Source organism: Talpa europaea (assembly GCF_964194135.1).
Source record: "Talpa europaea genome assembly, chromosome: 9".
Taxonomy (NCBI): Eukaryota; Metazoa; Chordata; class Mammalia; order Eulipotyphla; family Talpidae; genus Talpa; species Talpa europaea.
The window spans coordinates 6,398,805-6,469,008 of record NC_140076.1 but is presented as its reverse complement, the minus strand read 5'-3'; the positions used below and the strand labels follow the sequence as shown (position 1 = coordinate 6,469,008).

Genomic DNA, 70,204 nt, shown 5'->3' with positions numbered 1-70,204 from the left:
AAAACCATCTGAATAGTGCTAAGGAAGTTACTGGCAACTGGGTGTGATGGGCACTGCCCTGCAGCACCCTGGCAATGGAGAAGTCATTCCCTGCAGGGCCAGGTGCTGGAGAAACCACTGCTGGGGCCAGTGCTCAAGCACACCTTAGGAACATATCAGAACCAGGAAGCATCACCATTGTTTTTCAATATTCCTCCAGCACCCTCTACTGGCAAATCTTACCATTGTTAAACTGTATTAAAAGAGTCACAGCTCTTTTAATGTAGTAGGTGCTATGTTACAGTATTCAGATTAAATATATTAGCTATTCCCCCACTGTCAATAAGGACAGAGATTTAGTCCTAATCTGGACATTTATTTCTCTTAGGCAATTAAGAGGGAGGGTTGGGGAAACTTTCTATTTCTGGGAAGACCTGTCATTTGGAATTAGAAGATCTTTGGAAGGTTTGATTAGAAGGATGCACTTATTTAAAATTCTTAAGTTTACAGCAACCTGCCTTCCAATGTCCTGCCCTTGGTAATAACAACAAAAATTAAACTTTGCTTCTGTGTAAGGACCTTCCTTTGGTGCAGTTGAAAATGAAAGGTTTTTTGCAATCTTCCATTTAGTTGGCTCATCTAGAGTAGGAGTAAACCCACTTGTTAGATTAACTCAATCTGGAGTAGACAGTCTCCCATTCTATCCTTTATGTCTTTACTAGAAAAGAGAAGTCTCAGCTTAGTCCATTAAGAAGCTTGGACTAGAAGGCCCGCCTTCTAGTATCAAAGGATAAACCTGAATTTTCTTTAAAATATTGAAGACGATTGTAACCATCACAAACAGTTTCATCAAGCTTTTGTATAATGTGAATTTTATGCCAATCAGTAGGTTTAGATAAAACCATAGAAATGGCTGGGAAATCTAGCTACCAGTTTCTTGGTCCCTTGCCAAAATTAGGGAGTTATTGATCTAAATCCTTTTTAGAATTGTCCCATTTGGTAGACATCACCAATATTTCACTCGACCCTCACCAACAAATTTAGGATTAATTGGTAAAGGTTAGAAAAAAATGCTTGATAAGTTTGCATTATGATATTCAGTTCATCAGTAAATTTCTGAGCATCACCAGTCATATACTTAATGATGATATTAGCTTCCTATTGCTGCTATTAAAAAGTATCACAAGCTGAATTGCTTAATATAAGTTTAGTGTCTTACAGTTCTGGAGGTCAGAAGTCCAAACTGGATCTCACTGGGCTAAGACCAAAGTGTCAGTAGCACTGCTTTCCTTTTAGATGCTGTAGAGCAGAATATGTCTCCTCACCTTCTTCAGCATCTAGCTCATGGTCCCTTCTTCCATCTTTAAGGCCAGAAACATTGATTCCAGCCTCGCCATAAGACAAAGTCTCTATACCATCTCTATTAGAGCTAACAACGCATTCAGTAAGGTTGCATGGTACAAGATAAATGTACAAAATATGAGCTGTATCTCTATACTCTAGCAATGAACAATCTGAAAAATTAAATTTAAAAAGCCCACAATCCCACTTACAATAGTATCCAAAAGAATACATTTAATGGGCCTCCCTAGTGGTGCAAGGGGTTAAGATGCAACCTATGAGGCTATTCACAGCCACTGCAGCACAAGATCGATCCCCCCGCCAGCGAGCCACCCACCTGGTGCAGCAGACCTCTCCTAACTTGCCCGCTACTCCCCTCAGCAGTGTATTTCAGTAGATCTGCCTGTTCTGTTCCCCACTCTGTCTCTGGTGAATCCTTTCACCCTCTCCCCACACCTCTGACCTGTACCCCTGTTCTTGTATGCATAAACAAATAAATCTTTTTTTAAAAATTTAAAAAAGAATACATTTAACAAGATTCCAAAACATGTACTCTGAAAATTTCAAAACACTTTTGAAAAACATTGAAGACCTAAATGAAAGTAATGGTATTCCTTATGTAAGACCAGAAAGATAATATTGTTGCGATAGCTATATCTATCAAATTGCTCTACAGATGGAATAAAATATCTATCAGAATTCCAGCTGTTCATCTTTTTTGGCAGAAATTGACCTGCTGATCCTAAGGAACTGTAGAATACAAAAGGTATCCTAAGGTATCCAGCCTACCAAAAGCGCTCTTGAAAAACAAAGGAAAAAAAGGATGGTAAGCAAGTCTGTGGGGTGCTGGTATAATGAGGATAGACATATGAATCAATGGAATAGAATTGAGAGCCCAGAAGTAAGCCCTCACATTCATGGTCAATTGGCTTTTAACAAGGATGACAAAATAATTCAATGGAAGAGAATAATCATTCTCCCAGAAATGATCCCAGGACAGCCAGACACCGGGATAGAATGACTTGTACCATGCAACCTTACTGAATTTGTTTATCAGCTCTCATAGTTTAAGTGGATTTGTAAGATCATTTCATCTGTAAATAGATAGTTTTGTTTCTTCCTTTCGCATCCACATGTCCTTACCCTACATCACAGGCAAGTATTAATTCCAAACAGATCATAGACCTGGCTGCGAGGGTTAAAACTATAAATCTTTAAGAAGAGAAAGGAGTTCACAAGTCTTTGTGGCCTTGGACTGGACCGTGACTTCTTGAGCACAGCGTCAAAAGTACAGAATACCAAAGAGAAAAGTAGATAAATTAGATTTCATCAAAATTTAAATGTTTGTAAAGGAAACCAATGCTTGTAAAGGAGAAAATGAAAAGAAAACCCACAGAATGGTCAAAAATATTTACAAATCATATACATGAGAAGAGGTTTATACCCCAAATGTATAAAGAACTCACAACTGAATAATAAAATGTAAGGAACCAAATGGGACAATGATCTGGATAAATCCAGAGCAGACCGACAAACGGCCCACAGTGTACGGAAAACATTCAACAGTATTAACTGTTAGGAAACATAAAACCAACACTACAATGAGCTACCACTTCACACCCAAGAGGATCTCTGTAATTAAAACAACAAATAAAAACGAGCGTTGACAAGGCTGTGGAGAGCCTGGAACTCACGGATATTGAGGCGGAAACAAAAAGGCGCAGCCTTCCCTGGAGCCGCCCGGCGGGAGCGGCAGGAGCACCGGTCCGTCCACCTGCTGCTCCGCGAGCGCTGCTCATCAGAGCCCAGCAACTGCCATTTTGTAATGGACCAATCAGGTGCGAGCTATGAGCTGATTGGTGCTCAATGGTCCAATCAGACTTGTGGGTGGGGCACGAGAAAGCGGATATAAGCGAGGGGCAGGGGCAGGTGAGGGAGCCCCGGAGACAAGGGAGAGATGACCCCCAACCCTGAGAGAACAGGACGGGAGCCCCCCAGAAAGAAGACCCCAGGCCCCTGAGGAAGAGAAGACGGTTCCAGCCTTCAAAAAAATGGAAACAATCCAAATGCTTTCCAACTGATGAAGAAACAAATGTGGCATATTTATCCCTGGAATATTATTCAGCAACAAAAAAGGAACACATGCTCCAATACCCATGAACCTTAAAAATAGTACGCAAGATGCAAAACACATATGATTCCATTCATATAAAATATGCACATCAGACAACTCCACGGAGATAGATTAGTGACTACAAGCCCTGAGTTGGCCAGACTTGCCTTTCCTGAGACGGCAATTCCATTACAAAGTACTCTGTTATGGTTGGAAGCAGAAATCCCCAATTACTTTTTCTTCTCCAATATTTTATTATGAAAATTTTCAAGCAACACAAAAATTGAAAGAATTTACCATACTATATGTAACTTATCATTCCAGAAAGTTTTCTCATGTTCCTTCTGAGTCACTCTTCTCTTCCATGCCACCCAGAGGTTCTGATTTTTTTTTTTTTGCCTATTCTGATTAGTTTTGCCTATTTCAGAACTTCATATAATAGGGAACATACAATTTGTGTTCTTCTGTGTAAGCCTTCTTTGGGAGTAATATCTTGAAGACTGATTCCTGTTGTTCTCTGTATCAGTAGGTTATTCCTTTTTTCTTGCTGCATAGTATTCCATGGCAAGAATATGCAAGTTTATGTATCCATTCTCCTATTAGCTGTTTCCAGATTTTAACTACTCTCAGTAAAGTTGCTGTGAACATTCTCGTCACAAGTCATTTTATAAACATATGTTTGTACATACCTTGGGTAGATGCCTAAGACTGGAATTGCTGCATCATGGGGTAGGTATATGCTTGGTTTTTATAAGGAACTGAATAATCTTTTCTCCAAAGTGGTTTTACCATGTTGCCTGTACATCAACATGGGAGAGTCCCATTTGTTCTGCATCTTTGCAAACATTCCAAATTACTTGTTGAAGCAAGAATAACATTGTTAACAAATCCTGACCGAAAGAAAATGACAGACTTGACCTACTAGTAAATGTTTTCTTTGAAAATTCCAAGCAAATTATTACCAAATAGAATCTAAAACCACATTGCAATAATTATTTATCATGACCAAGAGGGATTTATTTCAGATATACAAGGATTATTCAGCATTAGGAAATATATTAATAGAATTCATCATATTAACAGATCTGAAGAGAAAACTCATGAATGGCATTTAATAGAACTCAACACACATTTTCCATTAAAGCAGTCAATAAAAAGAAGTCAGTGAATGCTTTCTTAAAGGGGAGGGGCAGGGAAATACTAGAAGTATTCTCTACAAAATTAAGAACAAGACAGGGAGGTCCATTACCACCCTACTACTTAATATTGCATTGAAAGTATTATCCTAGGCAATTTTAAAAGAATTTAAAAATAAGAAATAGGAACACTGGAATGAAGGAGATAAAAATGATCATTTTGCAGGTGATATAAATGTGTATCTAGAAAATCCAAGAGAATCAACTGGAAAATGACAAAATAATTCAGTGAGTTAGCAGAGTACAAAAATGATATACAGGAATTAGTGACAATTTATTAATGACAATTTATAAAAAATTAGAATATATAACAGAAAATAATCTCTATACTAGCAACAAAGAAAAGACTACCTTGGGGAACAATTTACAGTTCAAATTTTCAAATATTAGTGAAGAAAACAAAATAACACAATACGTTCTTGGAGTTAAGAAGCTGGTACCACACTCAGGTGGTACCTGATGAGACATTCACTCCGGCCCAGATGACAAAGTCCTCTCCTGGCTCAGTCCCTCTTACCCTGTTTTCCTGTATTTTGTATTTTGTATTTTGCATCAAACAGAAGGAAGCTGTGGACTTGGAGCCATCTGCAACCATCTCGCTGATTTCCCGTCTCAGCATCCCATGGCAGAACTGCCAGCAGACTTGGGGAGTTTCTCTAAGCAGCTGGGGACTGGCTGGACATGATGTGGTGAGCAGGGGCATCACTTAGCAAAGCGTAGGGCACTCACTCAAATCCTGCAGGTAAGGAGAGGCAATGCACCGACCAGCTGGGCCCAGTGGGAGCAAGACAAGCACACCATGCACAGGAAACACCAGACACTCATCGCCTTTTCTGAGAAACTCGTTTGTGACACTTTTCTTGAAATGGGCAACTCTGTCCTTGTATTTTTGCATTTTTGCTGCAGGTATGGGCACAGAGCAGTTATCTCTACTTTAAGAAAAAGCACAGTGCAAGAGTAATAGAAAGGAGTCAGTGCCTATGACCCCAGTATGGGTGGGGGTGACAGGGTGCGGTGGGACTGGGGTGCTGAATGGTGGAGGCTCTTCTGCTTGAAGAATGACACCGCATGGTGTGACTGACAACAGAAACAGGACACACGCCAGGTGTCCGATGATAGAGAAGGGTGGTTGGAAATGCGATTTTATTTATTCGCTCAGCAAATTCTTATTGAGCGCCTACTCCATGCCAAACAGCATTTGGGGTTGTGGGGATACATGAGCAAACAGAGACTCTTGATGCGTTGCTCAGCCACAACCAGGACACAAGCCCCTCCTGTGTTGCCTCCTGGAGAAGGGAAGGAGTTGAGGCACCTGGAAAATATAATGGCGGCTGAGCACTGTGTGAACATTAGCCCCTTTACTCTGTAGAGGCCCACTACCCACCTTTGGCAGATGAGGAAACTGAGGCTCAGAGAGGAGAAGCCATCCACCAAGAAGCCATGGAACAGGGATCTGAGCCAAGAAGTTCCTCCTGAGTCCACGAGCTTAATCATCTTCCTCCTCCTCCTGCATAGAGTCTCTGGGAGACACACAGGACATGGGGAGCTCAGAGTCTGGGGGTTTTAACTCCCACCCCATTGTCTTCCCGTGAAGTCTTCCCCAGATGTGGCTTCACTGAGACCACGGGTTGCTCCTGGAGAGGATTTCAGTCCTCAGGGAGCTGGGAGGACGTCAGTGGGAGTATTCAGTGTGCTCCTAAAGTTTCCAAAGCCAGCGGAGATAAGGAAACATGCGCTGCTTGGCGCCAAGTGGGGCTGCTTATGGCCGGGGCTGGAGGTGCTCAAGGCAATAGCGGGACTAATAATAGTTGCCATTTCGGAGGCCTGCCAAGCACCAGCCCTGCCTGGGGCCATGTGAGCCGAAAACACCAATATGAAAGGGACCCTGAGAGATTGCATCACCTTCCCAAGATCGCTGCCAAGGGTGAAGACGGTCCTGCCAAGTGTGTGAAGCTGTGTTAATGTCACGCAGCTCCCATGGCGATGCAATAACAGTAACCATAGCAACAAGGAGAGCCCCGGACAAGGGCTGACGCTGCTGTGGTGCCGAGGGGGGCAGCGCACAGTGTTAGGCCTCCCCACGCGAATGTGTTAAATGCCCAAAATCACCCCAAAAGGCCAGCCTTGCTCCGCGGTTAAGGACACCAAAGCCAAGCTTGTCTGACTCACGTGCCCACATCTGCACAGCCAGGAAGTGGACATATTACTTGGGTCCATCTGTTTGTCTACTCCCTGATGGATAAACAGATGGACGGACAGACTGATGGTGGCTTAGCCACCCTGCGAGACCAGCAGCCTGCACAGAGGTGTTCTCTGAAGCTGGCTGCACACAGCTGCACTGAGGGGCAGGTGCCTTTCTGGAACATTCAGGAGGCTCCTGGATCATTGGTGATGAGTGTGGGGCTTTGTACCATGGTTCCAAAGCATGGACCCCAGAGGGGTTCTAATTAACAAATTGGTGCCTCTTACCCATAGCCAAATGGGGTCTGATGGGGGTAGAGCCTCACGCTGTCTTCTCCAGACACCCCCAGAGTTTCCTGGGGACGCCACACACAAGGTGCTGGCTTTGAATCCCATCCTGTGCTGGATGAGCTCTCCCAGATCACAGGTAAGGCAGCCTGCGGCAGTGGACAGTCCCTCCCAGTGACTGCCCCGCCCCTCTATCCAGCCGGGCCTGAAGGTACAGCCTTGTAATAGGGGGTGTCTCTGGGCCTCTTGGGCGTTTCCGCACCCTCCCCTGGAACAGGATGAAGTTCTGGGATGCCAGCTTGCTGAGAAAGACAGCGTAGAGGCCTAACCCCACCAGGGCATCCCGGACTTGGGGGGCAGTGCAAATCCCTGTCCTCAAGGCTGCCCCATCCCACTCTCTGGGCTGCAGTGAGTCCCAGGGGATGTAAGTCAGTCCAGCTGACCCAGTCCTGGAAGCAGAGCCCTCAGGGCCAGCCCCTTGTTAGCCAAAAAGTCCAAGAACTCAGCAGACAGGCACAAGGGTGTGAGCCTTGTTTGGGAGGCAGGGTAGCGGCAAGCAGGTTTTTGTTGTTGTTGTTGTTTTTCATGGAAGTAACGATGTATTACAACATTATAGGAGTTTCAGGTGCGCATTATTGAGATGACAAATATAAACACCGTTCAGTTCACAATTTTTCGTCAAGTAGAAACTCAGTCAGGTTTCAAATTCAAAGGAAGACCCTCTAAGTTTATTTAACAACCACAGCAATTTCTAGCATTGCTCTAAGCTTTACAAATACTACAGGGCACCACCACAATGAACATCAGGTCCATGTGACAGATTAGGCCATCGAGGCACAGAGAGGTTAAGTAATTTTCCCAAGGTCACACAGCAAGTGAATTGCAGAGCAGGAATCTAAACCCCAGGGTCTGACCCCGAGTTGGTGGTCTAACCAATGTCAGATCCTGCCTTGCCTTTCGTGGGGCATTAAAGATGACGACATACAGTTGTCATTACCCCCCAGTTCCTATACTCTACCGCTGCTTTGTGCAACACAACCCAGATAGCATCTAATGAGCCAGGATCCTCTCTCCAGGGTGGCAAACTGCTGAGATGCCTGAGGCTTCTACAGTTCCTTTGTACCCCTGCGGGGAGATGAAAACAGTCCGGTCAGAACTGCTTGGTGATAGAAATTTAAATGCTTGCTCCTGCTGAGGGGTGCCAGGCATTCCCCTGAGAGCTTCACCCACATCCTCTCATCGAGTCTCCACACATCTCCTGATTTAGGCACGGCAGGTGTCCCCATGTCACAGATGTGAAAACCAAGGCTCAGGAGCAGTGGGAAAAGTGCTCAGGTGAGACAGCTGATCGGCAGAAGGGCAGATGAATTCACTCCCTTGGGCAGTTGTAATAAATTCCCAACTCGGTTGAAAACAACAGAAATGTATTCTCTCCCAGTTCTGGAGCCAGAAGCCCAACGCCAAGGTGTGAGCCAGGCCACCTCCCTCCAAATGCTCTAGAGGCGGGTCTTCTTGCCTCTTCTGGCTTCTGGAGCTGTAGGTGTCCTTGGCTTGTGGCCACCTCCCTCTGGCCTCTGCTCAGTCTTCCGTGGCCTTCTCCACGTCTCTGTCTCCCTTCTGCTAAAATAACACTTGTTATTGACTTTGGAGCTCACTGAGATCCGGTATGGGCTCATGTCAGGAGTCTTAGCTTAATCACATGCACAATGAATGTCTTCCTGAAGCAGGTCAAATTCCAGCATTTAGGACGTGGACATATCTTTGAACTCACTGGAGCAGCATCTGAACCGGGGTGGCTCCCTTCCAGTCTATGCTGCCACCCAGGCCTTTCAAAAGCACAAAGCATGCCTATGAGTGTGCCCAGGATGCCAGCCCCTAGGCAAGGGCCCCTGCCCAGCCCAGGTGGAGCTTAAAACACAAAAACCACATCTTTAGATGGTTGGCCACATTGAGCGGTGTAGCCTGGGGCATCGAAGTGTTGGGGCGAGTGTTGTGTGGCTTCCTCACCTCCAGGAAAGTTTCCCCAACCCCACCTTTCTTGCCACTCACTGCACCCCACCTTCTCCTTTGGGTGCTCCTCGGTGTGAACTGGCTCCTGTCGTCCATGATTTCTGTGCATCCCCCATTACAACGGTGGGAAAGGCAGTGTCTGTGACAGCTTTTTTTGTTTGTTTGGTTTTATATTTTGTTTTGTTTTGTTTTGTTTTTGTGGGACCCTCACCGGCAGTGGGGAAACGAACCGGAGCTGCAGAGGTTGGGGGCAGCCTCGCAGCCCAGCGCTCAACCGCTGCGCCACCAGGGGAGGCCCGTCTGTGACAGCTTTTGCTGGACAATTTGTCCCTTCAACATCCAGCGTGGCTGGCGGGCCTGTGGGAAGCAGAGGGCACAGCCTTATTGAACTGTAATTCACACGCCATACAATTCCCCTATTCAAAGCATACAATTTAATAGTGTTGAGTGTATTTGCAGAGTTGTGCAATCATCACCGAATCAATCCTAGAATATTTTCATCACCCCAAATAGAAGCCCTACACTTAATAAGTGGTGCTGACTCTTCTGAGCTCTGAAATGCAAATATGTGTCCCCCACCAACAGAGACCAGCACTGCAGCGTTTGTACTTAACTCAAGGAGTGGCGGGTTCACCTTCCTTGTTCTGTTTTGTCGATGGAGCTGGTCAAATTCATTTATCTTTCCTGGACCTACCGCCTCTGACCATATTCTCTGGCTGGCTCTCGGCCTCCCAGCTGTGTGGACTTAACCTCTCTTGCTCAGTTTTCTTTGTCTGCAGAGGGGATCCAGCAATCCTACCTGCTCTGTGCCTTGCAGCATGGACCCTGCATGTGAAACCCACAGGATGTCACACAGCAAGAGCTTTGGACTGTCGTTGGAGAAAACGTCTAGAAGTAGCTGCTGGAGGGCAAGAGAAAACACAACTAAGAACGATCCAGGACCAAGGAGAGGGACCCTTAGCGGCAGCACTGACCCGCAGGTCACTTTGCTCAGGGGGCCATAGCAGACACCAGGACTGGGGGCGTTAAACAACTTATGTTTGTTTTCTCCACGTTCTGGAATCTGGAAGTCCAAGGTCAATGCTTGGCTTCTCCCAGACCTCTCCTGGGTTTGCAGACGGCCACCTTCCCCGTGGCCTCTCCCCTGGCACACAAATCTCTGGGTCTCTCTGTATCCAAACTTCCTCTTATAGGGACACCTGCCCTGCTGGATTGGGGTTACCCATAACTACCCATAGGAACTCGTTGGACCTTAGTCACCTCCTTGAAGTTCCTCTCTGCAAACAAAAGCCCCTGCATGAATTCTGGGGAAGTGACAAGGTTCAGGCCACATCACCTGTGCTGCTCCAAATGCCAAGGTCACAAACGCAAAGGCAGGGAGAGGAACAAGTGGAGGAGAGGTGACAGAGGTGACATTTGATGCCACCGGGGCCCCGGGGTGACAGCTCAGGCCAAAAAAGAATGTTTGTCTTTTGTTCTAGAAGTTTCATGGCACAACTAGCAAAACGTGAAGGTGTAGGTGTAGGCTCTATAGTGGTAGTACTTTCCTGATGTTGACAGGAAAGTACTCAGGTTACACAAGAGAAAGTTCTAGCTTCTAAGAAACATATGCAGGAGGATTGGGGACATGCCATAACCAAGTCCACAATGTGCTTTCAAGAGAAAAGCCAGTGACAGAGTCACCTGCCACCGAATTCTTGGCTCTATTTTTGCTACTTTTCTGCAAGTCTTATCAGACCTGCAGTTGAAAAATTTTATTTGTTGAGAGTTGAAAATTTTTAACTTTTTTTTTTTTGGTGTAAAAGAACTGGGGTACAGGCCAGAGGGGAGCAGCGGGGAGACAGGAGAGGTCTGCTGCGCCAGACCCTGGTCAGGGGATCGAACTCAGGCTGCAGTGGGTGATTTGGACAAGTCGCTCCTCTTCTCTGAGCCTCAGTTTCCTCATCTGCTGAACGGGGGTGGCCGCTGCATCTCCCCAGCAGCCAACTATGATGGCTGATCAGGATAATCCCCCACCAGCCCTCGGGGAAAGGTAGAACAATAGTAGCTATTGTTAGGTTTCTTACAGTTAAGGGACAATGTTCAGATGACATTTTGTCTGTTTTCCACTTGTTTTTATAAACCTCTCAGGGCATCATCTAATGTGACATTGAAAGATCTGCCGGAGGAGAGTTTTCCAGCAGTGGGGTTGGGGCTGACAGGCAGCCTCTGTGCACCCCAACCCCCTGGGAGACAAAGGAGCCAAAGCAGCCAGAGCCCGTCGCTAACTGGGATGGACACACACAAGCTGGAGGCAGGGACTGGGTTGTCTTCATCATCTTTGAGAACCTGCAGGATGTTGGGCACCCATGTGGCCAATCTTTGGGGAGCTCACCGCTGAGCAGCAATGAGGAACGGACACCAGGACCCCAAGTTAGACCCTGCTGGTCCTACCTCTTAACATTACTTGTCAACATTACTTAAATGTTGGCAATTCTGTGGACAAGGCAGGCCATGCAGGCTTTGGGGGTCTCAGTGTCCTCCTCTGTTAGGTCTAAGTAGACATTCCTGTCCATTTCATTTAAGGAGCGCCCAGCTGTGGTGAGCGCTCAATAAAAACCAGCTAGTTGTGGCGACTTCCAGCCTTGATCAGAACTGAGTCTGACCACTTTGTTTGTAACTTCTCTATGAAATCGGCCTCCCAGGGACCGTCCACATCTCACATTGGACATTGATGTGGGTCACTGGCTGTGAATACCTTTCCAGAAAGGGAAAGAAAACAGATTCTGCTTTTCTGGGGCTCATACTTCATGCACTTCCTAGGGCTTGGAAGTTTGATGATCTTGGGCAGAAACGGGCAAACTTCTGTCCCCAGACCAAGTCTATGAATCTAAGAACAATGCGTGCATTTTTTTAAAAGATTGATTGATTGATTGATTGATTTATACAAGCACTGGGTACAGTCAGAAGTGCGGGAGGGTGAGAGAATTCACCAGAGACAGAGCAGGGAACAGAACAGGCAGACTGATGAAATACACTGCTGAGGGGAGCAGCGGGCAGCAGGAGAGGTCTGCGCGCCATGTGGGACCCTCGCCGGCGGCCAGGGATCGAACCAGCGCTACAGAGGCTGCGGGCAGCTTTGCAGCCCAGCGCTCAACTGCTGCACCACCAGGGGAGGCCCAATGTGTGCATTTTTTAATGATTGGAAAGTCAGCCAAACAATATCTGCTGAGTTGTGAAAGTTATATGAAATTCAAATTTCAGTGTCCATACAGTTTTGCTGGAACACAGTGGTGCTCCTTAAAGAGAGCATATCTATAGCACTCTGTGTATCATCTATTTACACATCAAAATTTGCATAATATCTATTTACATATCACATGTTTGCCTATCACGCATTTACATGTGTGTTCTATGTCCCCACTACTGTGAATTGTGCCGCAGGACTTAGGCCCAAAGGTTCCTGTTCCAAACTGGCATCTTACACCCCTACGGCACAGGCTCCCCTCACCTGTCCCCTACACAGCGACCCTTTCATGCACCCCAGATAGTGCACTCCTTGGGGATCGGAAGCCAGGAGGTAGAGGGAGACCCCCACGGTGCATCACCTCCCCATCAGACACCAGACCCCAAGGACCTGCTCTCCATCGGTGGTCACACTTCCATTCTAGGTCTGAGAAAACTGGGGTTCAGAGAAGTGAATAGGCTGCCCAAACTTCCCCAGCTCGTGAGCGGGCGAGCTGGGACTGGAACCCAGTCTTGCCAACCCCCAAGCCAGCCTCCCACTAAGACTCCACTCCCAGAGGCAGCAGGAGGCAGGTGAGGATGGCGGGTGCCCCGGGGCCTCAGCTCCAGCTTTCTCAGGTTGCACGCCCCCCCCCACCGCTCCCCATCTGTGTTCCTGCCACGTGCCCAGCCTTGGCTCCGGCTGCGTTTCCACCCGACTCTGGCAGCCAGAATAAACACGACCCGGCCCAGCATCCACTCGCCCGGGCCGCAGAGCCCACCTCCCTGCGCCAGCGCCTGGGACGCCAACAGTCACAGACAAGAAAAACTGCTGGGTCACGGCCCCAAGGACAGAACGAGAACGTCATCCCATGGGCTCGCTCACGGGGGGGGGGGGGGGGGGGGGGGGGGGGGGGGGGAGGTTGGCCTGCACTCAGAGGAGCCATCCACCTGGTTTGCTCTTTATTCCACCCTGGTAGCCAGGCTCCCCAAGAAGGGAAGGGGCCTCCTGCCAGTGCTTCCTGTTAGAAAGAGGCAGGGCTTCTGACGTCTTCAAATGTGTCTGTCTGGGCAGCCTAAGCGTCCCCTCCCTGGGATTCACCCTGTCTGAATCCCATCTGGAGCCTCATTTCCCCTGTTTCTTTTGGCCAGGCAAGCACCCCAGGGCGCCCAGCAAGCTCAGCGACACGGCTTGTGTCCACCCAGGCGTCCATCTCCACCGAGACCCTTGAAAACTGCTGACCTTGAACTTCATGGAACACTTGTTTCTGCTAGACCAGGAGGTTCTCCAAATTCAGCCCCCTCGTTCAACACTGCTGGCTTGTTCTGCTCAGGGCAAAGCAGCCAGACAAACGGGTGTGTGTGTGTGTGTGTGTGTGTGTGTGTGTGTGTGCGTGTGTGTGCATGCACACGCTCTTGCATGGGTCAAACAAGTTGTTGGCATTAAAATCCTGCTCCACAATGGGGTCCTGGGAAGGAAGAGACCTGCTGGAGGTCCCAGGCTGGGACCAGTTTCCCCTGTCCACCGTGGCTCCCCTGGTGGCTGTGGTCACCTCGCCCCGGACAACCCCCCACCTCTTCACTGCTGTCCCTGTGTCCACTCGGCTCCCTCTGCTCCTGTCACACCGAAGCCAAGCGTGCCACCTTCCCAGGGGACAGCCTCTCCCTTCTCAAAGGGGGGAAGAGCTTCCTGGAAAGGAGACCACGTGAGGTGAAGAAATTAGGGGTCACCTGGAAAAAGTGCAGAGGCAGGGGCAGGAGGGAAGGGAACCCTGGATGCAAAGAGGCCCAGTCTAGGGAGTCATTCAAGGTGGTCCAGGCGAGCCACTAAATGCCAGCCCTGCATTTCTGCCTGCGGCCCAACTGGACCATCAGTCGGACCAGGAGGCCATGGTGATGGGGACCACAGCCCCGCACTCCCTGGAGCTGGCGTTCACTGCCCCAGGCGGGGTCACAGCAGCCTCTGACCCTCACTGCCTCCCTCCTTCACAGATGAGGAAGCAGGATGCCCATGGGAGCAGAGCAAAGTTGGGGTTTGACCAGAGCTACCAGCCTCCAAGCTGGAATCACTGCCACATGATCCTCCACTCGGGTCATCCCGCCTTACCCAAGTGACCCCTGCATGGGGGACCCCCGGGGAGGGCCCCAGGACCACAGAATGAGTGAGGGAATGCGGCCCCTGCTGCTCCAGCTGCTACCTTCTTCTGCATTAGGAATCTGAGAGGTGCCAGCTCAGCACCCCCACGAGGGCGGCCTCCCTAGATACACCCTCAGTGCAAAGGGGCTAAGATCTGGACTGTGGTGGCAAGACAAGGAAGTCTTCCTGCAGGGTCTGGAGGGGCAGCACAGGGAGGTTCTGGAACATTCGATTCCTGGCCCTGCCCCCACCCCAGGATGCTCCTTCCGGAAGTCTGGGCTGGGGCTCCAGGAATGTGCATTTGACAAGCTTCCTGGTGGTCCTCTGTGCCCAAGAGGCATCCATGAGGGTCGCAGACTGGTGAGCATCTGATCTGGGTTCAAATCCCACCTCTGTCGCTTAGCTACATGAGCCTGTGTGACTTTCCCAACTTCTCGGCGCCATAGGGAAGAAGCCAAGACTTGAGGTCACTGATGTCTCTAGTGCGGTGTGAGCAGGATAGCGCCCAACACAAGGCCCACCTTCGTTTCTGGCCTTGCACTGGGGGTGTAGTCATGTTTTAAAAAGACAGAACCAGGGCCTCCCTGGTGGCGCAAGAGGTTAAGCACCACACTATGAAGCAATCCACAGCCTCTGCAGCATGAGTTCAATCCCCAGCTGGCCAGGGAGCTACCCACATGGCGCAGCAGACCCACATGGCATAGCAGACCTCTCTTGACTCGCCCGCTGCTCCCCCAGCAGTGTACTTAGGTCAATCTGCCTGTTCTGTTACCCATTCTGTCTCTAGTGAATCCTCTCACCGTCCCCCCACACACACCTCTGGCCTGTACCCCAGCTCTTGTATGCATAAATAAAAATAAATCTTTAAAAAAAATTAAATATAAAAAGACAGAACCAGGCCCTGGGGGTATGGGTGGTGGCCTATCCAAAGCTGGCAAATTCCCCATGGGTCACAGACTCTCTGGGGGACCCATCTGTAACCCCAAGCCAGGCAGCTCCAGGCTGGGCAGCATTCCAGCCCACCCTGCAGGGTCCCGCACCTCCGTGCCTGCGTTGGGAGAGCTGAGTCATGGAAAAAGTTACTTCTTGGGGCTGCAGCTCACCTCATTCAGTCCCACAAAGGCTCCTTTCACATTTTCAGGAGGGGGAGGAATTTGGGGCCCTCTCCACAGGCTGGGATGTGAAATTTCAAACTTCACCCTGGAATTAAATTCCCCATCCCCTGCCCCAAAGGAAACCAGGGGGTGAGGGGTGGGGGTGGCCAAGCGCAAAGACACAGAAGAGGGTGTGTGTCTCGGACAGTTCTCACTGCAGCCAGGCCACAGGGAGCCCCCAGGCAAGGTGGGGCGAACAATGTGCCCCCAGTCCAGTACCCCCTCGACTTCATCTTCCTGAGGACTGTGGAGGCGCGAGCCCAGAGGAGGTGAGAGATGGCATCTCTCTGGGCACCTGATAATGGAGGACAGCTTTGGAAGTACAGGGATGCAGAGCCCCAGAAAACCCACATCCTAAAGGTGAAACAGGTAGAAAAAAAGATGTCTGCTCCCCTGCCAGTCCAACCCCAACCCTTTTTAGAAATGCCACGTGTTCTTCTTTACTCTTATTTCACCCCAGACCTAATGGTCTGGAAAGGTAAGGAAAGCACCTGAGTGGCCGTGTGTGATTTCTAAGTGGCCTGATGCAGTGAAGATCGATTTGGGGTCCTCAACACCTTCCCACCCACCACCCACTTTCTAGACCAAGGACACACCCAGGTGAAGGAACGGTAAGCAGGACCTCCTGGTCACCTGGCAGGCCTGGCATCTGAGCTGGGGGTAGCTGGCTGGGGACCAGGGGACGCAGGTGAATATTCTGCTGTTTATGAGCTGCTTAACATCTCTGTGCTTCTGCTTCTTCCTCCATAAAGCAGCAGGCATGTGGGGAGGAGGGGTGTGATCTTTGCAGGCCCATTTAGGCTTGGGTTGTTAACCTTAGGGAGGAAGAAAGGCCTGGAAGAAAGAGACTGCTGTGGAGTTAGCAGGAGCCTGAAGGCTGGCGGGAGGCAGGGGCCTGCAGGCGCAGTGTCGCGGCCCGGCCGCCAGGCGGCTTCGAGGATAAGGGATGAGAGCAGGGCCGGGCTCCAGGTTGCAGGCCCAGGCCTTGCCCCTCGGTCTCCTTTGCAGGCCCCGGGACACCCTCTGCGCAGCTGGCTGGGGAAGCCAAGTCTCTCCCACGGTGAAATTCCTTTTCCATTTTTACAGCCCTCAAAGTTGGGAAGAGGCAGTCACCTAGATGGAGCCCGGCCATTAGGTGCATCCTGGGAGTCAGATGAGGTCCTTTAGTCAAGCTTTTGGCTGGCTGGAGGAGGCAGGAGGGAGCCTCACTCACTGCCACCTCCTTCTTCCCTTGGGGCAAAGCCAGGTGAGGTATGTGGGGGATGGAGGGTAGGAGGGGACCCTGCTCTGAACGTGGCTCTCTCCATCCTGCACTTCCTGGCTCGGCGGGAAGCAGGAATAGTTAACACCTCTCTTGCAAAGTCAGTGGAAAGATCAGGTGTCAGCATGTAAACCCTCAATGTGGGCACCCCCTCTTCCAAGACCTTTCCCCCCTTTTGGTCTACAGCAGCTTTCCAGATAATGAGTTTCGAAGGAGGGTCTCCGCTGCCCAGCCAAGGAGGTAACAACTCCCCCACCCCTCACCTCCCCCACCCCAACCAGCACTTCTCAAAGCAACTCTGCCAACCAACCCTCTGCAGAACTAGCAGGTCAGGTACTAACCAGCACCCCCTTCCCTGCTAAGCAGATTGTAGGGGGGCAGGGGTCGAGGCCCACACTCTGAACAAGTCTCAGGCTCCAGAACGGCTGCCCCAGAGCACAGGGCAGCGCACGCTCTCCTCCTGGCCTGGACTGGTCAGGGGCAGTGGGAGGCAAGTCCCATCAGCACTTTTAACTGGGGCTGCTAGTGAGTGACTCACCTCCAGACTTCCTGCAACAGACAAGTAAGCAGCGAGTCCCACCCTCCAGCAGGAGACACCTTCTGGGCTGGGGAGGGCAGGAGACACCTTCTGGGCTGGGGAGGGCAGGAGTCACAGGGCAGGCGTCCCCAGGAGGGCAGCCTTAGGAGACCCGAGAGAGGAGGCTGCCTGCACGGTGCAGGGGGTACGGGCTTAGGACGCTTTGTTTACAGGCTTTTGTTATTAAGGAAACTGCTGTCAGTCAAGGTAATTCTAGCCCAGATGAGCAATAAATATGCTCCCAGCTAATCTTCTGGGGATTTTATTGGCACCTTGGGGCCAGAGGTTCCTTTACCCTGCCCACCCCCTCCCCACAAAACCAAATCCGGCTCCCCAGCTGATCCCCACCGCCTCCCACCGCCATCCCCACCCCCAGCCATGTGGGGACTCGGGTCAGCCGGGAGGCGCTCGCTAAGTGAAGACAGAAGGCGTCTGGGCAAAGGTCGGGAGTGGCTTCCAGGTCCTACCTGGAGGCAGGGGGTGACCAGATGACCTGAAATAAACCCTGAGCGACCTGGTGGGGCCGGGGCAGGCGCGCCGTCCCGGGCCGGGCCCTCCCGCAGCGGCGATCACCTGGCCCGGGACGGCCCTGTCCCGGCGCCCGCGTCCCGGCGGGAAGGCGCGTCTCCGGGCGGGAGCCGGGGAGCAGGAGCCGCTTCCAGCGTGCCCGAGCTCGGGCTGCGAGCCCTCCGGGGCCCCGCGGGCAAGCCCCGGCCTGCCGGGAGGGGAGCCGGCCCGGGAGAGCGCGGGTCGGAGCGCGCCCGGGTGCGCGCCCGGGTGCGCGCCCCGAGCGCGCGCAGGGGGGTGGGGAAGCCGCGCAGCCACTCAGAGGAGCGGTGGGGAAGCCTCGGAGCAACTTTAACTGTCAATCAGACTTAATGGGGTATTAAAAAAAAATGGGGGGGGGGAAGGGCCGCCCTCTCCCGCGCGCGGCTGCGGCCCCGGGGGCGAGAGACGCAGGCGGCGCAGACCCGGGCGCCCGATCCACGCGCGCCGGGCGCCCGGGCTGGCTCCAAGTTGCAAAGGACAAAAAGGAGCAATAAATGCTCACCAGGGAGAGAGAGGGAGCCGGAGCGAGCGGCAACACCCAGCCTCAGCCGAGGGAGCGGGGGGGAGGGAGCGGGCGCGAGCGCGCGCCGGGGCGAGCCATGCACGTAGAGAAACTGACACCCGGACCCCCCACTTCTGCTGCACGTTGCTGGCAATCAGACCGCGCGGAAGCAATTTCCCGAGCCCAGGAATAGCCCCGCGCCGGAGGCTTCGGCCGCTGAAATTGGGAGCTCCAAGCACTTTGCCCCCAACCCACTTTTTTTTTCCCCCCGGAGAAGGGGTTGGGGGGCGCTGCAATTTGGAAACAGCTCTTTTTTCTTTCCTTTTTTTTTTTTTTTAAATCTTGCACTTTGAAACCGCGGGGCCGAAGCCGGGTGCGCGCGTGTGGTTGGTGCTTTTTTTTTTTTTTTTTTTTTTTGCCTATTTTTTTTTTTTTTTCCTCTCCTTCCCCTGCTAAACTCCTCTGTCAGCCTGTAAACATTACCTGAGAATTCCCCAGCCCGAGCGGCTGCTGGGGCAAGAAACTTCTTGTTAGAACTTTCCACCTCCGGCTGCCCCGACCCCTCTCCCTGTCCCAGCTGTTTGGGGGGCGCCTTTTCTCCTCCCGGGGCGCATTGAGATCTATCTGCCTTTTGATTTTTTTTTTTTTCCTCCTTTTTCTCACCCGCTGCTTTTTGCATTTGGCAAGAGGTGATTCCAAGAGTCGCCAGGTGGGACGTCTCTCTCCCCCTTATTCGGTTTATTTATTATTGTCTGGGGTGCTTTGTTTTTTAACTCCTGTGCGCTTGGCCCGGGGAGTCTCGCCCCTGCCCGGCTCCGGGGCGCGGAGGATGGTGTGGCGACGGCTGGGCGCGCTGCTGCTGTTCCCTCTGCAGATGCTCTACCTGGTGGCGAAGGCGGCCGTCGGGCTGGTGCTGCCGGCCAAGCTGCGGGACCTGTCGCGGGAGAACGTCCTGGTCACCGGCGGCGGGAGAGGCATCGGGCGCCAGCTCGCCCGCGAGTTCGCAGAACGCGGCGCCAGAAAGGTACCCGGGCGCGGCGCCTGCGGCGGGTGGGGGCGGCCGGGGCGCGGGGGGCGAGGGCGCCCACCTGCTGCTTCTGCCCGAGCCCGCGCCCCGGAGTCTGCGAGCCGCCGGCCACCCTACTTCTCGGCGCCGCCGGCGAGTGCTGAGCGAGCCAGTTTCACCTTGTAAATTTCCCCGGCTCGAGACTGTCTTTTTTGGCAGGTCCGGAGCCGACCCGCTCCTTTGGGATAGGTGGCCGTCTGGCTGTTCACCCCCACCCCGAAACTTGGGAGACCCACCCATTCCCCGCATTCCTGTCTCCCGAAGGAAGGTGTTGTGTTTCCCCCCCTCGCCTTCGCCTCTGTGCACCACCCCGGCGGGTGCAGGGTGTGTGCGCTCCTGGGTAGGGGAGCCGCCTGCTCGCTGGCGCTTGGTGTTTTCCTTGGCAACCCTTTTCCCAGACCCAACCTGTGCGGCTGCAGCTCCGGAGGCACGAGGAGAGGGGATAGTTGGTTTGGGCTTGCAAAGGGGGAGTGGTCTGGGATGGTCTAGCCTGGCCTGACAGGCACTGGGAGGCCCAGGTTTTTGGAAATCTGGACAGCGGTAGCCAGCAGCCGATAAAGGGCCCTTGTTCTCACCTCCAGCCCTGCCTCCTCCCCCAGATACAGACCCGGAGGGGATCCCTCCCCACGAACTGGGGAGGTGGCACCAGGGAGCTGCCGTTCCCCTTTTCGCTCGCGCCAGGACCTCTCCTCCAGTTTTCCAGGACCTGGTGCTGCTGGAGAGTGGGGCGGGTGAGCGGCTGTCACCCAACTCTGACCCCAGCCAGGCTGACTCACCCAGAGTCTAGAGCCACAGGAGAGAGAGATTCTGTGCGGGCAGGCTGGGCTGTCTCCAGCCGGCCCTGTGAAGAGGAAGAGCAAAAACAGGGAATTAGTTTGAAACTAAAACTGTTTTGAGCCAGGGGGGTGAAAGGGCCAGGAAAGCCAGCTGATCTGACATGGAGCCACATACCTAGGGGATTAAGTAAATATGTACTGTAGAAAACCAAACCTGCATGTAATTCCAGGTTGCTTTTGTTTTGTTAAATACTCCCTGAGATTTACAATTCCTCCGGGGTGGCTCTGACTGGGGCTGAACTTTGGAGCCTGAACTATCAGCCGAAGTTGATTGCCCGTTAACTCTTCCCTCGCCGGCGGCTGGCCCAGGGGCCTGCGGTGACCGGGCTAGCTGGGGTCGCTGTCCCAGGCTCCGGCGTCTCCTTGGGTGGTTTGGACAGCTGCTTGACCTTGCAGTTGGGAGGGCAGTTCGGGAAGTGTTTTTAACCCTTGGACACACCGAAAGGGGGATGTAAGAGCTGGGCTCAGCAGTTTCGGTTCCCAAAAGCCCTTGGTGGCGGGTCAGGATGGCACAGGAGGGTGTCCTTGAGGACGACCAGGGTGCTGGGACAACTGGTGTGATTGTCATTCCTTCCCTGTCTGCATCCCACAGAAACTTTCTTCTGACTCCTCCAGCTGGCCCGAGGCCTGGGTCTGGCCCAGCGCTCTGGCTACAGTGGGCACATGAACTCTTTTAGTCAATCTGGAAGAACTTGACTGATTATAAACAAGTCTAAATTGAAAGAAGTATATGGTTTGGGCGGGTGAAATAGTGCTTGGGGGACATCCTACCAGATCGGGACTGGGAATCATGGACCCGCCTACTTAGACTGGACATTCCTTTCCAGGGAATAAACCCAGGGCCAGTTACAAATAGGTCTTAAATTGGTATCAAGTCACCAGAAACAGGCTCCTGGGGCCTATGAAACTCCCAGTGCCATTGACACGGACCGGACCAGGCAGGCCCACCAAGCACCCTTCTTATAACGCGCAATTATCTGACCAATTACTGGAGCTACTTTTTAATGAGCTCTCCACTTGCTGTCATGGCGGGGAATTTGGAATCAAAGCCTCTTGCCTGAGACCATCTGGGACCTGTGAAAGGGCCTTGGGACAAACTCCAGTGCCAGGGGCATTTAGGGGTTCAGGATGCTTGGGGTCAAAGGACCAAGTGTAGTGAGAGGGGTTCACGGGGAATGGCCAGGTGAGTTGGAACAGTGTGGAAGGTGGACTTGGGGCTAGTCCTGGGGCCTCTGCCTAGGGGTCCTGGGGCCTCTGCCAGAGCTGGGGAGGCAGCCTGCCTTGGTGGGAATAGAAGGCAGCCTGGATTCAGGTGGGATCAGACTTGGAGAGGAAAGACCCCCCCCAAAAGTGAAAGAAGGGAGGAGGGCCACAGCCTCTGCAAACAGCTGGCATGTCCAGGAGAGAGCTGTTACCTTCTGGGGTGGGAATGGAGACTGACACCCCGCTTCCAGTAATGACCTGAGTCAAACAGGATTTGGCAATATGGTGGGGAGAAAGGGTCAGTAGGCCTTAGGCTGCAAAGGTGGCCCGACTGAGGGCTTTTCTTAGAGCAAACTCCAGGATTTGGAAGCTTCCAACCTGGACACCTCTCTCCTTGCTCGTCCATGCGCTGAGGTTAACCCAGCCAGGGCCAGGGGGAGGCTCTTGCTGACTTACTGCTCTCTGCACTCTTTTTTCATTTGCTGCCCCCCCTGAGGTTCCTCCCACAAAAACATCTCAGAGTGTGGGCCCTTCCCTCCAAGGCTCCTGGCTAGCTCATTGGCTGACCCGGCCTCCAGAGTATTTGACTTTGACTTGACCTTAGGGGGAGAAGTGGACTGTTTGTTTGAAAGTATTTGCAGTCGCTGTTTTAGCCTTTGGTCCAGAATGAGGCAAGTGGCTGGCCTAGTGCCCAGGGTCATGATGGCAGGCCCAGAGGAGGCAAAGGCCACCTACCAGGGCCCAATCCTGCGCTCCAGGAGGGGTAGAAGACCGGACCCGAGGGCGCGTTTCCTGGAGATGTACTAGAACGCTCAGAGTCGCATTGCTATTGTTGAATTTACAGTATGTTCCAAAAGCTGCCAGCCAGGAGCTCGGCCTGCCGGTAGATGTGAGTCCCATTCTCCAACACATCTGCCCAGCAAATCCCAGAGCCTTGCCCATGGTGGCTCCCCTTACGGCCATCTAGGAGAGAGTTGTTTCGGCAAACCCGTGAGATGCCGGTCAGGTGTCTGGCCCAGCGCTGGGCCTGGACACCGGCATGGAGCAGGATGAATGAATGGAATCACAGAGACGGGGTGTATTGTAACGGCTCTATCACGAAGTACCACGAACTTGGTGGTTCACGGCAATCAAAATGTCTTCGCTCGTAGTCCTTGGAGGCCAGAACTCTGAGATTGAGGAGCAGGCAGTGACCCCCCGTCCTGGCAGAGTCTAGAGGACAATCATGACTCTTCCAGCTTCTGAGGGCTCGTGGTGGCTCCCTGGTCTGTAGCAGCCTCACTCCTGACTCTGCCTCCACCTTCTCTGTCTCTCCGTGTGTCTCTGTCCTTTCATCTCTTGAGGACACTAGTCACTGGGCCCAAGATGCTCTCATCTTGAGATAGTTAATTACATCTGCAAAGACCCTCTTTCCAAATGAGGCCACACTCTGAGGACTGGATAGATGTGAACTGGGGGGCGGGGGGCTGAGACTTGCTGTGCTCCACCCCAGGAAAAGTCACTAAAATCATGGCCTTCTCGGGACCTATCAAAGTAGAGGGAACGCAAGATCTCTAAGACCCCAGAGGTCTGAAGTTCTCATTCATGAGTCAGCCGGTCCAGGAGAGCAAGGGGGAGACTTCTGCAAAAACACGTGTCCTCCTCACTGAGCTTCTCAGCCTTTCTTGCTAGACACCAGCCCACCGAATGAAAAGGCAGATCTGGACTGGAACATGCCCTCGGTCGGTAGGAGGCCCCACTCCCATTTCTAAACTTCCTCGGCAGCCACCAGATAGCTGTCCGGCCAGGACCGATTTCAGCTCTTGTAGACGGTGTTAATGTTTTCAACCTGCAGCTTTCAAGGGAACAAGGGGCCCACATTTCCCAGCTAGTATGTCAAGCAGAACTTCCCATCTTTATCCTCAAATCACCAAATTGTCTATTTGAACTTTCGAGAATGTTCTTGAGATCTAATACTGAACCCGAATCCCACCCAGCCTGTCTGCTTATTCTTGTTTAGAGTCTAGGCGCTTCTGAGCTTTCAGCTTTGCAGAGCCCAAGGCATGTGAACCCCCCGCCCTGGAATCCTTCTGAGCTCTGTGGTTCAGGTCACTTTCTCTGGTTCATTTCTATCTTGTTGTGTGTCCAGATCACCATATTGAGAAATGGCCTCAGCCATACTAACGAGAAGGTAGCCCTTAGCTGTCTATTCTCTACCTGGGAAAGAGATCTGGGTGCCGAGGATCTGCGGTTTGGCCCTGAAGGTCTTTTCCAGCCACCACCCACGCAGACTCCACCCAGTAGGGGCAGGCCCCTCCCCTCCCCCTTTATCCTTGGGCGAACCATCACCACGTCTAGGATGTTGCAAGGTGCCTCCTGTTGCCTTCAGAACACACGATCTAAACCTACACCAAGAATTTCAGGGGAAACATTTGAAAGACATTATCCCCATGAAGCAGGAGGCCCAGGAAACAGTTGAAGCAAGCGAAACGCTCTTAAGGGCTCCCCAACTCTGCTGCAGGACCAGTGAGAGCACTTAAAATGAGTGGGTGTCAGCATTCTGAAAATGACCCCATGTCCGGGTCTCAAAGGGGTGCCGAGACCCCAGTTCTCAAGGGAATGGCAGGCGAGAACTCATTCATTCGTTCACTTACGCTGTGGCTGTGTGCCAGGCCCTGTTCTAGGCGCTCCGAGTGAGCAGCAAGGCTCCCCACATGAGCCACAGTTTAGTAAGGGAGACAGACAGATGATAAACAAGATAAATAAAATAGTATGTAAGTGCTGGGGAGACACAAAGGCGGCAGGTCCACGAAAGAGGGGGAGCCACATCCCAGCCCAGGACAGAACCAGGTGCTCTGAGGAGAGGTGCCTGGAGGGCTTGGGGGACTGGAGGCCAGTGTGGTCAGAGCAGAGTGGACAAGGGGGGTGTGGTGGGAGCAAGGAAAGAAATGCAGGAGACCCCGGGCCTAGGAACGTCTAGAACCATCTCTGACTAGACTGAGTGAAGCTGGAGCCTGGAGGATTTTGAGCAGGGTCATGACAAGCTCTAAGTCTTAGCGGGGTCTCCCAGCTGCTGTCAAGGGGAACACAGGGTGGGGGTGTCAGGCCAGGATCTGGAGGCCCCTGAGACCCTCACACCAGACTTACTCGGCCTCTTTCGAGTATGTTCCACTACCCAGGGCCCTTGGGTCTCCACTGACCATTTTGCAGCCAAGTAGAAGTGGGGTGCTGGGGAACCTAGGTAGCCAGTGTGCCCCGGTGGAGTGGGTGGGAATATGAGTTCCCAGGCCTAGAGGTGGCTGAGGAGACCTCTGCTCTCAGCTCATCCTGCCCCATTCTTGCTGATGCCTGGGCATAAAAAAATGCTGCCCAACTAGGGGTGACAGGCCTCTGGGGAATTGGGATCGTGTAAGATTCCTTCTCAGGCCCAGCAGGGGAGGCCACAGGTTTTGTCCTCTGGCCTTAAGTCCCGGTGTGGGGACCACCTCCACATTGGTCAAGCCCCTGGCACCTCAGCAAGGTGAGTCAACTCCAACAAGAGGAGTTAATTGGGGGTAAAGATGAACCAACTTCCCCTGTAAGTGAGACCCAAGCTGCTGCGCTAGGGGTCAGGGTGCAGGACATAGCTTTCTGTCATACTTTCTCGAAGAGCTTCTGGAGCATTGTGGTCAACACTTTGAGAGGGTCCTTGAGCAACTGGAGGGTGGCCAGGGATGAGGCCTAGACACCATGACTTAGATCAAATGGCAAATCACTGGACAGTTAGTGGACTGCTGTCCTGGGGGTGAGTTGGCCACCTCCAACCCGGAGAGGCTGGGCTAGTGATGTGGAGGGCTGGGCGCTGGTCCCTGGGACCAGAATCCCTCCTGCCCTGAGCTTTCTGCAGATGCGCGAGCTGTCCTGTAAGTGAGCAAGGGCAGAGAGTCCTGCTCTGCAGAGGTTGGGTTCTGGACATCTGCGCCTGCCCACCCCTCAGAGCCCCTGAGTCATCCTCACCAGTCAGCGGACAGTGACCCAGGTGGGGTCAGTGCCGGGAGGCGGGATGCAAGCATCAACCTACCAACTCGTAACAGTGAAAGACTGTTTCAGCGGAACTCCCCGGGGGGTTGTGCCGTTTCTTGGTCCGTGTTCTGTAGGGTGCTGAGCAAGAGTGGGGCTGGTGAGAGGGTGCAGGCAGGCCCACGTTAATATGCTCCGCTCTCAATGTCAGACATAACTGACACCTCTGCAGCCCTCCAATGGCTGCCGGTGGCTTCCTTGTGCTCCCGGTACTAGCTGTGACTGTGGTGCTTTGTGTGACTGCAGTCTTGTGATGACGGTAGGGAGTGTCCACACTGCAGACTTACACCGTATGCGGCGGTGGTGGTGTACTAATCATTGTACTCTTCGTGGCTGTTGTGCTCTGTGACTGTGGTTCTCTGCATGACTGGTAACTGTGCATGACGGTGGTACTCTCTGTGGCTCAGACCTTCAACATGACTGTGGTCCTGTTAACTGTGGTTCTGCAAATGACTTGGTACTACTGTATGTGACTGTGGTAACCTATGTGTCTGTGGTACTCTGTGGCTGTGGTATTCTGTGGCTGTGGTCTCCACCTGACTGTGGTACCCTGTGGCTAAGATGCAGGGTGAGTTGCTTGGGCCTGAGGTACTCTGGGTCCAGGTTTCTAAGCTTCCAAACTAGGACCTCTCCCACCAGGACAATCACCACAGCCTGGCCTGGCCAACCCCAGTAAAGGTCTTGGGGCGGTTTACAAGACACTGCTAAAGACAGTGGGTCTGGAGACGCCACTGATAAGCAGTCCCATCAACAGGAAGGGGCCAGGATGTAGTTAAATTTACTTGTACAGAAACATTTCTGGAAGCACTGAGCAGCTGTATTTGCATACAATGCACGGATGCTGGCCAAAGGGCAGGGTGGCCATTGATTAGCAGGGACAGTCACCCATAGTGAAAAACAGCTCGGCTAGAGATCGCTCCTCCCACCACCGGGGCAGCTCCCCAAACGTGGAGGGGACGCCTGCTTTCAGGGACCAGTGAGGACTAGCAGCTTCTGGCTAACTTTGAGCCACCAAGAGGGTACTCGGAAGTGACCAAGAGCTCTGATTGTACAGAGAAGGGCAAGATCACCGTAAATTAAAGGAAATCTTAGAAGACTTCTTGAAGGAGGTGGCAACTGAGGCATTTGCACAGTTAAGTCTTAATCTTTCGCTGGTTGTAGAGCCCTTTGAGGATGTGAGGGAAGTATAAACCCTGCCCTAAAAATGCGCAGAGACACACTTATACTTTTAAGGGGTCCTTGAGCACTCCCATGTGCTGTGCCAGAGACCAGGTTAAGAGGCCTGGACTACTTCCAGAACCTGTGTAACTCCTTCAGGCTTGCGTCCTGGTCCGGGAGCACATGTCTGCGACCCAGAAGCCGGGCCCAGGCCGGGGTGCACAGTACAGATTGGGGGCTGGGGGTACAATCCCAGCCTCAGCCAGCCTGCCAGAGGCCACCAGGCCCAAGCCTTTCTAATGTCATTGGCCATCCCTGGCTTTGGGGAATGTGACCTCAAAGTCCCCTTTCGGCGGCCTTTCAGGGAAAGAACTAGAAAAGCACATTGGTCGATGAACCCTGGCGCCACTTTGTCCACACTGAAACATACTCGGGGTGGGGGTGGGAGCAGAGATCATTGTCTCCTGTCCCCTCGTCCTGCTTCTACAGATCTCTAGCCCTTCTGATCTGACAGCCTCCAAGGCAGATCCCAGCACCAGCTGAAGTTCGAGAACTAAGTTTCCAAACTGGGTTCCAGAGCACCCAAAGGACTCCAGGAGGGAGCACGTAGGAGGGGGAGCAGAGACGGTGCTGCGGGGCCCCCACCTCCATGGAACTGCGCCAGCTTCGCGTCTGTCTGTCTCATAGCCTAGAATTCCATGTGAGGCTTTTGTGTGCCATCTGGAAGAAGGCCCCTGCTCCAAGGAGAAGGCGCCACTGACCCCGGAGCTCCGCGGGCTTTCCTGTAAACAGCACATAAAGCGGGTGTCGGTAAATCCGGCCCAGCGCCGCCGACGTATGTTCTCTTCCCGATGACTTTCCTAGTGACATTTTCTCTCCTCCACCTCCCTTTACTGCAAGAACACGTAGAACACACACAATATCTGCAAATCAAATGTTTATTTTTCCGGGAGGCTTCTGCTCAGCAGCAGGTTAGCAGTAGTTAAGTCTTAGGGTGTCAGTAGTCTATACTCAAATTTTCAGCTGCACAGGGAAAGGGGGGGGTCAGCACCCCAAACCCCTGTACTGTAACTGTTCTAGGGGGTGACTCAGGACATGCTGCTCTCCCCATTGCTCCTCGTGGGGACCTGCTGAGCCCCATCTTATTGCTCCTCAAGCTTTGGTTCTTTATTCCAAAGAGAAAGCCATGGACTGGGGATCCTCCTCTTAGCTTGTTCCTCTGGCCCTCAGGAGAGAATCCCCTCACCCCCACCCTGGCATGTGGGACCCCAGGCCCTGCTCAGTCCTCAGTCAAGATCCCTCTGCCTAGGGAGAGGGAATAGGTCCCTCTGCACTAGGGAGCCCATGAGGGGCCCTGATTACTCAGCCAGGACGGAGGCAGCCTCCCTGTGGGGGCCCGGCCCAAATTCAGCTGCCAGAACCGGCTCGGAAGCCTGAGGAGCACCCAGTCCGGGAGAATGTGACTTGGCTAGCCAGCCCCCGGGCCCAGGGCCGGCCATGGGCAAAGTCACAGCCGCTGAGGTCTTTTGAGTGGCAGAGGCCAGCCCGCTGGGCAGAGCGCTCGCTCTGGGCAGGGCTGCTGTCCCTGTCTGAAAATGAAGGTGTCAAGATTCAATGAAATAATGTTCGTAAACCTCCCACTGAGCTCAAGACGTTTGCAAGAAAGGATGGCACCTTCTAGTCAGGCTGGGGGGCCTTGAGCCTCCCCCTCCCCCAAGCCTGTGCTCTGCACCTTTTCCTATTGGACCAAATACACTGTGCAGCACAGGGGGCACAAGGCAAAGAACTGGGGCCTCCCTGGTGGTGCAGGGGTTAAAGTCAGTGCTATTAAGCTATCTCCAGCCACTGGGGCACAAGTTGGATCCCCAGCAGGCCAGGGAGCTACCCACACGGTGCAGCAGACCTCTCGTATCTCGCCCGCTGCTCCCCTCAGCAGTGCACTTCAGTATCTGCCTATTCTGCTCCCCACTCTGTCTCTGGTGAATCCTCTGGCTGGCACCCCAGTTCTTGTATGCATAAATAAATAATTCTAAAAAACAAAAAAGGAACTGGCTGGATAACCCCTAGTTCTGGGACTCCCCAGGAGGGGGAGAATGCTGTCTAAGCCACAGAGGCCCTTGGGAATTCAACTCCTTAGCTTTGTAGAACCCAGTGGGCGGGAACCACTCTCCCCCAGGGAGGACTGGGGAGTGCCGCGTGCTCCCTCCCACTGGAGGGACGGCTGGTGACCACAGCCCTCTTCATCAGCTAGGCCTGGTCCACTGCAGGCCCTTTGGTGGCCGAGATGCAAAGGTCAAGGCCAGAACACCACCCCGGGCCCATCTACCCACACCCCACAGCCGCCCACCAGCGTGAGTCACGTTCATCTCTGCTGCCAAGTAGCTCAACTGGCCTGGGCTGGGCTGTGGTGAGGCCAAACTTATAGGTTACCATGGCAACTCACCATGCTTGTGGCTGCTTGGTGCTGTGTCTCTTTTCCAGACTATGCTGAGGTGGAGGAGGGAGGGTCCCTCTTGCCAAGTCTTAGGCACACACACAGTAGTCATTTAATAAACATTTGATGCCTGAGCAAATGCATGACAGACCCACTGGAGCTACTTAGAGCCAGTGTCCTTGAGCACCTATGTGTGCCAGGACCACTGGCCCTTCATGTAACAAGGCCCTCGTACCACTCACCCTCCGACATGGAAACGACCCACTGTCACGATCCAGACATGGCGGGCACCGACTTCCCATCCCTCTACTCGTGCGCGACCAGGTAGGACTTGAACCCAGGGTCCTTGAACCAGGGAGCTTTGCCACCTCTCTGTTCGTCATTCCACAGACCAGGCCAGGCTGGGAGCCCCTAGCGGAGCCTGTGAGGGTGCCCCTGGCAGCACCGTGTCTAACTGGGCCAAGCAACAGGAAGGGCCGCTGCCCTGCATGGTCGTCCTTCCAGACAGATGGTGTCACCAGAGGTCCCTAGGAAGGCCCAATTCTGGAGCAGCTCCAGGAGCTCAATCAGTGTTGTCAGGACCCTGTCTCTCTCTGGCAGGACCCTCCTCCGAGGGATGACTCACATCTGCGCCTGTAGCCTTCCATCCCCCAGCTCCCAGCTGAGCCAACAGGCCTGTATCTTCTACCTGAGGGTCGAGGCCTCGAGGCCCGGCCTGTGACGGGGTTGAGCCTGACGTGGTCCCTAGTCATGGGTCACAGGCCTGACTCTGGGCCAGGGGTGCACCAGCCCCAGCCTAGCCCCAGGACTTGAGAACAGGGAAATGGGCTTCCTCAGGGGAGACCAGGTGCTGCTATCAGGAGCAAGGGAACCAGGTGTGCTCCTTGCAGAAGGACCAAGCCAGTCCTCAACAGAAACTTCCAGGAGCTCTGGCCTGCCTCCTGGAGCACGAGGCAATTGACCAGCACTCAGGGCTAAAGCCCCAGTGTGGACTTTTCCAGCTTGAGATGAAGCCTGGCTGCCCTTGCGGGGTATGTAGTTCAAAGAGGCCAAAATGAGTGGTCACTGAAGGTGTCCACAGGTGGTGAAGGCTTTCTTTGTGACCTTCTCTAGAAGATGACGGCCACTGAGATAGACCAGGAAAGGAGGCGCTGTGCTCAGCTGCCATTGGCTGTGAGTCGCCCAAGCCCACGAAAGATGTTCGGTCTTCGAGACCGTAGCCCCGAGGCTGTGGACACTGCTGGGCTGTCCTTCCGGCCCCTCAGACGCCCTCTTCACAAGTCTCCAGGGCATGTTTTTATAGACGGTTTAAGCGATGCGGAGAGTTAGCCACAGCAGGGCACTCAGCACAGAGAGCACAGACTACGGGAGGGACAGACGAGGCCTTCAATCCTGGCCGCCTGGCTGGAGGCCCAGGCCAGTCCTATCACCTCTGCACCAGTGCCCTAGGGCGTCTCTAACAACCACCTGCAACTCAGTGGCTTAAAACAGCACGTGTTTATTCTCTCGTTCTGGAGGGCAGACATCTGACACGGGTTTCACTGGGCTAATGGCAAGATTCAGGGCTGCACTCTTTCTGGAAGCTCCAGAGGAGAATCCGTTTCCTTACCCTTTCGGGCTTCTAGAGATCACCCACATTCCTCGGCTCATGGCCCCATCCTCCTCCTTCGTGGCACCCTCCAACCGGACTTCTAGTCACGGCTCCCTGTAAACTCTCCTCTGCTGCCCTCTTGCACTTTTAAATGGCCTTGCCAGGACCCTGGGCCTACCTGGACAATCCAGGCTCATCTTGCTATCTTATAGTCAGTTGATTGGCAACTTTAACTCCATCCGCAACCTCACGCCCCTTTCCCATCGAAGGCAACAGTTTCTGGGGGTTAAGACCGAGCATTGCAGGGGAGAGGCCATTGTTCTGAGGCCACACTCTCTGAACCTCAGTTTCCTCTTCTGTCAAGTGACAGTGCCAGTCCCAACCTCCCAGGGTCACTGGGAGTCACTGGGACCCCACGAGCCGCCGGGCAGGAGCTTAGGTATGCCGGTTGGATCGTCCCGAGCACCTGCCGTAGACCAAGCCCTGCTCTGGGTGTTTCGAGGGAGGGAGACAGAACAGTGCGGTCCCTGCCGCAGAGTGGCCGGCCCTGTGGCCAGGACAGCAGGACAGCATCTGGCAGCTTTGCTCTTGGCAAGGAAAACAGAAGTGGGGACTTTAATTTTGCCCACACCAGGTGGGCAGCTGGTCCACATCAGGGGAAACTGAGTCACCTGGGACGGCTTCCGTGGGGGTAGATTTGACAAGAGGAAAGGACACACAGAGTCTCTCAGGTCCCAGTGCGGGGCGCACTGAGCATGGACAGAGGGGGAAACACAGGGTGCCCGCTCCCCGTCCTTGGTCCGGCAGGGAAGGTAAAGCAGTGGCCAGGGGGACCCTATGGTGAGGCGGGGGCTTTAACGGCCAGGCCATGGCGGGAGGCAGCTGTGAGCGCAGGGCCGGGCTGCCCGCCAGTGTCACACCGTGGTTGTGGCAAGTTCTCCCCAGACATGAAGCCATTGACATGGAAAATCTGATCAGTTCCTCAGAGCAGCCCCAGGAGAGAGAGACTATCACTGCCCGTTTTAAAAACAAGAAAACTAAGGCTGGAAGCGTAGAGGTGAATACTTGCTTCTGTTTGGACTTGCGTGAAGTTTGCACTGGCTTCTTTCTGGGTGAGGAAGGCTGGCTGGCGAGGCCCGGGAGTCTCAGGCGAGGCATCGAGCAGGTGGAGACAGCAGGAGGAAACATGGCAGGGAGACGGGGAGAGGTGTCTGGAACGCGCGGGGTGAGTTTGGCTGCTCTGGGCACTCTGGCTTGGCCAGAATAGAAGTGTGAGCGGGCCTCGTGGAGACAAGCAGGGCGGGACCTCGGGGCAGGTGGCCATGGGTGGAACCTGGACTTGTCGGGGGTGGGGAGGTCACTAAGGAGTTAAACAGGGTCTCTGTCGGAGGCATGAGCAGGCTGGGGGAATGGAAGGCTAGAGAAGGCTGGTTCCAGCAGAACTGGGATGGGATGTGGGACGGATGGCATATCTGAGGACCCCTGAACACTGTGTATGTACCCCCCTTCCTGCTCCCTGGGCAGCGGCCATGCAGGTCTGCTCTCAGCAGCCTGGCCGTTGCAGGATGTGCTGACCGGGCCATTTCCTGTTGCGGTGTCCCGTGGCTTCCCCTGAACCCCCCAGCCCTCCCAGGCCAGATCCCCGGGCTGATAGCACGACGCCAGCCAGCCCGAAGGGTCAACTCCGTGGCGGCGTTTGACCTTCATCCAGCAGAGATTAAACCAATTCCTAATTAATAGCCTGTAGGATAGATAGTTACCTTGGCACAGCTTGCAAGTAATTTAAAGCTTGTCCTCAGGAGACCAGTCCATAAATTATGCCTAATTAGCTGAAGTTCTCCCTGGGACACACCAGCTGTGGTATGTTACAAGACACACCAATTCAGGGACCTCTGGGTTTCGGGTTGGAGTAGGAAGGGGGTGCTGAAAAAGCTATCCAGGAAAACGCGTCTTTCCTTTGCCCAAACAACGGCTCCCGGAAATGTCCCTGGGGTTGGGTCCCAGCTCAGCCAAGTCTTGGCCATGCCCTTGACATTTCCAGAACCTCAGTTCCTCCTGTCTAAATTGCAACCCTTAGCTTCCCGCCACTCTCTGGGGTGGATCATGGAGCAGCTGTGCTAGAGTGAGTTTCCTGCTGCCCAGGGAAGGGGTGGCAGCCTAGTGACCTTAGCTTAGGTCCCCTGGAAGTTGCTGTGGAGCACCCTCTGTGTGATAGGCCTGGGCAGCTTCAGGGGGTGTGTTGTGTTGGGCGGGGGCGGGGGGGGGGGATTCTATGAGGACCCTGAGCTTACTTTATGCCTGAGGTTGCTGTCTTGATATTCTCAATAATTTTGAAACAAGGGCTTTGCGTTCTCATTTTGCATAGCGGCCAGCATGTTATGTGGCCACTCAGGTGATTTCATTCATTAGTCACATGCCTGACTACCAAGCAGGTGCCGGGGATGCATCGTGAGCACCTACATTCTGGTGCACAAGTGTGTGCAAATGTGTGTGCATGCACTGGGGCAGGAGCTAGACACTAAACGAGCCAACATAAACTATTAAAATTTCAGATAGTGACAAGATGCTAAAGATGACCAAGCTGGGTGGTGTGAGGAGGGGGATCTACATATTAACTTCAGCAGAAGAAGGGAAGCGAAGATGGGCTCTGGTATGAGGCTTTATGGAGCACCCCAAGAATGATCGTAAAGACCCAGGTCACATCTAGGTTCCTCTGATTCCCAAAAGGACTTGAAGCAGTCCAAGTAGGGGAGCTGGTATGGAGACTCCTTGTGCCTAAGGGGACTATTTACCCCTATTATGTACAGGCTGAGTTGGGGGGTCCTGAGTAAAGAGGGTCTCCCTTGTTTTCTCTGATCCTCTCCAAGTTCCCAATGTGCCAGGCCCCTGCACCCCAGGCTTCTAACCAACCTCCAAGTCTAGTGGACATTTCCCAGCCCTCTGACCTCCACACCCGCAAGGCGCTCTCCTCACTTCCCCAGAGACGCCAAGGACTCATCCCCACGTCACACAGCAAATCAGCTCCAGAGCACAGTCCCGGCCTGCCTGGCCCCAGCCTGGCTGCTTTCTACTCCAAGGGCAACTCGGAGGCCTGGCACTGCCAAGGGCGTGCAACCCAGGTGGCTCTGGGAGGCCCTGGAATAAATGGCGCTTCCTGCAGAGAGTGGCGGGCAGCGGGGGACACTCCAGCGTCTGCCTGTACCAGGACGGGGGCCTCCCGGACCCCAGCTTCGCCGAGGAGGGAGCGTCTTCCCAGAAGCGCTGCGCAAAGGCGGGCACTTCCTCAATCTGTCGGGCGGCGCCCAACGCTGACCCCAGGGCCCCGGCCCTAGTGTGGAGGGTTCAGGGGCGGCAGAGGATGGGGATGGGGTCCCTAGGGGCGCGGGTGGCCCCCGATGGGTGGAGGCCGCCACCCCCTGGGATGCTCCGAGGCGGGGGCCGCGGCCCGGGGCGGCGGGGCGGGCGCGGGGCCGGGGGCGGGGCGGGCCGCGGCCGCAGACGCCGCGTGTCGCAATGTCTGGCGGCGGCGCAGCGCCCCGTCCCCCGCCGGGCGGCCTCGGGGGGCGCGTGGGGCGCGCAGGCCGCGCGGGGAGGCTCCGGCCCGGCAGCTCGCGCGCCGCCGCGGGGTCAGCGGCGGGTCGGCGCGCCCGTGACATCACGGCGCGTGTTTACCGCGGCCGGGCGCGCAGGGGGACCCCCCAGGCCGCCCCGGCGCGCCGCACCCCAACCCGCCCCCGCGCGTCCCGCCCGCTCGCGCCGCTGCTCCCCACCGGCGCCCCCAGCCCCGGCTCCGCCACAGCCGGACCCCGACCCCGGCACCCCGCTTGCCCCCGTCCCCTGAGCCCGCCTCTCCGTGCGCGCCCCGCCCCCACCTGGGCCCCGCCCCCAGCCCCCCCCCGTCCCCCATACAGCCCCGCCCCCCCACCTCCCAGCGCGCCGGGAGCCCTGCCCGACTCCCCAGACCCCACCTCTGGGAGCGCAGCCCCGCCCGCCGGCCCTTCCCCTGCCCTCCCCTCCCACCCGCCACGCGGGCCCAGCCCGGGCCCCGCCCGCCCCCCGGGACCCCCGGCCCCCCCCCCCCCTCCGCCTCTTGCAGAAAGACTTCCCGGAGCCTCCACCCGGCGTCGGGGTGTGGCCCCCCCCCCCCCCCCGCCCCTCTCGTCTCGCGCGCACCGGCCTCCCCTCGGGCGGCCACCCGCTGCCCTCGCCGACCCCCACTGCGCCCCCACTGGCTGTGCTGCAGCCACCTCCCCGCAGAGGGAGACCCCGCCAGGGCTTTCTTCCATTTGCGCAGGCTGAACCCTTTGGGGTTCTCTAGGACGCCCTGTTTCCTGGCAGCCGCCCTCACCCCTGCAGCCAGGCTGACTCCCTCCTCCTCCACCACCTGAGTCCCCCCATCCTAGCCCCCTCCCCCGCCACGGGTCACCTTTGGGTCCAACACTCCTAACTCTTCACCCCCCAAGGGCCTCCATCTCCCTGGGAACAGAATTCAAAGCCCCCTCCCCGCCGCCTGGAGCCCCCCCCCCTCTGCTCCCTCTCTGGGCACCCCCACTTGGCCTCCTTGCTGATCCCCAGCACGCCCACCTTTCCCACCCAGGGCCTCTGCACTGGCTGCTCCCTCTGGCCTTCCCCAGACAGTCCTGTTGCCCTCTGCGTCCTTCAGGTCTGCCCCGTGTAACCTGGCCACGGGATTTCGCGGTGCCCTGCGCTCATCTGAATACCAGGCTCACAGGCCTCGGGTTCCAGCCAGGCCCTTCTCTACACCCGGTCATCAACTGTCCCCCATGCATGGTGAACCCACACTCCGGGAGACCTGGGTGAAACTGTTAACTGTTGCCTCGGCCCCCAGCAGCGCCTGGCATGGTCACCTCTCCATAAATGCTCCTTGGATGAATGAGTGACTCAGTGAGCCAGTGAATGAAGAACGCACAGGCGGGCCAGGCAGTAATGACAGAGCTCTGTGGTGGAGTCCAGGGTCAGGACCTGCTTTGAAGGTTCTGGAAATGCAGGCAGCGTGAAGTACAGAACCTGACCCAGCCTCGTCCATACACTGGGTCCCAGGATGGTAACGCCAAAGGTGCTTGCGGTGCTGGAGAGGTGCAGAGGGGCGGGCCCTCCTCCCCGGCACCCCCAGGCTAGGTCCCCTGGCCATCTCCACTGAGGCCAGGTTGGAGGAACTGGGCGAACATCTTGGGGTTTCTGACAGTGACTCTGGCCTGAGTGTCTCCACCCCCGCCCCAACCCCCAACCCCTCCACCCCCACCGCCACTGGGTGCCTCATGTGTCCCAGGACAGATGGAGTTTGGCCCCTGGGCTGTTCATGTTTGTGAAGAGGAACGTCCACCCCTGTGGACTGGACCTGAGCCCTAGTTCTGCTTCCCTTCAAGTCCGCCTCGGAGACTGCCTCCCTGGAGGGCTTGCCCAGTGGTCCCGGGGCCCAGGGAGCAGATGGGATTTAGCCAGGAGGTGCCCTTCACAGAGGGAAACGTGTGTCTCGTGACTGGAAAAGTAAAAAGAGGGACGCACACCCGGATGTTTATAGCTGCTTTGTTGTAATTAGCCGAACCAGCAACCAAGATGCCCTTCAGAAGGTGAATGGATAAATAAACTGTGGTCCGTGCAGACAATGGGATATTATTCGGCGCTAGAAAGAAACGAGCTATGAACCAGGAAGAGACATGGAGGAACCTTAAATGCCTATTACTCAGGGTGTGAGGTCCACACTCTGTGACATTCTGGAAAAGGCAGAGACTAGAAAGCTCAGTGGTTGCCAGAGGTTGGGGGTAGAGAGAGATGAATAGGTAGAACAGGGACGATCTTTAGGGCAGTGAAACTTCTCCACGATGGAGGATTGGTGGCATCGTGCATTCGCCCAAGCCCACGACATGCTCACCACCAAGAGGATGCCCTAATGTAAACCGTGGTCTTGGGGTACAGCTGCCTCACTTATGACAGGTGTACCCTCTTGTGCTGATGTTGATTATGATGGAGGTGGGGAACACCAGAGATTTCTGTACCTTCCACTTAATTTTGCTGTGAATTTAAAAGTGCTCTAGAAAGTAAAGTTTAGTCAATAAAAAAAAATATTTTTAAAGCAGGAATAAATTTGGGGAGTCAGTGGCAGGGGGAATAGAGAGTATTTCACTGAAGCTCTCAGACATTTGAGTGGAACCTATCAGAAGTGCAGGGAGGGGACAGCTACTTGGGGGGAACAGCTGGTGCAAAGACCCTGAGGTAGCTGTGGGCCAGGTAGATCTACAAGACCAGTTAGCCCTGGCGGGGAAGAGCTAAGGGGAAGAGATGGGAGCACAACAGGTCTGGGACACTTTAGATTTCACTGTGTTTGTAGTAAACACATTGGATTTCACTCCGGGTGAGATGGGAACCTTTGGGAGTTGTGAACAGAGCAAACAGGTCTGACTTCCATTCTAGAAAGATCTCTGCTCTGAAAACAGTCAGTTTGTTATTCTTAAAGCATAATGTTTTGAGGTCAAGTGGGCACGCTGGGCGGAGTTTAGGCCATGGCTGTGGTCCAGGTGATGGGAGTGGGGACTCGGCCTAGAGAGGCAGCCACGGAGAGAGAGGCCATCAGCTCCTGAATTTCCGAGGTCAGACTCCTGGAATGGGTGTAGATGAGAGAAAACAATGAATGTGGCACAATAAGAGACTTGGGGGTGGGGGAGAGGGCTGGGGATCTGACATGGGGTGGTGTAATGGAACCACAGTTTCCTTTGCTTATTTGCCTTGCCAGGGCTCTCTGTGGCTCCTCCGCGAACTAGGCTAGGGTACCCTCCTGTATTTGTCTCCGGAGGCTGCCATAACCAATGTCCACAAACTGGGTGGTTTGAAACAACAGAAATGTTTCCTCTCATAGCTCCGGAGGCCAGAGTCCAAACTCAAGGTGTGGACAGGGCCAGGCTGCCTTCAGAGGCTCTCCGGGGGGAGAATCCGCCCCGCCTCTCCCAGCTGCCGGTGGTCCTGGCATTCCGTGGCTTGTGGCCACATCCCTCCAGCTTCTGCCCCCTCCTTCCTATGGCTTTTGCCTCTTCTCTGTCTCTTACAAGACCCTGTCGTTGGATTTAGAGTCCTCCCTAATCCTGGATGATCTTATGTCCAGGTTGGTTAATTGGTTGGTTAATTACATCTGCAATGAGCCTTCCTCTGAATAAAGTCAATCCCCAGTCACCAGAGGTGAGGACTTGACATAACTTCTCAGTGGACCCAAGTCAAGCCACTCCACACCTGGGCACTTGTGAGGACCTGGTCCTGGTCTACAGTGCTGCAGCAGATCTGGCCCACAGCGGGGCCCACAAAATATTATCTGTGGCTCTGGTGCACCCCGTTCTCCCTCCTACTCAAGGATGCTTCTTGCTCCCAGCCAGCCCCAGCCACCACGCCCAGGCACAGAGCTGACCCGCACTCAGAGGACAACTCCTGCCCCACGCCTTCTCCCACGCCCGCCGTTGGGGACGAGGACATCCCTGCCACCCATGCAGCAAGTACGTGGTTGGCAAGACCTGTGCTGCACCTGGCAGGATGGTGCCTCGCCTTCTTTTCCCGGGAGGTATCCACCTCACCGTCCATCCTTGGCATGTGGCAGGCAGTGGGTGATACCTGTGTGACAGCCTGTATGTCCTCTTACAGGTCACAGCGCCCTGCAGGGGAGGCTCAGTGGCTGAGGGCACGGGGTCGGGAGCAGACTGAGCACGTTAACTTTGGTTCTGCCTCCTGCTGGCCGAGTTATTTGGGGGGCATCGCTTAGCCCCTGGGTGCCTCCATTTTCTCAGTAGGAAACAGGCACCTTTGCTTGCTCCCTCCCAGAGCTGTCAGAGGGCCTGTGTCTCCGGAGGGGCTGGTTTCAGGCTGGACATTGGCCGGGAGGAGGTTTCTGGCTGGCCACAGGCTATGGGCAGAGGCTGGTGGGAGGAAGACATCACTGGCTGATCTAATTTGAGGAACTTCATAACAAGCCTCTCCAAAGCTGAACCAGCCAGAGCCAGGACATTCTCGGCAGGCAAACGGGGGAGGAAGCCAGTGCGAGCCAGCTGGGCACGGGATGTGGGCAGGGCCTGCTGCTGGCAGCTTGGCAGTGCCAGAGCAGGAAGGAACAGAGACCCTCTGGGGACACCAGGACAAGGATGCAGCCTGTGCCCTGCAGAGAGGCCCAGTGGTGTGGGTCATTCTGCCCCACAGGGTCTCAGGTCTGTGGTGGGCCCGGGTAGCAACCTTAGGCTGCACCATGGGTGGGGGCCAGCGGGGGCACGCAGAGCTTGAGAAGGGGCTCCTGGGGGGAAGGCCGAAAGTTGAGGATGTCTGGTGACGTCTCGAGGCTGGACACCATCACCCCACAACCAAGGCAGTCACCCCATTTTGAGGAGATGTCTTTTGGAAGGAGACGTGGTGGGCTTGTCATGGGTGCTGGGGTGCCAGTCGGACTCGAGCTGGGGTTTACTCCTAGAAACACAAGTTTCCTGACAGTTCTAGGGCGCAAAGCAGCAGTGGGTCGGGAGCAGTAATAAACTTCTGAGGCAGCAGAATCGCTATAGAAATGACTATTAGAGAAGCTTCTGGATGACTTGGGACAGGGGGAGGCCTGGACCCCTGACTACCAAGCCTCACCCCTGGTAACCCCAGGACCCTCAGAGCTCAGCTTGAAATCCTCTCCTCCCGAGACAAGCCCCTCGAGGTGCCCACAGCCCGCTCCGCCTTGGTCAGCTTGACCATGGTCTCCCCTTCCTGGGCCTGGGTTTGGGACAAGTAGGGTGCTCTAAGTGGGGTGGACGGATGGGGAGGGAGTGCTTGCCAAGGTCCTGGGGCTCTGCTCCAGTTGAGGCCAGGCCTGGAGGGCGTCTTCCCGATGACCGTCACCCCAGTGACTCCAGTTGGGGAAAAAGGGACCTCCTAGGAGCGAGTGGGGGATCTATTTCTGCTGCTGGGTTAATAATACCAATAGCATTTATTGTGCCCTTTCTTAATCCTCCCAGCCGCCCTGGGAAGCGGGTGCTTTATTACCCTGAATTTATAGAGAGGTTAGGTAGGTTTTCCAAGTTCATGTAACTCTTAAGTGGAAGATCAGAGACTCCAGCCAGGCAGTCCAGCTCCTGAGCCTGTGATCCAGGCCACTCTGCCCAAGAGGTCGGGAGCCCTATTCTGGAAAAGGACAGGGGTGTGCAAGAGGGAGAGCTCGAAATCGAATTCACTGCGCACACAAGTGGCAAGAGCACAATCCATGATTCAAATGCCGCCTGTCCACATGGAGGCACCCCCTTCTCCTCGGCACCCCCAAACTCTACATGATTTACACACTTGCTTGTTCTGGCCACAAGGATGGATCTTTACTAACATCCTCCTGCTGGAGGTGCTGGGAGTGGGGGACACTTGTGCACCCCCAGTAGACCTGCCATAGTGGGGGGTCTCTGGTGGGCAGTTTCTTTCCTTCTAAGAAGCCAGCTCAGCACCACCCCAGCTCCAAATGCAGGGCCCATGGGACATGAGCTGGCCTGCCAAAGACCTGTCTAGGGACTTGGATCTTTCCAGGGCTGCCAATTATAAACAGATGCTCCTCCTGGGAGCCGCCCGGGGACCACCCGGCTCATGTCACTGCTGGGACTGTGCTCCACAGCTGAACTCCAGCAGTGAAAGCCAAGTCCAGGCAGAGCTGCAAGCCCCTCTGGGCAAAGACGGCCAGGCTGGGTGGGGTAGAGGCACTCAGTGTTCTCTGGTCAGCAGATTTTTCTAGAAGCCTCCTGGGGCCAATGCCATGTGACACTGACAGACGATGGGCTTTTACCCTGTGCCTGGTGCGTGCGGGATACTGGGGTTAGAGATAACTAGGATTCCCCTGAGGACCTCTCGCACTCAGGGGGTGGAATGGAGGGGGTGCTGTTCACGGTGACCCTGCACATGGGCATCTGTCAGGAGTGTGTGTTCCGAGTCACCACCGCTCTGCTGCTTACATGTGTGTCTCCCTGGGCAAGTCACTTTACCTTTCTGAATCTCACCTGTAAAATGGGGAGAGGTACCCTATCCACTCAGGAAATAGTGAGGATTAAAGGAGAAAACGTATGGATGTACTCGGTACAGCACCTCACCCTGGCAAGTGCTCAATTGGTGTTAACCGCTGTTAAGTGTTGTTGTCATAGGGAGGATGAAGGGGCAGCCAAAGGAGCTTCGGAACCAAGGGGGCATTTGGGTAGGGTTCTGCAGGGTGAATAGGAGTCCTCACGTAGCCTTGGCATTTAAAACAGAAGAACCATCTGTGCTAGGCACTACATAGGGTCACAGGGAACCCAAATGGATTATGGAGGCAGGTTATCCTGCCTCCAAGAGACAAGATATAGACATGAAATGCTCTGGCAGCCAGAGCCAAGTGCAAATGTGTCATGGATGCGTATAATTAGGGCACTCTGGAGTCCCAGCGAGCTCATTCACTCAATAATGGGAGAAGGAAGCCGTTACCGTGGATGGGAGCCCCAAGGGGCACTGTTGCGTATTGGGGAACGCCGGGGGGGGGGGGTGAGCTACCTGTGTGAACCATTTATTCCACCTTCCTCAATATCATAAATAACAGTTTTGTCTTTTGGAGACATTTTCTCTATACAGACAAGCATAATGCAGCAAAACAGCAGCCATGATCGTGCCTGACACAGCCCGTGTTCCTGTGAAGCCTGCTGGCTCCATCTCAGCCTGTTTTTAGGGTTGAGCTGATCCTATCTGGATAGAGCTGCCCCTCCTTCTTCTGAACAGTCGACCCTGAGCTTCTTGCCATCATGAACACAGGTTCTCACGGCCACAGGGGGCAGGGAGCGGCGGGGGCAGGGGGTGGTCAAGGGATGTGCTGTGATTTTCTCAACTCTTCCTCCCCAGGGGAGGTAATAATGGTGCCATGTACCGTATACCTGGCAAGTACCAGCTTCTTGCTGCCTCCCCACACACCCATGGACATGCCTTTTCTGTTACCAGGAGAGTGAATAGTTGTGAAAAGCCTCATGTCAGACTCAGCTCTGTCATGTGGTTGCTGTGTGACCTCAGAAAAGTGGCTTGCCCTCTCTGAGCCACAGTTTCCTTACTTATGCCACGGGCATCGTATAGCTACCTCATAAACACCCCCCCAATTTGAGGAGGTTCTCGCGTTGGTTCTTCTCCCTGCTCTCCGTGATTTCTGCGCCACTGTTTTCTCGTTCCTTCGCTCCTCGCCGTCTCCCGCCCTGGACGTGGACACCCTGCGGCAAGGACCGTGTCTGTTTTGTTCTCTGTTGGTCTCCAGTGCCGGGCACAGCGCCCGGCCCACAGCGGCCCTCTGTGTGGTCCTGAGGAGCAGATGGATGGCTTGTTGTGGACATTGCGCGAGATGAGGCAGGACCAGGGCCTGCGGGGGGCGGGGGGTGGGGGGAGTGACGCTGGTGTGAGGACACATGGGATTCAGGAGCAGGATTCTCCAAACTCAGAATAGCCCACTGTGCCCGGGGGCACGGGTGCCTCTGCTGAGGACAGCGGCCCTGGGTTCGAGTCCTGCGTCCGCCACCCACCAAGGGTGACTTGGGGCCAGTGACTCGCCTCCTTGGAGCCACCGTCTCCTCCGCTATAGAAAGTGGACAATAGCCGTCAGCTTTGGGCGCCGCTCGGGGGTGCAGACTCGCTGGAGCTGCGATGCGGGCAGCTCTGAGGGTGAGATGGCAGGAACCCTGCCTCTGTAGGAGGTCTGGGCTGGGCAGGGCGGCCCACAGCCGGCATGGCCCCTCACCCCTCCCCTCCTCCGCTCCAGCCCGAGGTGGGAAGGAAGACAGAAGCTGTTGGCCCTGAAGGGGAGGGCAGGCCGGGAGGTGCCAAGACACCCTGAGCCTTCACTTCACAAACCGGCTCAAGAGTAAATCCGGGCCGCTGACCCTCCCAGCAGCTCCTGTCCGGGGCCCCATGAGGAGGCCCTATCAGGCTCACAGCGCTCATAAATCTGCACCCCCCACGCTTCTCTCGGACCCCTGCCCAGTCCTCACCCTCCTGACACTGGGGGGGACTCCTCATCTGTGCGGAGTCACCGCCCGTGGCCCTGGACGGGAGCCCTGTGTGGCCAGCTTCCTGCTCAGTGGCTCTGGGTCCCGGCAGCGTCTGGCAGGAGATGGAGGGGAGAAGCCAGAAAGGGACGGTGGCTGGAGCCACACACCCTCCCCCTCCGGGCTGTCTCCCGTGCCCACCAGCCCCCTCGAAACTGCACCTGACCCCCAGCCCCAGGGGGCGCTCCTGAGCCCCAAGACAGAACGAGCCTGGCTCCCCCGGGGCTCTGAGCACCCACCAAGGGTCTCAGGGGGTACATGGCAGGGGGACGGCTGTGCACACACTCACACACATGCACACTCCCCCGTGCACACAGGCACACACACAGCAAGGCAAGCCCAGGTCAGCTGAGCCTCATTTTCATTTGGGGCTTTCTGAGGCTCTTGGGGAAACCCTGCGCCTCCCTGACTTTGGTTAAAATGGACTCTGTGGAAGGATCCAGGACCTGAAATGGCCCTAAAGGAAGGTGGGCTGGTTCAGCCTGAGAGGCCGCTGACCCCCTGCCACCCCAGCCCACCTGCCCAGCCGGGAACTGGGCACAAAACAAACAGGCAAAGTGGAGGCCTCGGAGTTTGGGGAGAGGAGGCCGGCGAGGGCCAACCGGTCACAGCGCGTAGGGAGAGTGGGGGCGCCAAACACAGGGCGTGGAGACAGCAGACCCCAGCCTCCAGGGGCGTCCTGGTCGGGGCCCCCGAAAGGAAATAGCCACATGGAAGATGAGGGGCTCAGCCTTCATTTCCCCTCCCTCGCCTGGCCTCTCCCCTCCGCCAGGGCGGCCTTCCAGACGCGTGGCGGCCTCCCGGGCTCCCTGCTGCTAACGGGGCTAAGGGGGTTTCTGTAGACACCTGCCCTCCTTGCCCTACCTGAGTCCCAGGGGGTATCATCCATAGCAACTGGGACCAGGATCCCCTAGGCCTCTGCTGGCGCTTCTGATGGAACCCTGAGCACACTTGCCTGAGAGTGAACCCAGGGTCGAGAACGAAGCGTCCCCCATCCGGGCTGCTGCTGCAGATGCGCGAAGGACGCACTAGTGCTCCCAGGCCTCCGGGCCCCTGCACCTCCCAGCAAGCCCTAGCTCCACGCTTCCCTTCTCTGCTGATTTGCCCAGATTTTCTCAGAGGCATCGCTCTGCATCACCAGCCACAAGGGAACTGTGCAAACCCAGAGTCCTGTTCCCCATAGAAGTCCGAGGTGGGATAAGGTTGGCCAGTGAACAGGGCACAAGAAAGAGAACCAAGATTCCCTTCCCCTCAAGCTGACATAATCCGAAATTGGATGGATGCATGGGTGGGGGGGTGGGGGGGTGGATGGGCGGGTGGGTGGGTGGGCGGGTGGGTGGGTGGGTGGATGACAGAAGAAAGGAAGGATTAAAAGCAGGAAGGGCTGGAGGGTTGGGTGGATGGAAGGAAAAGTGAGAGGAAGGGAAGAAGGAGTGGGTGGGTGAGCAGGAGGAAGGACGGGTGGACAGACAGATGGCGTGACAAAGGAGGATGAAAAGAAACCTGGGTGACAATGGCTTCAAGGCAGAGCTGCGCCCTGGTGGCGCAGCGGATGCCTCCACCAAACTGAAACAGATGTTGGTGTCTTTCTTCTCCATGAAGCCAATCGCTCCAGCTTCTGCTGGAGAAACACATTCTAGGTCCGTCTGTAGTTCCCCAGACAAGAGAGTGTCCCTGGGAGCCTGCCTGGTGCCATCTGTTGATCCGCGATGGCCTCGCGGTCCCGGGAGCCCCGGCTGACCCCCTCCCGGCGAGGCTCCCCCTGTTTCAGGACTCCGATTAAAATAGGGGTCAGCCCAGGTGGCGTTTTCCTAGCGATGTTTCTGGATGGTGAGAGAACACTTCTGTTTTCTTTTCAAAAATATTCCAGAAGTTTTAAAAGCGCTGAGAATCCAGACCCGCTGGAGAGCACCAGCGCACGTGTGCGTCCCGCCCGCCAAGCCCACGGGGGCCCTTTCTGCTTAAGAGCAAGTTCTGAGACTTCAGGGCAATCTGAGATTTCAGGGTGCCACTTGATAAACTGCTACCATCAGCCGCCGTGCGTTCGCATGCCCCTGCTCTGCCCCCCAAAGCCAGCGGCCAAGGGGACAGGACTCTGGTTTGTGTCTGGGGTGACCTCTGGGACTCCCCTCCTGTGTCTGCCTTCCCGACAGCCCCGCTTATCTCCTCAGCTGCCTTCAGAGTTAGGAGATCTGGAGCGGGGAATGGGATTTGCGTTGTTACTGATTTCACCATCGGGGTTCCATGTTGGGTTTTGTATTTGAAGGAGGAGTTTCATTGATAATATTTTTTAAAAGAGAAGAAACAAAAATAGAAGTCCAGGAGGCTAATCCCCAGCAAGGAGGCTTTTGCCTCTTCCTGCCTCTGGTTCTCTCCTGCCCCCCACCTCTCTCGGGGCTGATATAGCCGAGTCTTTGTTAGGCTTCCCCCACACACACTCCTCATCACTGAACCCTGGTTCTTCCACCTACAGGAGCTTCTCGGGACCCAAGGGCATGACCTGGGAGGTGTATGGGTCTCTTTCAGGTCAAGGTTGAGAAGTGCCAGGCTCTCCTGAGCCTCGCAGTGACCTGCCCTTCACACATCTGTCCAGTCGCTTAAGGAATCCACTTCTTGCTCTTGCCAGGATCACCTCCTGAATCCTGTGTTGTTTTTTTTTTTTTAAGATTTATTTATATATGCATGCAAGAGCTAGGGTGTAGCCAGAGGTGTGGGGGTGAGAGGATTCACTCTATACAGAGTGGGGAACAGAACAGGCAAACTGACTGAAATACACTGCTGAGGGGAGCAGCGGGGAGACAGGAGAGGTCTGCTGCGCCATGTGGGTCACTTCCCTGGCCGGGGATCGAACTCATGCTGCAGTGGCTGGTGATAGCTTGACAGTGCTGAGACTTCAAGCCCTGCGCCACCGGGGAGGACCCTGAGTCCTGTGTTTCTTACCCTGTGGGGAGAGGCTGCCTTTCCTTCTTGGTGAGAGCCTGGCTGCCTCTCTTCCAGGCCAGCCAGCTGGGACCACAGCAGGTCATCATGATCTCCTGGGGCCTCCCCTCATTCTGAGGCTGATATTAATACACCTGGCTCTAGAGCTAATCAGTAAGAAGACAAATAGCTCAGAGCAGTCTGGACCATCGTACAGAACGGACTTGGCTGCTGCTTGTAACTTTGCAAGTTAACTGAACGGAGCTACTAGAAGGAATTAACAAGACTTGTAAATAACATGTCAATTGATCATTAATGGCTCGGTCACCCCTGGTTCACTACAGAGCAGGCGCCGTCCCTTTAAAGGCATATAGTTAATTTGCTTCACATGTTCAGTCTGTGGATGGAATCAGGGAGGCCAGCCTCATGCCAGTTACATTAAAAAGTCAGGGAATCACGATGGCTTGCTTAATCACCATCTACTAAGTGCTGTTATTCTCTTTCCAGATTGTTCTCTGGGGCCGGACTGAGAAATGCCTGAAGGAGACGACAGAGGAGATTCGGCAAATGGGCACCGAGTGTCACTACTTCATCTGTGACGTGGGCAACCGGGAGGAGGTGTACCAGACTGCCAAGGCTGTCCGGGAGAAGGTGAGCAGTTGTAACCTGGGTGTGCCAGTCAGAGAGAACCCTCTCGGCGGCCCGGGAGCCAGCAGAATGGCTGTTTTCCTGGGCTCCTTGGAGGTTGTCCTGTCACGCTGGCCCCAGCGCATGCCTGCGTGTGTGTGTGTGTGTGTGTGTGTGTGTGTGTTGCAGGGGGCAGGGATTCAGGGTGTGGGTTGATTATGTAACAGGAATAATCCCTGTTGTCCCTTGGAAGTATAGACCTTATGAGTTTCTGTCCTGGAATAATGGGGTTTGGGGGACAAAAGTCCCTCTGCCCTGGGGGAAAACCCTCCTGACCATGCCCATCTATTGAGACTGAGGGCCCCAGCGAATGCTGGGGGTGCCACTGTCAAGTGTCCGGCACATGGGAGCATTAGCTATTTTTATGTACCATCCCTCATTCATCATGAATGTGCTCTGTGCCAGGTCGAGCGTGGCCATCAATTATTCCTCATCCGCAGAATCATCTTACGAATCAAGACTGAGGCCCGGAACGCTGTGGCTGCCCAGGGCCCCATGGGGGGGGGGGCTAGGGGCCCCCACACCTGCAGGCCACTGGGCCGGCTGCCCTCATGGCCCTGGCGCCTTCTCCCCCTAGGTGGGCGACATCACCATCCTGGTGAACAACGCCGCCGTGGTCCACGGGAAGAGCCTGATGGACAGTGACGACGACGCCCTCCTCAAGTCCCAGCACATCAACACCCTCGGCCAGTTCTGGGTAAGCCCGTCCCGGGGCCGTAGGAGAAGGGAGAGGGCTTCAGCACAGCTCGGGGGGCAGACCAGGGGGTGGGCAAGAGGACTGACCAGCCCCAGGAGGCACCTGGACGCTCTGAAGTGTGGAGCCCCCGCCCCATGGCGGGGCCCTCAGCCCCTCCCCCTCCCAGAATGGCCCAGTGTCTGGCGGGCGCGTGTGTCAGGACCGGGGTCTGTGCTCCCCAACTGCGGGGCACTGGGGTTCTGGGGGCTGCGGCTGCTCTGCCTGACTCCCCACCCACCCGCAGACCACCAAGGCCTTCCTGCCGCGCATGCTGGAGCTGCAGAACGGCCACATCGTATGTCTCAACTCCGTGCTGGCGCTGTCTGCCATCCCGGGCGCCATCGACTACTGCACGTCCAAGGCCTCGGCCTTCGCCTTCATGGAGAGCCTGACCCTGGGGCTGCTGGACTGTCCAGGCGTCAGTGCCACCACCGTCCTGCCCTTCCACACCAGCACCGAGATGTTCCAGGGCATGAGGGTCAGGTCAGTGAGCAGGGGCCGCCTCCCCCTGCCAGTCCCACCAGCGCCTGCACAGGGGAGAGGCCGCTGACATGTTAAAGCCAGAAGCTCTTTCTCTTCGGCTGTCATTCTCCATCTGCAAGGCGGCGGGACGCTGTAGTGCTTAAGGATCCTGCTTCTCAGGTCAGGGACCTTTTACAAGGCGCCGGTGCTAAGCAGAATACTACCCAGCTGGAAAAAGAGAACAGAGTGTCGGTATAGGAACACTATGGATGAACTGCAAAAGCATATGGTCAGCAAAAGAGAACATTCTGAGTAATTCTGGAACAGGCTATCTGGGCTCTCGTCATTAAAATCAGAGCCGTGGCCACACCTAGAGGGGCAGGGATGTAGCCTGGGAGGCACCATAGGGAACTTTCTAGGCTTTTAGAACTGGTCTGTCTTGTTAATCTAGGTGATGGTTACATGGGTAAAAAATAATCCCTCTTTACCCTTCAGACTCATGCCTTTTATTGTATGCAAATCTAACTTGATTTAAAGAAGCAGCTCCACCTCCTCCAGGCCAATTAGATCCATAGGGAAGGGGCCCCAGATCAGAGCCCAAGCTCTGGAGCCAGGCCCTGGGGTGCAGACTCACTGCACCGAGGGCTGACCTGTGACCTGGGGTCCAATTCATTCCTGCTCTGGCCTCCGATGCTGATTTATAACATGGCATGAGAGGGTGACAGGATGTCTACTGCTGGGGTTCTGTGGCCTGGACAGAGTGGGGCCCGGCTCAGAACACCGTTCGTGGCCCTCTGATGACATGTGACTAGGATGGGATCTACAGTGACAGATCAATGAAAATGGGGAATTACCCAGAAATGATTTCCTTGGTTTTTGCCATGGATTCTATCATATAAGATTTGCCTTCTCCCAAAAATAAAGACCAGGCAGGGTCACCCTGAGAATTCAGTGTGACCATGGGTGGGAGGCATTTCCATATGGGTGCCTGTGGGGACCTCAGGATGCCTTTGCTGTTACAAGGAGGGACAAGCATGGTCCCAGTGATCGAGAATCAAAATCCCTGCTTTGGGATCATGCCTCAGCTGCTGTGTGACTGTGGGATCTTGAGCTAGATTTTCTTACCTCTCTGAGCTTTACTTTGCTCATCTGTGAAAGTGTGAGCATAACATTTACCTTGGAGGATTATCGGGATAATTGGAAATAACGCACCTCAAGCATCCATGCAAAGCCCAGTCACACAAGATGCTCAGTCACCAACTTCTCCTCCTATTTTTACTAACAACCAGCGACTTCATAAATGCATGTTAATAACCCTCCTACCAGCATGTCTTTAGTTTATCAAAAAAGTACTTATTTCCACCGGACTTGCATGCAAATGATCACTGATTCTGATGTAGAAGAGGCTGGATTAATGACAATGTTCCATGTTGGCTTTTTTGCCCATGGGTGTCCTGGTTTGGTTTTTCATCTGTGCATACATAAGGTGCTCAATAAATGCACGCTGCAGGAAAAATTGCATGCAAGAGCAGCAGAGGCAATCCAGGGTTCTCAGTGGGGCCCCCAGATCACAGATGGGTGGGGCAACGCAGACATCCTGTGCCTATTTCAGCCCCAGCTTAGCTCCCTCCCACCCCTCTGAGGAGGAATTTCAAGGTTTGACCAAGTTGCCTTACCCACAGTGGTTCAGAGTGAGCACCCAAACTGCCTGGGGTCAGATCCCAGCTCTGTGTGACCTCGGGCAAGTTATTCGCTGTTTCTGTGCCTCAGTTTCCTGATTTATAAGGAGAGATTAATGCCAATACCCCTCCGTCAGGGCCAGATGAGCTCCTGGGAGATTGGCCAGCCTCCTTGGCAGGCGGTGGCAAAGGTGGGTGCTAGTGCCCTTGGCTATGCGGTGATCCCTCGGGGCTTGGGAGGAAAGTAGTAGGAGATGGCTGTTTTGCCAACTCCCATTTCCTGAAAGAAGAAAAGCATTGGTTTCCTCACCACCCCTGCTGCGCAGCTCCCCACGGCCGAGGGTGGGAAGGCAATGATTAGGACAAGGCAAAACTGATGTGGCCACAGAAGTGGGTGCTGTTTGTAAATCGCTGTTTACTGATCTTCGGTGTTGCAGCCAAACCAGATGCTTTATAAATGCTGCCGCCTTTGACCTTCAGCAATCCTGGGAGGACACTAGTGTCCCCGTTTCACAGACCAGGAAGCTGAGGCTCAGAGAAGAGGAGTTACTTGCCTAAGGCCACACAGCTAGACACTGGCTGAGCATGCTGTTTCCCCGAGTTTGTGCTGCCTCCGTGGGAGTTAATAGGTCTGCGGGTTCCCGGATACCCATCACACCCACTGCAGAGGTTAAGGAGAAAGTCCCTCCCACAGACAAGCAGGAGGGTCCTGTCAGGTCCTCTTTTAGGGGTCTTACCCAGAGGGACCCCCAAGCCTGCTGAGCTTGGTCTATCTAGTCTGTGCTCCCTTCCCCCAAGCAGCAGAAGCAGCCCAGGAAGGACTGGAGAAGAATGTCCAGTCCCTAGGGCCCCAGCATCAGTGAGCTGCCTGAGCTTACTCTGCAGAGCCCGGGAGGGGGGCTGACCTTCCAGGCTTGCAGGCTTAGCAAGGAAGCCTGCAGTGGGGGATGAGATCCTTGGACTCTCGGAGGCTGGGTGACTCATCACCCTTAATCCTCAGTGCCAGAGCAGCTCCCAAGCCTTTGTGGGATTGAGGTCAGAGCCTCAGCCCTGCACCTACAGGCCCAGGAGGGTGGGGCAAGCAGCAGGGGGGCGGGCACGGAGCATTGACGGGGGCTTGTGCTCATGCAGATCTAACTTGGCTCTCTGTGCCCCCCCAATTCCCCTGAACCTCAGTTTCCTTATCTGTAAATTGGAGCAGATGATGCCTATTGCACTAGCACAGGCTGGCACTTAGGGAACATCATTGTCACGGAGGGGGGGCGGGGAGGTGGCTCTGTGAAGTCCCTGGTGTTTGCTTATCCAATCATTCATTTATCTATTGCATGGAAGGTGCTCTGTGAATGAATGAATGAGTGAGTGAGCCAGCAAACCAGGTAGAAAGGACACCCCAGCAGAGTGTCTGCCTCCAGACAGGTCAAGCAGGACACATCTGGGGAATGGCAATCAATTCAGTGTTCATCCACTCAGCAGGCATTTATTGAGCACCTACTGTATGCAGCCCTACTAAATGTTAGAGCCACAACGGGGAGCAAGAGCAGCAAACCTCGGTCCTCAGAAAACTCACGGTCTGATGGGGGAGATAGGCCATTCACAAACAAGCAAACAGGCTGGACCATTCTAGATGTAGCAAATGGCATCAAAGAAATTAGCTGGGGGACAAGATCAGAGGCCCCCCTGAGTGGACAGGGCAGAGACACCTCCCTGAGGGTGACCTGGGGGAAGTGGGCCCCCCGATAGGCCAGAATGTAAGTGAGTGAGCAGAAAGCTTGGCTGGACTGCTGGAGTGCAAGCAGAGAAGAGAGGGGCCTGCGGTAGGCAGGACCGAGAGTGAGCAGAACTATGTGTGGGTGAGCCCAGCCTAGGGGTCCTGGTATCCTGAGGGGTGGAGAGGCTTTGAGCAGGGCAGTGACACTGACCATTTAAAGGGGCCCTGTGGGTGCTTTGGAGAATGGGTCCTGGGTGGGTAAGCTAGACACTCCTAATTCTCAGGGGGAGACCCCTCTGAGCTGGGAACCCCCACTCACAGGCACTGTGAGGAATGAGGAACTCCAGCACTTTGAGGGTGGCAGGAGAGGGGGGTTTTAGGACCAAGAGGGTTCAAGGGGAGGAGAGAATTCAATTGGGTCTCAAGTCTCCCAAACGGAAGAAGCCAAAGAATGCCCCGGATGTGTTAGCCACTGAGGCTGACAGCAGAAGCCCTTGCTTCTCTAGGACAAACCCACATTCTCTCTTACTACATGCAGGTTTCCCAACCTCTTCCCCCCACTGAAGCCGGAGACGGTGGCCCGGAGGACCGTGGAGGCTGTGCAGCTCAATCAGGCCCTCCTCCTGCTCCCCTGGACCATGCACGCCCTCATCATCTTGAAAAGGTAGGAGCTGGCAGGGAAAGCTCTGGTCAGGCCCATGGCAGCATTTCCCCTTATTGCTGGGACCCTGTGGGGCAGAGGCCTCAGGCAGGAGAATGCACACAGAGATCCATTGGTCATGCCTGTGGTGGACCTGGAAATGACAGGTGGGGCACGTCTGCCTTGGACGGTGGTTCTCAAATTCACTGGCCTCAGGGCTATTTTGCAGTCTTAAAAATTACTGAGGAACCCAAAGAGCTTTTGTCTACGTGGACTCTATCACTATTCACCGTGCAAGAAATTAAAACTGAGATAAGTCTTATAATATTTTCCTATTTGTTTATATTTACAATATTTATAAAAGGCAACAAAACCCATTCTATATTAACATAAAGATGATATTTTTATCATCTTTATTTTATTATTTGGTACATTTTCCAAAAAGCAAAAAGAATGTAGTGAGAAGAATGGCTTTGTTTTACACTTTTTGCAAAGCTTTTATTGTCTGACTTTATTAAAGACAACTGGACTCTTGTATCTGCTTCTGATTTTAATCCATGTGATATCACATGTCATGTAACCTCTGGAAAATTTGACTCTACACCCATGAGAGAATGAGAGTGAAAAAGCAAATTTTTATTATAATAAGAGTAGTTATATAAAAATAATTTGGCCTCACAGACTCCTGAAGAGATCTCAGGTACCCTCCAGGGGGTTTCTGGGCCACACTTTGAGAACCGCTATTCTAGACAAGCTCTGGGTCCAGCCTTCAGGAAATAGATCCAGTGAGGGAGACAGGGGTCTTGGGGTCTTGATGTCAAAGGCTGGGGACTCAGAGAAAGGTCATAGTGCTGGTCAGGTGGGAGTTACCAGGGCAATCCTCTCAGGAGGCAGGCTTTATAGAGGGGAGAATCCTCTTCCAGAATTAGCCAGCATCATGTTCCCCTAGTACTCTCCAGACTACGGGCAGAAAACCCTTCCCATCCTGTCCCCTATTGAAGGGGCCATTCCAGGAACCGTTTTCATGGGCCTATGAGTGCTGGGGGGTGCTTTGACCTTGGAGCCCCGAGTGGCCCCCACCCCACCATCTTCCGAGAGAAATCTTTACAAGCTCAGCTCCCGTGCCACCACCCCCAGGAAGCCTTCCAGACAGATTGCTCCTGGCGTAAGTGAGCCTTTGCCATCCTGGACCTTGAGTCAACATTCTGAGTTAACATGTGGACTGAGGCCCTGTCTCTGCCGGGCCCTGTGCTGGGGGCCAGGGTCAGAGACGAAACATCGCTGCAGAGGCACCCACAGGCCCAACACGTGACCAGCAAGGGCAGCACTCGGGCTTGGGGGAGCAGAGGGTCTGTGGGGAGCCAGGCAAGCTTCCCTGGTGGCAACCCCAGCGCCCCTGTCCCCAGCTACAGGGTGAATCCTTGCAGAACGGGTGGCGTTTGGCGTGTATTGATCTCAGACCTGTTATGGGCTCTGAAAGGCTAAGGGTGTGGCTTTGAAAAGCTGTTTCTGGGCCTCCCCGGTGGCGCAGCGGTTGAGCACTGGTTGCGAAGCTGCCTGCGGCCTCTGCGGCACCAGTTCGATCCCCGGCTGCTCCCAGGCCACCAGAGGAGGGTCCCACGTGGCGCGCAGACCTCTCCTGCCGCCCGCTGCTCCCCTCAGCAGTGTGCTTCGGTCCTTCTGCCTGCTCTGCTCCCCGCTCTGGCTCTGGTGAATTCTCTCACCCTCCCACGCTTCTGACTGTCCCCAGTGCCTATATAAACAAAACAAACAAACAAACAAACAAATAAATTTAAAAAAAGCCTCTATTAAAAAAATAAATAAAATATTGGATAAAGTAAAGCAAAGTTTTGTAATACCTCACTAGAGAGTTCTTTCCTAGGAGGAATAAAAATATTCTTTATTAAAAAAAAAAAAAAAAAGCTGTTTCCACCGACCCTTTACCCTGAAAGCCCCTCCCCGTGGCGGAGCATGGGTGGTCATGGGGGTGGTGAGGGGAGCTGGTTTGAGGCTGGGGCGAGGGGTGGGGCGGCCTCTGGGACTCTGCTCTCCTACACCGTCTTGTGTGGCTGATCTGACCCTCTTTTCTCCCCCCTCCCAGCATTCTCCCCCAGGCGGCACTCGAGGAGATCCACAGATTCTCAGGAACCTACACCTGCATGAACACTTTCAAAGGGAGGACATAAGGCAGGACACAGACGCACAGTCCTAAGCCACGGGGCCCACGGGGCCTGCGCCTGGCCACGCGGCCACGGGCCTGTCCCTGGCACACTTCTGCAGGGCGAGCAGGACACTCTCGTCCCAGGGAAAGATCCGGCCGCCCCCAGGCCAGCCCCGGGACCTTTGCACAGGACCAACGGGCCTAACTCTGACCCCCATGGGGAGGCAAGAAGCCAGCCAGCAGCCGCCTTGACACTTCTGTACATTTCTCGTTCTGTAGAGTTTATTGTTAAACCTTCTCCGGTCTAACCAGCCTCAGCCGTGTGCGGAGACTGTCTCCGGAGGGTCTGCCCAGATGTTCCTCCTGCCCCTCCACAATCCACTCATCCTCCGCTTGCGCCAACCAGTTGAACGGCAGGAATGAAAAATAAAGAGATGGCTTTTGCGAGTCCCTCTGTGGAAATCCTTGACCACCCCTGGCTCTTGGCGGGCAGTAGTGGGGAGGGGACCAATCCCAGCCACAAAACCCCATCCCCTTGTTGAGAACTGGCCCAGCTGCTCGGAATGGAGCGGGCGAGAGGAGAGGCGATGCTGGGGAAGGAACTGAGGCCAGCCGGGGCGACCTAGAGGGAAGTGGCTCCTCCTCCCGACAGCCATGGGTGGGGGGGGGCCTCTTTGCTCCCCACCCCCTCCTGCCGAGACCATCATGAACTAATCTGCACAGAGCTGCCCTCGGCCCTGCCTCAGCGCCCCCAGCCGCCCAGCCACCACCTAGGGGAGCAGAGCCAGTCCTCACTGAGCACCCACCGTCTAGCTGCGTGTCCCGGGTGCTGAGAGGTGAGTGTTGCTGAGCAACCAGAACCCTGAGGGCCCTACACAGGGCAGCGTGCTCAGGGGCTGCGAGGGCCCCCCGCGCCACATTGGATGCAGGCGTTAGACGTGACCTAGCAGAGGAGGCGGGCGGCTCTGGGCTGCACAGGTGTTGGCACAGGGTGGTCAGTGGGGAAAACCACAGTCCCAGATACCCCACGGCTCCTCGGTGGGCGTCTCCACCACGGCAAGCGTGACAACCCTGGGCAGCAGCTCGGTGGGCCTGGAGACTCCCCCGCACGGCTCTTGCAGGTGGGTGGCAGGACGGGGAGGGGAGCAGCTGGTGATTCCGAGATGAAGAAGGTGCGGGACAAACTCAGTGAAGCTGGGCACCTACCCAGGGCCACCAAGTCAACACCTTCTAGCTGTTAACGACCTGCTGTACCCAGCAGGAGCAGGAGACCCAAAAATGACTCTGGGGACCCCCTAAAGACTCAACAGTCCCAGTGCATAGCAACCAGGACACGAGCCCCAGGCCTGCACGGCTTCTGCAGGGGACCTGTGCTTCAGGGGCTGCCCAGGCGCTGTCCGTGTCCTCTTCCTCAGGACCCCAGCAGACAGAGCTGTCTCTTCCAGGGTGATGTGGCCTTGTGGCAGAGGAGCAGCCACTGCCAGCCTCGCCTCAGGGGTTTCTGAGTTGAAACCATCGTCCCTTCTGCTCACGTCACTGACCAGAGCAGGTTGCGAGGCGCTGGGCCCTGGGGGAGTGTATCAAGATCTGCCACAGGAGGGAAAAGATGTCCCCAGGAACAGAGGCGCCTGTGACTCGGGCTGCAGCTGCGAGTCCAGAGCTGGGGTTTGAACCCACACCACTGGCCCCACGAGCCTCCTGCTCCCTGCAGCAAGTGACGGGGCCCAGGCCAGGCCTGTCACTGCCCTTTGGTCCTTGAGGACATGTGCCTCCAAAGTTGGGGGCAGCAAGGGAGAAAGCGGCTCAAGGGGTCCTCCTGGCCCCTTGCCAGCCTGGTGCGGTCGGGGGGGGGATGTCCAGGCTGCACTCATCACCCACTTTGGTGCGTCTGGACAGTGGCAGGGTCCATTGGCTCAGCCGGCCCCCTGCTATCCTGGACCTGACAGGTGCCTGTCACGTGGGGGTCCTGTCTGCTGAGCCCCGACTTTTCTGACTATCATGAGTGGCATGCAGATTTGTGCACTGACCACCTGGCTCCAGGCCCACCTGTTGGGGGAATCCAACTTCTGAGGTCCCATGAATTTGCATTTGGCCTGCAGGCCAGGATGCAGGAGAGACCTGAGGGTTCTGACCATGGCCCGCTGTGCGTGGATCTGCACCACTATCTTGGCTGCGGGGAGACCCTCAGCTTCCCAGAGCCCTCGGGGCTTCTCCTGACAGCTGGGAAGGGCCTGGTCCTACCCTACCCCCTCTCTTGCCACTGGATCTTTTCCCAGAGTAACCGGGGGAAAAGGCTTGGGTGGATTCCCAGGAGGCCTCGTCCCAGTCCCTCTCAGGATGGCTTGGCCGCCTGGAGAGCCTTGAGACTAAGAGGGGAGAGCTAATTCTGTCCCTGGGCCGAGCCAGGTGGCAAGGAGGGACAGGCGCCGCACTCTGGCTCCCCGAACCCCCGTCGGCAGGGCAAGGCATGCCAGGCTGGGGAGACTTGGGCCCTGGGAAGTGACCCAGTTGCCATGCCTGGGCCCACTCCCTTCTCCAAAGAGAACCAGATTAGGTGGCAGGGAGCCCAGGGAGGCGCCAGCCCCAGGCCCATCCTGGTCAGAATCCAGGGCGCCAGGCTGCTGGCCTGGAAGGTCAGGAGAGAGCCCCCAGCCGCCACCCCACTCTCTGGGGTCAGGACACTGCAAGGATCTTCAAGGGAGGTGGGGCTGGTGAACAAGAACCTGGAGGGCTGCATGAGAGAAGCTCAACATGCAGACCAAGCTGGGGGCACTGCCCCTCGACACAGAGGAAGGCGGGGACAGCACCCTGGTCGCCCCGTGTCCCTTTCAACCTGGCCATTCACTGATTCCATCCACAAACATCCGTCCTCACCTTCTCCTCATCACCTGAGGGCCTCGGCTGCAGAGCAGAGCCCAGCCCGGGGTCACTCGCCTCTCTTGGCCCCGCAGGGCCTCGGCTCCCAGCGCCCAGCAGCCCCCAAGGGCTCAGCTTCACCTGACCCACCTTGAGGTGGAGGGGCTGGGGAGAGCGGGCCTGGAGTCCCATTGGTGCAGCCACCTCTGTGCATGAGGGCCTCTTGCCTCACCTGCTGAATGCAGGGATCCCACGCCCTCCTACCCCAGGGCTGCGCGATGCTGGCAGCTTCCACTGCTCCCGCTGGGACCCCAGTGGCCCTGGGACACTTAGGGTCACCATCCTGGCCTGGCCTGTGGCAGTATGTCCTGCTGTCTACCTTGTGGCTGGGCTGGGATGAAGCTGTGGCTCAGAAGACCCCCACATGGATGTTGGGTACAGACAGAGACTGGGGGTGGCCCCAGGGGAGGGCAGAGTCAAGGCCCACCAGCCCCTACAGAAGGTTGAGGCCAGGCAGGGCAGGACATTTCTCTGGCACCCAAGGCCATTGCCAGCTCTGGGCAAGGTCCTTGCACCCAAGTCTCTGTGAGAAGGCACTGCCGGGAGGGGTTGCATGGCCCTCGGGGCCCTTGAGTAGGCAGCAGGCCTCAGAGGCAGCACCCTGAAAGCACCGCCATGCACACCTAGCTCCCGGCGCAGCTTGACCTGCTCCAGGAGGCTGGCTGGCCAGGGCACGGCTATACGGCCGAGGGACACCAACTTCTCTGCATTGAAGCAGCCAAGAGGGTCGGTTTCTGCAGGGCCTGCCTGAGGCCTAGATGCCAGGGCACTAAGGACACCAGGCTCTGTCAGCATGACCAGGCCTGGGGCCACTTCCCCAGCCCAGCAGCACATACAGGCCGGCCCCACGGCCTTGGGCTCCTGGCCCACTCCTCCCTGCCCAGCCTGCAGATGTCCCCTCCGGAGACTTCCCTGACCACGGGGACAGCGTGTCTCCCCTCAGCCCTCATCTGATTTCACTGTTGTGACGACTGTTTTCACACAGAACCGCTGAACTGGGTCTAATCCTACACGCCACAGAGCTCCCACGTCAAGTGCACAGTTGAGTGATGCTGGTCCGAGCCCAGGCCTGTGCAGTCGCCACCACAAGCGTCTCTGGAAACATGCACGCAGGATGTGGGCTCCTCTGGCTCCTCTCGCACAGCGAAGCTTCCAGGCTTCCACCCCCAAGCTGCAGCGCCCATTGGGCCCCTGGCCCATCCTGGCCCATGTGTCCACAAGGTGCTCGCCGTGCTTGCTCTGGCCGCCTCGGGCGTGACCTGACCGCCTCGGGCGTGACCGAGCCGCGCGGTGACCTGCTCTCTCGGTCTGTCTGACTCAGCGACGTCTGCCCCAGACAGCACTTGGTAAAGATTTGCTGTGTGAATGAAGAGGGACAGAGCCTTAGGGGGGGCCCCACATCGTGCTCAGCCTTCCCCCAACACGTGCTTTCTCCCAACTTCCAGACGGGCCCCTGGGAGATAAAACCCACGCTCTACACGCGTTTTTCCCGCGGCACCATGGACTCCAGGATAACCCCGAGTGGGGACGCCCTGTGCAAGCTCTGGGGTAGCAGCCCCCACACCTGCCGGCAGCACCTTCCCCTCCCAGGTGTGACGACCACAGACTTTCCCTCTGTGGAGCTAATCCAGCTAATGTCCCTCAAGGAGCTAATCCAGCCCCCGTGGGCAATCTCTGGTCCACACGATTTCTCATTTCTTTTTCATACATAAGCGCGAGTTGTTTTATAGCCACTGAACAGTGGAGGAGACGCAGGCCCAGAGAGGTTCAGACACCGCCTGTGGAGAGAACAGCACAAACCTTCTGCATCCCACTGGGGGCAGCGGGGAGCAGGCCTGCACCCCAAGGGGGAGCCGGGAATCCCAGCGGCTGCAACCCCGCCCCTCGCGCCACTGAGCTTCTCTTCCTTGGGGCTTGGTTGGAAAACTCCCTCGTGCCGCCCTCTTGGTGAGTGAAGCCAGCGAAGAACTCAGGCCTGCCCCGCCCCTCCCCACCAAATCCTTATCATTCCATTCATTTTTCAATGTTCACAAGACAAAGGAAATACACTCCGGGAGGAAGACACAAGCTGTGTTTGTTCCTTAGCGGCTGCTGAGATGTAACTGGATCCAGCCCGGGAGGTCACTCTGGGGACCAGGGCACCGCCCTGCAGGGCCAACGGGTGAGTTAACTCCCCAGCCCTGGAGTGTTGAGAGAGGGGCAGGCGGCCTGACGTCCCTCGTGCCCCGAGGGGTCCCCCGTGACAGTGGGCTTTGCTGGGGGGCCCTCGCCTCTTGGCCTGCTGGGTCCACACGGCTGAAGGGCTGAGCTGCCGGCCTGGGAGACCACCGTGAGGGAAGAGGCCGCAGCTTACCTGGCCACCTTGGCCCCCTGAGCTTGTGCTCCTCGTCGGCAGGCGGGGGCCACGCGCCCGTCCTCACAGAGCTGGGAAGTGAGCACTGCCCATCGTCAATTCATGTGTTGCGTTTGGTATTCATAAATACCAAGCAATAAATCAAGAATGGATATTATGTTATTTCATCATAATAATAACACTTGTTATTGCATAATAAAAGTAATAAATTAATTGTGTGCTTGGGACATGACAGACCCTCAGTGCCTTAAATGCATTGAATAATTAAAACCTCCCAACACTTTACAGGAAACGGGGCAGGAAGAGATGCCGTCATCTGTCCAGGGTGCGCTCCCCAGCCAGGGACTGGCGGATCAGGGGTTTGAGCCCCAGTGTTTAAAGCCCTTGTGTTTAACCCCTGGATTTCGTGGCTTGAATAAAAAGCCTGGGGTGTGAGCAGGGAGGACAATACTAGCCATTATTCGGCAGGATGTCTTCTCGGCCAATGAGCCGAGCCACTTTCTGGTGGATCTATGTCCATGTCGCTGCCAGATTCCAGCAGCTTCTGACCCGACAGCTCGCTTCCGGGCTGCAGGTAGGACAAGCCAGGCCAGCCTCTGGGATCTATGGCCTTTCTGGGATCAGGTGCAGTCAAGGTGGCTTTCCTCCCAGAGCTCGCGGGGACAGCTCTGCCCTCTTCACCGTGGGTCCGGGCCCAGGCCCAGGCCCTCCTCACACACGAGTGTGCATATACAGGCGTGCGCAGATGCACACTTGCACACACACACGCTCCAGACCCCAGGACTGGGCTCAGGGCCAGTGCTCCTGGGCAGATTACTCCCTCTGGCTGATTTTCAGGCCCCTAAATGTGCCTAGCACCCCACTATGTCCTTCAAAGGTCACTTAACAGAGGGAGAAAGCAGGTAGCTACTCAGGGCGTGAGCAGTGGTGGGCCAGCTGGAGTCCGCCAGTTTGAGTCGGGGATTCCCTTCTTGTGTTATCCCAGCTCCCCCCAGCGCCACAGGCTGCAGCCAAGTGCAGAGGCAGCTTCGTTGTCCTTAGCCTGTCACCAATTCTACCTGCAGTTTCTGGAATGGATGCGAGGGGAGTGGCCTGTCTGACCAAAACCCAGACTTGAGAGCTGGGCTGAGGCCAAGAGATGCAGCTGGTCCACAGCCCCCCAATCGTGCCACAGGACAGACTCGCAAGGCAAGTCACGATCAGCTTTGGCAGCCAGGAGCCGGGAAAGCAACCGTGGAGCCTGTTTGTCTAAGGCTATTTCAGTCAGGAGTTCCCTCAAACCACCCTGAGCCTCAGACAAGGGGTGGTATCCGGAGCATCTGAGGGCCCCCCAAGGGACCCCGGCAAACCCCTTGAGTGATAACTAGTCCCACCCACAGCATTCTTAGGCCAGGGGGCGTAGATTTATATTTCAGTTGATTGGAAAGTCTAATGACCATTGGTTTCAGGTATGGCTGGATCCAGGGGTTCAAGCAGTTCAGGTCCCAGTCTCTCTTTATCCGCAGCTCCATGTTAGACGTCTTGTGTAAGTGATGGCAAGCTGCGTTCTGTCACATCCTCCTAGATCCAAGGGCAACAAAAAAAGAGACTATTTTCCTCCTTGCCATCCAGTCAGTGCTGATTGAGCTGATCGGCTTGATTTGAGTCACATGTCTCTGGCCAGAAGAAAGTGATGCTCTGATTGGCCAGACCTGAGTCAGGTGGTTCGTGCTTACAGTCTAGAAGGAAATAGAATCCATTGTAACGCATGGACTAGGAGTTGGAGAAGGGTGGCTCCCCAAAAGTCCAGTGGGGCACCCCGGCCAGAAAAGGGTGGCAAATCCAGCTGTCACCAGAACTGGTGAGCTCCCTGACTTGCGGCTGGGCCTTCCAGAGTGGCAGCCGGCCAGCGTCCTGACAGGCAGTCCTGGGCTCTCAGTGCGGGACGCTGTCTTCCTGACTGACAGTTGGCCAGCGTGGTGACAGGCCGTTGGCAGCCCCTCCTGCTGGCAGTCAGTGGGCACCCTGGTGGGCAGCTGGCCGGTGCAGAACTTGCAACAAATCAGCCGTCCAATCCCGCAGTCCTTCATGGTGCTGCCTGTGGCCGGGAGGGAGATTTGGGAGATCTTCCCACTCGCCCCGTCCTCCTCGCAACCCCACATCCCAACCAGGGAGAGAAAATGGCGGCTGGGGCTAGTTATAAAAGCCTATTTTGCCCTGTGGTCACAAGAGCCCCTGTCCAGCAGGGGCAAAACACCATTTAGGGCCAGTGGTGACCTCTGGGAGTCAGGGAACAGTGGTCCTGGAAGGAAGGGTGTAGGGTAAGTGAAAAAGCATCAGGCTTTTCTGCCCTCCCACCATTAGGATGGATGATGGATCCCTGCGGTCCTGAACCCATGCCTGATGGCGGCACCTGGAGTAGGGTGTGGATTCACATTCATGTGTAAGTGGATTCACCTGGGCTAAGACTGGGCTTATAAGGGGGGCGTCATGGGGAGGCCAGCGGAAGAGCAGAGACGACTGGACAACGCTGGAGAGCCCAGAAAGAGAGAAGATTTGCTGGGGGCCCGGGAGGCCTGCCAGCCTCCCGGCCCCCCAGCACCCCTGCCTGCCGTGTACCTGGTAAGTCCCAATAAAAGCCTGAAAAGCCACCGAGGGCTCCAGGACTCTCTCCTCCTTTACCCCGTCTGCTCGGGTCATGGAGATCCTGCCCTGTGTCCTCCTGCCCCTCCAAAGGGGTTCAGGAGATATTAGAATGGGGTTCGCCCCCTGCTTATTCAGCGTCACTCAACTCCTAACAACCTCGAAAGGCCCACAGCTGGGGCAGGACTGGGGGAGAGCGGCAAACTTAGCACAGGGCTCGTCTTCACTGAGCTCTGAGCCTGAAGAGAGGGTCCTGACCAGCGCGAGTGCGTCAGATGGGGATGGGGTGGTGTCCAGAGAGGGGTGAGACCCAGGTGAGGCGTTCACAGGAGCTGCGGAGTGAGCGAAGGCCCAGCAGAAGGATGGTTTAGAGAAATCAAAGGAGGTGGAGCAGCTGGAAGGAGGGTGTGCGGGCAAGGGGCCTCCGGGGGCCCTGGAGGGTGGGTGAGGCCAAATCACCAAGGCCGTGACAGGCCCTGGTGAGGATTCGGCACCTGTTCCAGGAAGAAGGCTTTAAAATAGACTTGCAGGCCTCTCCTGGTGGAGCAGGCGGTTGAGCGCCAGACTGTGGAGATGTCTGCAGCCTCTGCAGCGCGGGTTCGATCCCGGCCAGCCGGCGAGGGTCCCACATGGCGTGGCAGACCTCTCCTGCCGCCCGCTGCTCCCCTCAGCAGTGTCCTTCGGTCCTTCTGCCTGCTCTGCTCCCCGCTCTGGCTCTGGTGAATCCTCTCACCCTCCCGCGTATCTGGCCTGTACCCCTGTTCTTGTATGCATGAATAAATAAATCTTTAAAAATAAAATAACAGACTTGCCCTTTAGAAAGATCATTCCGGAGCCAGAGAGAATGGATCATGGGGACTACCCCTGATGAGAGAGGGAGGAGCCCAGAGTCGGAGGGGTAAGGTCAAGAAGGGGCAACTTGAGAGACCTGGATGGGGCTGCCCAGCTGGACTGTTCCCAGGCAGCTGTGCACCACACAGGCAGCACCACCCAAAGGGTCCCCGCCCGCCCACTAACCCGCACACGGGTCCCCCTGACACACACACCCCCTCAGCACTCCTGTGCGTGTACGTGAGTGTGCAGGAGGTGGACGGCGGCCTGAAAACAATGTGGGGAGGCAGATAAGCCAGTTTGCTCCTCTTGGCTCCTGCGTTTCCGGTCACCGGTGCAGGCTTCCTTTAGAGCCGCCGAAAAGGGGCCTGAAAGCAAAGTGAGGAGTGAGGAGGCCCGCGGAGAGCCCGGACTGGGGTCAGAGCGGCCTACGCTGGAATCCTGGTTTTGTCATCACCCCTCGGAGACCTGGGAGGGTGACCTGGCCACCCCAGCCCTGAGGCGGGCCTGCCGCGGGACACTGGGAGATCATGGCTCAGTATTCTGTGCCAGGCCAGGGGCGTCACTGTAACCGTGGCGCCCACTCTGTCCACCCCTCATACCTTCCCCCCGCCCGACATCCCTCCACACCCCCACTGCCAGGGGCAGAGCGGGAGGAAGATGGTTCAGGACCAGAGGCCACCCCAGGCCCAGGCAAGGAGGCTGAACTCCCCGCTGTGGCCGGCTGGTCGCCGCGTCCGGCTCCTGCCTCAGGCCAGGATGACAGATGGCCCCCGAAGGGACGGTCACTGTCTCCGGACAGTTGTGTGCTTGGCGGAGGCGGCAGGCGGGTGGGGCGCCCATGTCTGGCGTTTGGGGGCCTGGACCTCGCCAGCAACGACTTTATTTTGGTTACTGAGGATGGGAAGGTTCAGGTCATAAATAACCGCCGGCCGGGCAGGCCGCCTCTCCCCCGGGCGCCTGCGGCCCGAGGCCTCTTCAAGGCCAGCGTGTCCCCCGCCTCTCAGCCCAGGGCGGGAGGTCCGGTGGCGGCTTGGAAGCCCAGTGGGGAGGCGGGGGAGAGAGGAAAGGGGTCTCGGGGCCTGGGTTCAGAGCAAGGTTAGCCAAATAGTGGATAAATTAAGCGAGGGAAGCAGACAGCTCCCCTCACGGTGAACTTTTCACCCAGCTAACCTGCTCCTCGCCCCCTCTCAGGTGGCGGCAGCCCCCGTCCTGGGGCTGTCACCTCTGGGGGGTTGTCACCTGCTTCTTCCCCAACCACTGCCACCCCGGGTGACAGGGTGGGCACAGAGTGAGGGCAGTTTCCCAGATCAGAGGCCCAGAGGAGCTGCCCGGTCTCATCTAGAAACTTCGGGTTTTGACCCAGTCTGAAGTTCAATATTGGGGGATGGCCAAGCTACCCCCCCATACCGCTTCCCTTTACTCAGCACCCTCACCCCAGCTGGGCCACACAATTCTGGAAGACCTGAACCTGCCCTTGACTGGACAGAGGACCCTTGAGGGGACTCAGGTAACCTTACCTGCCAGGTGAGGTTTAGGGCAGCAGTGCCAGCAGGGCCTCCACCCAACCCTCCTTCTCTTTGCTTGTTTGTGGCCTGAGCCACCTTGAGAGACCAGCTCTATCTTTGGGGAACAAGGAAAAAGCCCCTTTCTATGGTGAAGTGGGCTCCAGGGATTCCCCCAAGCCACAGCCCTTGCCCCAGGTTCCCTGCCACAGTCTGCACCTCAGTCACCAAGGTTTCGCTGGGCCAAGCCCAAACAGAAATAGCCTCCCAGGCCACAAAGCGTGTGCAGAAGAGGGCCTGGGCATCAGGCCGACCTCAGGGAGGGTTACCAGGAAGGAGGGCTGCAGTCCACCCAAGTGCATGGCTGAGCTGGGCCCATAGGTGAAAGGCCATCCAGGGGGTCCAGCGCAGGCCCTGGGAGGGGCTGGAAGTTCCCTGGTGCTAACTCACTCCCAGGATACACTGACACTGAGTGCCTGACACACAGCACTGTGTCTGGGGCCAGGACCAGAGAGAAGGGGTGAAGCGGGGAGCAGAGACATGGAGCAGACAACCCAGGGTGGGAGGGGGTGGCAGGTGAGAGACAGAGGCCAGTCGGTGCGTGGACAGACAGGCATACAGATCAACCACAAGGACCCATATCAGACTGTGGAGGGGTGGTGGGTGAAGGCCTCAAAGAGGGGGTGACATCTGAGCTGAAGTCGGGGTGATAAAGAGAAAACAACCTGGTAAAGGGAGTGGAGGGAAGAGCAGCAACCTGTCACCCTACACTGGGGCCGCAGAGACACAGAGCTTGGGCCCTGGAAGGGAACGATGAGAATTTGTTTCTCCTGCAGAAATCCCCAATTTTAGACAATCTTCCTGGGATTCCGTAAGCCATCATCCTTCTTTTGTCTCCTAACATGAATTAAGTCTGTTACATGATTATAAAAACAGCATACACATTATTTTAAAAAGATAAATGCAGGCCTCCCCGGTGGCGCAGCGGTTGAGCACTGGGTTGCGAAGCTGCCCGCAGCTTCTGCAGCGCCGGTTCAATCCCCGGCTGCTCCCCGGCCACCGGAGGAGGGTCCCACATGGCGTGCAGACCTCTCCTGCCGCCCGCTGCTCCCCTCAGCAGTGTACTTCGGTCCTTCTGCCTGCTCTGCTCCCCGCTCTGGCTCTGGTGAATTCTCTCACCCTCCCGCGCTTCTGACTGTACCCAGTGCTTGTATAAATAAATAAAAATAAATCTTTAAAAAAAAAAACCATAAATCTTTAAAAAATAATAAAAATAAAAAGATAAAATGATGTTAAGACACATTCAGGTCTCAGAAGATGCCAGGTTGCCCTCCCTGATGACCCAAGTCAGTTGTATCTGCCCCCTGGGAAGTGCTCTGTTCAGACAGGTTGAGCAAGTGGATGGTTGGATGGATGGATGGATGGATGGATGGATGGATGGATGGATGGATGGATGGAAGAATGAATGAATCAATCAGGGAATAAACTCATGTGATCCTTTAAAGGCAGCTGATTACTTTAAGAATGGGTTCCTGGGATCATCAGCACCCTGCCCCCAAAGAAACAGGTTCTCCTTAATGGCACCCATCAAACAGTGGGATTTCCCTGGGGCTTGGTGACCTTTCTGCTTCCTGTCTTTCCCACAGTTCCTGGGCCAGGGGCTTCCCAGAGAAGATGGTGCATCCATGGGTTCATTGTTTTTAAACATTTATTTAGTGTGATTAAAAAGATGGTGTTGTGACAAGAGAGCAAAAAATGAAAAAAAGGGGGGACATTCACCAGGCGCCGGAGCAAGCCCCACTTTCCTGCGGGCAGATGGCCCCTGGATGGGAAGCGCAGAAATATTTGTACAAAGCTGCGGCTTTTGACTTATGTTCACAATGGACAATTTTTACTTAGCATTTTAATTGATGTTTCCTGTATTTCCACATACAAACTCTTCAAAATTATCACTTTAAGATCATTTTAATGGCTTAATCCCTTCCTGCAGGTTTCGCTTGTTTGATATTTTTTCCCCTAATGGCTGCAAAGGCTGCGGCCATTCACAATGACTCAGCTGTATTTTTGCATATTTTCAGAGTGGAGACTTTTTACACCTTTTAAACCTTTTTCTTGGGATGAATTCCAATCAAGGGTTGCAAGGACTCTAGAACAGAAAAAAATTTGCAGTTATTTCCCCCGGGGTGGGGTGGGGGGGGGCTTTGCAAAAAGGTAGCACCAATTAGCATCACCATCAGCTGCAGGTGAAATGAATTTCTCTGAGTATTTGCAATTAGGCGCATGCAGGGCTTTCAGAATGCAAAATCAAAACAACATCTTTGCCCCAAAAGCTTAAAATCGATTTTCCTATTTCCAGTACGAGTTAGAAGTACCCCAAATGAGTCCTGGAAGAATAGTTTGAATATACCACAGTGACTGCATTATCTAAGGAATCAGACACCTCAGAAATAAATTAATTGTACTCCAGATACAGATATCAGGATTGTGAATATGTGAAGAGGAAGGCTCCAGTCTTCACACCTGAATGAATGGATGATATTCTGCAGAAACCTGCCTGGTTGGAGAGATTTAATGAAGGCAGAAAAAAAGCAAGAGTTTTTTTGGGCCAAACATAAGGATGACAGCACGTCATAGATAATATAGAAAAACTTAGGAACACATCCCAGTCGCCAAACATCACATTTATTGGTTGCATTTTCTTGCTTTGCTTTCTATGATGATTAAATGAGATGTAAAATTCTTAATGTGGTGCCTGCCACAGGCTGGACACTCACTAAACACATATGGCCTTGTTCCAGTTCCTTCTCATGCAAATGACCTCTCCATGTCTTTTATTCACCTAGATTGGACTCATGGTGTTTTTCTTGTTTATTTTAATGAGCTCTTTATATATTGTAGCTATTCTTTACTTCCTGTTTCCTGACATTTTGCTTTGTTCACATAATTGAGAATATTGGAAAGTTTGTGCTTTTTTATGTGGGTTGCCCCACGGTCTCCTTTGTCCCTCACTGTTCCAAGAGCAAGTAGGCAGCAATGAGAGCCTAGGGGTTTACCAGTGGGAGTAATTTTGTTGATTTTTGTCTTGGGCTCAGTCCTGATGTTATGATTTTTCAGAGGTGGGGGAGGGTCTTGGCTCACTGAAGCATGTGCAATAATTCTTTTGAAATGAAAGGACTCAGAATCACCACATTCTGAGGGGCTCTTGCCCCAACTAGGTCAGTTTTCTTGCTTTTGTGGGGGCTGTTGTTCTTGCTTTCTTTTTTCTTTTGCAGCAAATTCATTTATTTATTGACTGTCCCACAAGAGCCTGCGGTGTGCTGGCCTCTTGAGTTTGGGTATATGATGGTAAGAGCAGCAGATACATTCCTTCCCAGTGTATTGGGAGATGCACACAGGGCAATGGCAGCTAGTCAGTAAGCATTTATTGAGCACCTACTGTGTGCCAGTGTCTGAGAGGGGCAGGGGATGCCCCTGTGTGCAGATTTGGCCCTACCTTCACAGGCTCATCATCACGAGCCAAATAACCACACAAATACATGGCAGGCGAGGCTGACAGGGAATGAGCTATGGGGCTTAACGCGGGGATGTGACTTATTCTGACTGGAGGCGTGTGCAGAGGGAGGAGTATTACCTAGGAGGGCTTCCCTGAGGACATGACATTTCAGGTAAGGAGGGAAAAGACTTGAGGCAAAAGGGATACCATATGCAGAGCCCTTGGAGCAGGAAGAAACTTCTAAACCCCACTCAGTGCTGCTCCGGTTCAGGCACTGGGGCTCAGGCTTAAATAGCAGGTCCCTCGAAACTGCTGAGTCAGTGTTTGGGGGACCCTTCTCCTGCTCAGCCCACCCTCAGGCTCCAGGCTGCCCTTGGCCCACCTGGGCAGCTCGACTCTCTGGTCTGGCAGCTGGGAAAGGTTTGGGGGCGGGGGCGGGGAAGCAGATGCCTGTTTTTGGAGGACACGTGGCGGCGAGCGAGGGAGCCTGGAGTCCCACTGTCGCCCTGCTACTTTCTCTGACCTCAGCTGGGCTTGGCCTCCTGCCTTCCAGAGTTCACCGGGAGGTGAAGTCTCCTCCAAGTAAGGCCTGTCCCTTCCCCTCCAGGGACGCCTGGGAGGGTCCGGAAGGCCTCCCCCTTGCCCCCCTCCGGCTCTGCAAAGCCTGTGCCGGCTCTGTCTTCTTTCCTCCCACTTCTAGGGACCCAGTGGCAGAGGCGCCCGTGACTGCCCAGTCCTGGCATGGGCTGGGTGGGAGGACCCTGGCAAGACTGCTGTGGCTTCCCTGGAACTGGAGGGGCTGCATTTCCCTCAGGGGCCCCCTGGAGCAGGAACGGGCCCAGCGCTCAAGTCACCCTACCAAGGCCCTACCCAGGAGGCCTTGGCTTCTTCCCAGTGTGAGGTGGGGGGATGGGGTTTGTGGGGGGAGGCTATCATCGCTTCCCACCGTCCTTTCCAGGAAATTCCAGCCCATAACTCGCGGCCTTGGGAATGTCTGCATGGACTCTGGAGCCAGGCCCCTCTGGGCTGCATCCCTAATCAGTCCACTCTCTGCAGGATCCCCAGCAGATGTACTTCTCTAGGCCTCAGCTTCTCCACCTGCAGAGCGGGCTCACCTGATGGCCAGCACCTGTGGCCTGTGGTGGCTCCCTGCGGCCCAGCGCGAGGGACGGCTTCCCCGGCTGCTCTCCGCCTGGGTGTGGAGAAACTGGCAGACAAGCAGGTCAGTGGCGGCCTGGCCTGCATAGGACCAGCCTTTCCAGTCCAGAGGCCTTGTGTCCTCCAAGATGGGGGCGAAGTAGAACCAGCCTCCTACAGGTGAGGGCTCCGGCCCAGAGAGGTGGCAAACTCACCCAAGGCTGCACAGCAACAAGACGCCCACTTGTCCCCTCCAAGTGCGCTCTGGGAGCCAGGCCCGGGCCTTGCCAGGGGGCAGCGCTGGCCCTGGAGCCCGCGGCCAGGAACCCCGGTTTCTGCTCGGCTCTTCTGCACACCCAGGACCCCGCCGGCCCCCGCGCCCATGCGCCCCGGCTCCCCCGCGCCGGCTGCGCCCCGCCCGGCCCCTGCCCCTTGGCGTTGGCGTTGGGGGCGTTGGGGGCGGCGGGAGGGGGGCGGGGGGAGCCCCGGGAGCCGCTCGTCATTCTTCCCCGGCCCCGGGGAGCCGCGCGGCTTGGCGAGCGGCGGCCGGGCCCGGCTCCTTTGTTGCCCGCTGACAGGCCGGGGCGGCCACCGCACGCCCGGCTGCCAGCTCGCCGCGGCCACCCCATCCATCACCGGGGCGGGGGCTCCCGCCGGCGCGCGCCCGCGGTGTTGTTCCCGGCTGCCTGGAGCTGGGAGATAAACGGGGCATGAACTGGCCCCCTGGCAGGGGGTCAGCCCCCTCTGCCCTCATTAAAGTGCCAATCAAGAAGAGGAATGGGGCCGGGCGGGGCCGGCTGCGCGCGGCAGAGAGGGGCGGCCCCCGCCCGCACCCCGCGCCCGGCCCCCCCGCCCGCAGCCGGGAGCTGCAGAGTCCAGGCCGGGGCGCCGCGCGCGTGGGCCGCCCCGGGTCCCTGGGTATCTGTTGCCTTGAAACAAGCCACCCCAAAACTCAGCGCCTCAAAACAACCGCCTTTGAATCTGAGGGTGAATGTGAGGGTTGTCTGGGCGCGGCCCGGGGAAGCTTCTGCTCAGGACACCGGGCTGGAGCGGTTCCAGAAGGCTCCTGGCTCCCCGGGCCGGGAGAGGCCACCCCGAGGCAGGGCCTCTCCTTCTCTAAGGAGTCTGGCTGGCGGTGGGCTCCCCCTGTCCACGTGGTGTCCCCCACTGGGTAGCCAGGCTACTCAGAACGACATAGGCCCCCAAAGTGCCAGACTGGAAGGTGGTGGCCTTCTTTTCTTTCTTTCTTTCTTTTTTTTTTTAAAGATTTATTTATTTATGCATACAAGAACTGGCGTGTAAGCCTGAAGTGCGGGGGCTTGAGAGGATTCACCAGAGACAGAGTGGGGAGCAGAACAGGCAGGCTGACTGAAATCCACTGCTGAGGGGAGCAGCAGGCCAGGCAGGAGAGGTCTGCTGCGCCATGTGGGTCAGCTCCTGGCCTGCGAGGGATTGAACTCGTGCTGCAGTGGCTGGCGATAGCTTGA

General features: G+C 55.5%; 1 protein-coding gene across 4 annotated transcripts; it reads left to right on the top strand.

The window, feature by feature from the left end:
- Positions 1-18,484: 18,484 nt before the first annotated feature.
- DHRS3 (dehydrogenase/reductase 3) lies at positions 18,485-54,242 on the top strand (the record flags this gene model as incomplete). Of its 4 annotated transcripts, XM_084243553.1 has the most annotated exons (7): positions 18,485-18,595; positions 19,367-19,516; positions 46,295-46,438; positions 47,052-47,171; positions 47,455-47,693; positions 51,598-51,723; positions 53,801-54,242. In XM_084243553.1, 7 exons carry the CDS (start codon positions 18,485-18,487, stop codon positions 53,883-53,885), a joined length of 975 nt encoding a protein of 324 aa, XP_084099679.1. In that variant the 3' UTR covers positions 53,886-54,242. The 4 variants fall into 4 exon arrangements, with proteins under 4 accessions (XP_084099679.1, XP_084099680.1, XP_084099682.1 ...); XM_084243554.1 differs by lacking the exon at positions 18,485-18,595 and having other exon boundaries at positions 19,322-19,516; XM_084243556.1 differs by lacking the exons at positions 18,485-18,595; positions 47,052-47,171 and having other exon boundaries at positions 19,322-19,516.
- Between the last annotated feature and the right edge of the window lie 15,962 nt (positions 54,243-70,204).